Source organism: Drosophila ficusphila, unplaced genomic scaffold (assembly GCF_018152265.1).
Source record: "Drosophila ficusphila isolate 14025-0441.05 unplaced genomic scaffold, ASM1815226v1 contig_106, whole genome shotgun sequence".
Taxonomy (NCBI): domain Eukaryota; kingdom Metazoa; phylum Arthropoda; class Insecta; order Diptera; family Drosophilidae; genus Drosophila; species Drosophila ficusphila.
Genome location: NW_025063993.1, coordinates 7,600,848 through 7,672,644, shown reverse-complemented (window position 1 = coordinate 7,672,644; position 71,797 = coordinate 7,600,848). Strand labels below are relative to the sequence as shown.

At 39.5% G+C, this 71,797-nt stretch overlaps 5 protein-coding genes across 26 annotated transcripts in view; 3 read left to right on the top strand and 2 right to left on the bottom strand.

Annotated features, from left to right (window-relative positions):
• Window positions 1-22,343, top strand: part of LOC108096245 (gamma-aminobutyric acid receptor subunit beta) — a 31,530-nt gene extending 9,187 nt beyond the window's left edge. For 4 of the 9 annotated variants that reach the window (XM_017197681.2, XM_017197682.2, XM_017197683.2 and 1 more), the window contains exons 3-10: window positions 3,157-3,254; window positions 3,535-3,602; window positions 9,831-10,057; window positions 11,420-11,502; window positions 14,712-14,849; window positions 17,418-17,702; window positions 20,895-21,550; window positions 21,692-22,343. In XM_017197681.2, the coding sequence (XP_017053170.1) occupies window positions 3,157-3,254; window positions 3,535-3,602; window positions 9,831-10,057; window positions 11,420-11,502; window positions 14,712-14,849; window positions 17,418-17,702; window positions 20,895-21,550; window positions 21,692-21,853 (1,717 nt within the window). In that variant the 3' untranslated portion in view covers window positions 21,854-22,343. Of the gene's footprint in view, window positions 1-3,156; window positions 3,255-3,534; window positions 3,603-5,355; window positions 5,424-9,830; window positions 10,058-11,419; window positions 11,503-13,070; window positions 13,209-14,711; window positions 14,850-17,417; window positions 17,703-20,894; window positions 21,551-21,691 lie in introns of all 9 variants that reach the window. The other 5 variants (XM_043207510.1, XM_017197687.2, XM_017197686.2 and 2 more) reach the window with 5 other exon arrangements.
• A 4,840-nt stretch (window positions 22,344-27,183) lies between these two features.
• On the bottom strand, window positions 27,184-35,604 carry LOC108096243 (protein nervous wreck). 8 transcript variants are annotated; one of them, XM_043207507.1, is made up of 13 exons: window positions 35,451-35,539; window positions 34,801-34,912; window positions 34,502-34,731; window positions 33,913-34,440; window positions 32,441-33,332; window positions 32,019-32,187; window positions 31,530-31,949; window positions 31,124-31,180; window positions 29,658-29,683; window positions 29,114-29,246; window positions 28,880-29,038; window positions 28,431-28,804; window positions 27,184-28,327 (listed from the first exon to the last, which is right to left on the bottom strand). In XM_043207507.1, exons 2-13 carry the CDS (start codon window positions 34,822-34,824, stop codon window positions 28,271-28,273), a joined length of 3,069 nt encoding a protein of 1,022 aa, XP_043063442.1. In that variant the 5' UTR covers window positions 34,825-34,912; window positions 35,451-35,539; the 3' UTR covers window positions 27,184-28,270. The 8 variants fall into 8 exon arrangements, with proteins under 8 accessions (XP_043063442.1, XP_043063439.1, XP_043063441.1 ...); XM_043207504.1 differs by adding an exon at window positions 30,364-30,396 and having other exon boundaries at window positions 28,431-29,038; window positions 31,530-32,187; XM_043207506.1 differs by having other exon boundaries at window positions 28,880-29,246.
• Window positions 35,605-36,352: 748 nt separating this feature from the next.
• On the top strand, window positions 36,353-37,693 carry LOC108096247 (vesicle transport protein USE1). The gene is given in 4 exon segments (XM_017197690.1): window positions 36,353-36,745; window positions 36,849-37,144; window positions 37,146-37,206; window positions 37,491-37,693. Coding segments are annotated over 4 exon segments (753 nt in total). The 5' UTR covers window positions 36,353-36,393; the 3' UTR covers window positions 37,535-37,693.
• On the bottom strand, window positions 37,656-38,841 carry LOC108096248 (dihydropteridine reductase). The gene is made up of 2 exons (XM_017197691.2): window positions 38,495-38,841; window positions 37,656-38,400 (listed from the first exon to the last, which is right to left on the bottom strand). Exons 1-2 carry the CDS (start codon window positions 38,576-38,578, stop codon window positions 37,777-37,779), a joined length of 708 nt encoding a protein of 235 aa, XP_017053180.1. The 5' UTR covers window positions 38,579-38,841; the 3' UTR covers window positions 37,656-37,776.
• Window positions 38,842-38,970: 129 nt separating this feature from the next.
• On the top strand, window positions 38,971-69,623 carry LOC108096249 (protein boule). 7 transcript variants are annotated; one of them, XM_017197693.2, is made up of 9 exons: window positions 38,971-39,109; window positions 39,338-39,740; window positions 57,540-57,993; window positions 58,514-58,667; window positions 63,202-63,261; window positions 63,328-63,445; window positions 63,707-63,798; window positions 64,054-64,087; window positions 68,495-69,623. In XM_017197693.2, exons 3-9 carry the CDS (start codon window positions 57,872-57,874, stop codon window positions 68,602-68,604), a joined length of 690 nt encoding a protein of 229 aa, XP_017053182.1. In that variant the 5' UTR covers window positions 38,971-39,109; window positions 39,338-39,740; window positions 57,540-57,871; the 3' UTR covers window positions 68,605-69,623. The 7 variants fall into 7 exon arrangements, with proteins under 7 accessions (XP_017053182.1, XP_043064689.1, XP_017053184.1 ...); XM_043208754.1 differs by lacking the exon at window positions 38,971-39,109 and adding an exon at window positions 45,686-45,975 and having other exon boundaries at window positions 39,126-39,740; XM_017197694.2 differs by lacking the exons at window positions 38,971-39,109; window positions 39,338-39,740 and adding exons at window positions 44,309-44,447; window positions 45,686-45,975.
• The last annotated feature ends 2,174 nt before the right edge of the window (window positions 69,624-71,797 follow it).

Below are 71,797 nucleotides of genomic sequence, written 5' to 3'. Positions count from 1 at the left end.
TGCAATGGCGCGTGTCCAACGCAGCGTATACGTAATGGCTGGCACTCAAAGTGCCACTAAAAACGACAGCGACAGCGAGAACGACAACAAACAATAACGACAATATTTCCCACAGCTTTTCTCCCGACACACAAACACACACTCACTGTCCAGCCACACCCACCCACACACACTTGTTTATATGTATGTATAGTACATGTGTGTGTGTGTGGCAAACGTGCAGTGCCTCAAGATAAGGCAACAAACTGTGGCCAGCGATAAGATGGCGTGGCACTTGAGGCGACACGTTTTGGGCTTGACTGTCGTGCGCATGACTTTGCATTTTGGTTTTGTTACAGTTACGGTTTCCGTTTTCGGTTCTGGTCCTGTTCTGTCTCAGGTCCTGTTCCTTCGGCCGTCCCAGCTGCTTCCCCAAGTTGTTGCTCCTTTATTGCTGGTTTTGCCATCTCAAGAGGAGAGCTGGCTGGAAAAAACTCGAACTGTTACCCACTTACGTGCAAGCGGCTAATTGCCAGCTGCACAAATGTGCACTTACACAGTGGAAATGCATCGGCAATTGGGCAATTTTCCTAGCATGAATATTTTAGGCATTCGAATGGATTTAGTTACCTATGAGAGGAGAGGCAAACTGCAACTTTTTTGGGTGTGCCACACAAATATGGCTTAAAATTCTTTAAGAAGAAGACTAGATTTAGTAAAGTGCTTTCTGAACTTAATGTTCAATTTAGAATTGCTTTGATATTAAAAAAGAAAACATATACTCTGACTTAATAATTAATATACTACAGTAATTTATCTCCCTGTGTAGTCGTATGTGTGGCAGCACTTCTGCCAACTAGCAACTCGAGACGCGGTTCTTCTCGTATTTTTGTGCTCTTTAGCTGCCCTCGATCAATAGGCAAATATTTGACGCCTTAAGTACGACCTATTGACATTTTCTAGTGCACTTAACGACAAGCATGCGACACACAAACCTACACACACACACACACACAGGAAAACCAACACACACTCAGCAACTGGGGCTGCATAAATTATTTGACAATACGTCGGGCATAATATTAGTTTCACTTAGCCGTGGCAGGAGCACATTTGCATATTACGTATACGCCACGTTCCGCCTTGAGGAGCGGCATAAGCGGCGGAGCAATCGGAAAGTTTTTGGCGCGTCCTTCAAGTAATTTTTATTGCAGGCTGTCAAAAACTTATTGACAGCACCTGCCAGCAAAAGTAGCAGCAGTGCATAAATTAAACTTTAATGGCTAGCGCCGCGAGAGGCGGAAAGTGTTGGAAGCCAGTAACCGTAACCCGTGGCAATGAATATTGCGCATACGCAGCATTGTACTCAGGCAGGCAGGCAGCAGGCAGGCAGGCTCACACACAAACCCAATCAAAAACTCAAATCAAATAGCAATCAAAACTTTTTCATTATCAACATCAGACAAGAGGCCCGAAAAATAAAACCGCATCGAATGGAAGCGAAGGCGACGAGTGCGGGTATTTTCGAGCACATTTATAAATAGGCTGCCATTTTTGCCGTCGGCTTTCGCTTTGATGCCCACGCTGCGTATACACAATGGCCCGCCGTCGACTTGGGTTAAAGCTCAAGCGAGGCAGGAGAGGAAAATCGGGGAAATCTGGGGGGAGTGGGGGGAACGAGAGAAATTGGGGGAGAGCAGCGAGAGAATGTGGGCCACGGCACGCCCAGGCTTCAATTACAACAAATTATGCCCCGACTTTTGTGCGCTGCAAAATTAAAATCGCATCAAATCAGCAAATCAGCCACAACAATTGACTTGCGAATGTGCAAATTGGGCAAAATACTCGCACATAAATATCTATATATATATTCCCTATACGAGTGAAAGGCAAACAGGATATATGAAAGCCAAAAGAGACACTGAGCTCCGGGAAACGCGCAGGCGCAAATCGAGAGACAAAGTCGGGTTTTCTGTTTATTTGCAGGCGCAACTTTTATTAAATTGTGATTTTGCTCACCAGCAGCAGCACGCACACACATCTGGGCAACCGGGGGTCCTGAGACCCGTGTCCTGAGCCCAGGGACCTGAGTCCTGCGACCCGAGCGCTGTGTATCCAATGGCTTTCGCCAACGCAGAGTTGGAATAACAACAAACGCGCTTTAATAGCACAGTTTAGCGTAGAATAGACGCAAATAAACAGGCATTGAAGTGCCTGGCGACGGGCAACTGCCAACTGGCAACTGGCGTGTATGTGTGTATGTCTGCGCCTTCATTGCCAGGCACATGCAATAAATATTACATACACACACACACACACACACGCTCGTTTTGGGGCGCACTTGATGCCGCATAAAGCGAAAGTGGCACACCCACACACTGTTTGTGCCACATGAACACTTAACCTGCAACGACCGCCGAGCGCAATGTCTGTGTCGACTGTCGGTCGCTTTTCCAGGAAGCGCTGAACGTCGCATATGGAAATGATGCACGGCAACAAATGTTGCAAACAGGCACTTGAACTCAATTCTGGCGAACTCTGCTAGAAATAACTTCTTTTAATAGGATTTAATGAATCATCAAGGTTCGATGTGGCAAAAGGTATAACTTAATGATCGCTTAACGGTTGGGAATATCAACTTAAATAGAGAAAACCATTAATAAATTATTAATAAGCCAACAGAAGCCTCAAATGAATCAATTCTAGTAAACATTGAAAGTAACATGCCTCAAAACGGTTGATAGAAATTCTGCACTTAAATATTTTATTTCGGGAAAGATTGATTTTTTTACCCCTGTAAATTTAAAATTAATTTAATTCTTAAACGATGTGTGTTTAAATTTTTCAATTTGGTGATGGTAAATTTTTTCAGTTCAAGTTTCCGATCTTTTCCATAGAAGTCAACCAATTCCGGACTTCCGCAGCCCACAACTTTACCGATTTTTGTCCGATTTTAAAGTGGCATGTCTCTAATGTTGTTTATTTTTCTAAAAGTAGATTTTTTGACCCCTGCTTATATAGATTATTCCAAGAGTCCAATGCATTCCTAAGCGCTTTTTCAATTTTTATTCAATTTTAAAGATAAATGTCATATTGTTTGATTTTTAAATAATAATATATATATAAATTTATTAAAATATTGTACTGATTAAAACAAACAATCCACTTTTCTTGCAGAACTGGCGGTGGCAGCATGCTGGGCGACGTAAACATATCCGCTATACTCGACTCCTTTAGTGTTAGTTACGACAAAAGAGTAAGACCCAATTATGGTGGTAAGTAGACCAATCTCCGGACACCCCAACTATCTAGCTACACTTACCCAGCTAAAAAAAAAAAAAAAAAATATAAGCAAACCCAAAACGCAACGCGACTTGAACGAAACGCAAATGGGGGCACAGCCCGGTAAAACGTACATATGTCCAATATGCTTAGGGAGGTTGAGGCGCGTTGGGATCCGCGAATCATAACACTAGATTAACCCTTTATACCTACCTTAAACCGTACCTAACCGTAGCCATGTAACAACACCTACTATAAAATACGTGTTTGCAGGACCTCCTGTCGAAGTCGGAGTCACCATGTATGTGCTATCGATCAGCTCGCTCTCAGAAGTGAAAATGGTACAAACTAATTGAACTTTGTACCTTTCTATTATCGTTAAGCGCTCTCTCGCATTCTATCTCTACTTATCTATCTACTCCTAACTCTATCTCTCTGTCTTTGGTCTTTGTTGTTGGAGTTTTCTTTCGAGTTTTTCAGTTCTTTACGTACCACTAAACGCATTAGTTTGTTGCTCTCTCACACTCACACTCACACACACACACACACACACGTCTTGATTTCCTGATTTCCGTGGTACTACCAAATGTTTCCAACTGTTTTGCTTTGTATGAACTCTCTCTCTCCGAACACTCTTAAATATACCATAATATATAGATAGACCGATCTATTATTTCTATCCGTTGACCAAAGTACACCAGTTGAAAGCGTTATTTGCGAATCTTATCCACACCCTTTCCTATTGTGTTTCCTTCTCTTTATGTACGGTATGATTTCCTTATCAGTTTCCCTTTTGGTACTAAATCTCTCAAGCTCTAACTCCTTCGAATGTTTAGTTCGTTTTATAGCCGCTGTGTTTAAGTGTTTTTTCCAACAATTTCGCATAAGTTTCCCGAAATGAATACTTTTAGTTAAGGTCTTTGTTAGGAGCTGACAAGCCATACGAACCCAGAAGTCAGAAATCAGAAGTCAGAAGGCAGAATTTATAGGGCCCAATGTTTTAGTACTCTTGCCACGATATCTTCCTCACATCGTCAAACACATTGTAAACTAAATGCCAACTCTCTAACCCATCAAAACCAACGATTGGCAAAAGCTTTTTATGTTCCTTAAGCTCTACAAAATGAATTCCTTCTGTGCTCACCGTTACTTTTAACCTCTGTGTGTGTTTGTGTATGTCTAATTGGCCCAGCACATCGAAATTACCCGAAAATAAAAACCACACACACACACACGCACACACAAACAACAGCCACAGTAACAAACAATCCATCAACATTTCAACCCTTCCGGATCTTGAAACCCCCACATTCCAATGCAGAACTCTTGCCTCTCACTTCATGCGTATTGTTTTGTCTTCTTCTTTTTGTAGGCCCACATAACTCATACCAAGCTTCAAGATAAATTTCATAACCCAAATGCTGCCAAATCGCAAAACCCACAAAAAATCTCTTTCTAAATAAGCAATGCAAACGAAAATGGTGTGTGAATCCGCTATTCAAAAGCAAATAATCCACTAGATTACATAAATATTTATTTAATAGGCGCCTTTGTTTCTCAAATAATTATTTTTTTGAGCTACTGCAACTCTTTCGAATAGCTGAAAAATACAAACAAAAAGAAATACATACAACATTAATGCGAACCTCGATGTAGTAAACTGATTTGGTTTTCATTCGGCGCGTGCAATAAACAGAAGCAAAAGCATAAACACAAATTTAGTCAGCCACCAAATACAACAAAAACAAACAACAAAAAAATAGACAGCCAAAAAACAAACAACTGCAAAGCAATGCACAACGCTTGCCAATTTTAGTGTGTTAAACGTATCTTATATATTTAATTTTGCTAATGGAAATTAAACAGCACCCGACGAGCCCAAGGAAGGGCGCCCGAAAGTAGGCAGCGAATAAAAAAGAAAATATGTCAACGTACTGCGTCCATTGTTACTCGTACCGCTGTGTGTGTGTTTCAGTTCTCATATTTTGGGTTTTAGCCACATCTAACATGAACAACAACAACTACAACTACAGAATAACCATACCAAACGCAAAATGAAAATTCCATCAATCCGTGTGTGTGTATATGTTGCAGGTCCCCCTGTGGAGGTTGGCGTCACAATGTATGTCCTCAGTATCAGTTCGGTTTCGGAAGTTCTAATGGTACATACGTAAAAATATATGCCATAAATAAAAAATAAAAAAAAAAAAAACAAAACAAAAAACTACAATTTACCACAGATACAAAACAAATGTTATTTTTTTTTGGTAAAAGCAAACAAACAATAAAAATTCATAAATCTACTCGTATACTTCTTAATTTCTCTCAGTCTCTACCTCTTACCTGTAACTATCTCTCGCTCTCTCTCTCTCTCTATAAATATCTCTGTCTCCTTTTACTATATGTTTCTCTCTCTATGTCTGTCTCTGTTGCTTAAAGCTCATTTTGTGTCTTAGCATTTGTTATCCGTTTTAATTTCGCTAATTGGCAACAGACATACAAATTTATTACAAGTTACTTTGATTCACTTAAGATTGTGTTTGTTTCGACCATTCAAAGCCAACTGCAAACCAGTATCTCTATATAATACATATACAAATATAAATATACAAAGTTCTGCCAATTAAATGTTGTGTGAAACGAATCGTTATTGCAATGCAATTGCCAACTATAAAATTCCAATGTTGCATATTCGTTTTGTGTTTATTGTTTCAATGTTTAATCAATAGGCCATGATGTTCGCAAATTGTTTGTTGTTCCATTTCAAAGCTTCTCGGCCAGAACAATGCAAACCGAAATATACGTAATTACAAATTTCCCCGAAATTCTACACATTTTTTGGTAACGCTCCTTGAGCCCAGACCAACTGCTGCTCTCTCTTTCGCCCACACTCTCGCTATCTCTATCTATTCCTCAACTCTGACGCTTTGAAATGCCATTACCATTTGTTCAGCTTCTTCAGTTTGTTGCCTTTTGCGTTCCTTTGTCTCCATTTACATCGCATCCCTCCATTTCGGAATTTTTATGGAAAGCAGTAACTGCGATAAAGTCAATCAATCTAATTGCTATATAAATCTTTATTTATCGCCCCATCGAGTACATGGCCGAAGTTCATCCATTCCATACCCACATACACACAGACACTATGATGGGCCCCCCGCCAGAGAAACGAGAGATATTTATACCAATTTCATTTATCCACCATATACCTATACTCTCATATATCCGTCATTATGTTTGTTGTGATCTGGTCAAATGCAAAATAATAAAATCAAATAAATCACAGCGGCCGCATTGACGAAGGCTGCGCGCATGCGTATTTGTTAACAAGATGAATATGAATGAATATCATAATCCACAAAGCATATATAGCATATAATCAAGCTCGGTGTCGATGTGTTCGTCAAACGATATATGGACTTAGCCTAATGTACAAGGGACTACTCATTTATGCCTGTTTCTGTGTTTTCATTTTTCTTGATTTACGCCTTTCGCGAAATTAAAGCAAAAAAGCTCTTACTATTTATCAATTTATCAATACTATTTATTTTTATAATTCTCTAAAACTTATACTATAAAAAAGTATTGGATTTTATACATTTTTTTCTAAAAATTACTATAAATTGATCTATTTTCTGTACGTCGCACGTTCTGATTGGTTGAGTGAATTAAACGTATTTTGAGGAGCTTTTCAAAATCATTTTATAAATACAAGCCTCTGGGGTAGATTCACATAAATGAATAAATCTTAGGCCTCAGGAAACTCATTTATTAAATTTAATCTTTGCATTTTATCTCGAACTACACATTTCCATCGTCTGACTTTCATGCAACTCTAAAATTAATGAGTGTGAAAAAAGAGAGCATCTTACGGATGAAAGATAAACACCTCAATTGGCGCACACAAAAATTCTCAAATACTCTGAAAGTTTTGTTGAAAAGTTGCAAATTTGCACTTAATAGGACCTCAATCACTCACACATACAACACGGATTTTAATGCACTCCTGCTGCATACACATATGAACACTCTCACTGTTTTACCTTAAGGAAATGTTCGTATGACACAAAACAACCAATACAATCGCACCGTTTGGCTTTGGCAATCAATTTATGCGAAAATAACATGCCCAACACGAACGTAAACACGAACATACTGCCGTACACAATCCAGCAAGGAAAACACGTTAACAAGGATAACAAAAACAACAACAGCAACATGTTCTTTTTCAGCCCGATCATTTCTTACATGACAATTTTTCATTTACACATTTTGCGACCCGGTAACAAAACAGAAACGCTACGCTGCTAATGAAAATAATTCAAAAATAAACTGAGCCAATGCTAAACCGAAACAAGAAGAACAACACGCGTACACACACATAGACACAGTAACAGATACCAATGCGAATACACTGAGAACAGCATTTCTTCAGAAATTATGTAAATTTAATTGCAAACGTAAAAAATTAATTTCTTAAATTATATTAATAAAAATCCGGAAATCATTTTTTATTAAAAAAAAATTAAAAAAGAACGTAGTAAAAATAAAAGGATCAACCTTTTTTCCAAATTCATTTGATTTTTTTACTCTGTAAAAACTGTGACAAATTTACATAAGACAACCCGTCCAATTCAATCGAAACTCAGCTGAGCAGCGAGGCAGTTAAAATCAACATGACATGAGGTTACAACAAAAAAGCAGCGAAAAAATTGTGTAACAAGGAGCAACAATACATACACCACACACACACACGACTATACATATGTAAATTGTAAATGGTATGCTATAAAGAGATATATATAACAAACAACTCGATAGACCCGCTCACGTTTGGGGTTAATTGTGAACCATCTATAAATACCGTCATGCACATAAGTATTTGTATTTAGAGTTGATTTTGTGTGTGTGCCAAGAATATAAAAATACGCAAATCCAGGTTGACCCCCGAAGCCCCTTTTTGCAAGGCAAACGAAACCCCAGCAACCCAAAACAGAGTTATGGAAATTGCATAATCCACACGAAATTTCATTTCCGTTTTTCGATTACGCTTGAGTTTCGATTCGTTTTTGAGTTCAATTTGTGTTTGAGTTTTTGTTTTTGGGCGTGCCAGAAACCGAGTGGAAACCAAATCTGCTAGTTTAAAGCCAGGAGAAGATTGCAGGCAACCCACGAGAACCGTGTGCAATTTTCGCATCATAAATAAAACACATAGCCATATAGAAAATACGTATACGCCATGTAGACACATACCAGCTAGCACCACTCAGCGTGCGTTAAAGTACTGGCAAAGTACCCAAAAAGCAAGCAGTGTGCGCCCTATAAATATTTATAACTACTTACAAATGTTATTACCTGCTACTACAACAACAACAACAACAACAACTAAAACTCTACAACTACAGCTACTATTATTATTACATTTGCATTTGCATTTACCTTTAACATTTACATTTACATTTACATGCTTTTCCGTTTAATTTTTGGTTCCTTGTCGGCCACGTGACGCGCTTGAAGATAATGATATGCAAGACTGAGAGAAACAACTCGAGTAGTTGTCCTTATTCGCCCTCTTCCGAAAAACAATACCCCCACCCACCCACACACACACACAGCCAGCCAGTCACACCCACCCATAGATACTAAAACACACAGATACAAACCAGAGCAAACACAGCCAAATTGTTTGTCATTCTACAATCCAATCCAATCCCCCAATCGACTCCGATTCTAAACAATCCAATCGTAGCCTAAAACGCTTAGCTTCGAGGCACAAGCAGAAACAGCTGAAACAAAAGAGCCAAGCCAAAAAGCCAACGATACCGTATACTGTATAAAGCGTACAAATAACTAACAACCAAACCAAACCAACCAACCTGCCAGCCTGTTGCCATAGATGCCGTAGTAGTCTAGTAATAACCCAACAACCCCTTTTAGTAGCCAGAAAAGCCAAGCTACTTCACAATCACAGCAACGAATCCATACGAATATTTGTGAGAGGTTTCCGTACTACTTAAATGCTTACCCGATCCCAAGACCTCTTTCTATCGCTAATGTAAATAAGCTTAGTAATTTTTGTTTATTTCATTTACTCTTCGGTTCTCTTTAAGACTTCATTACCGCCCTCCGAAAAGCGCTGTATAAAGTTTCAATTCGATGTTTTTGCATGTTGTCTGGAGACTCCCCTATATCCCATCTTTCTGTATAAATTGAGAAAAGAAATTGTTGCACGCTATGAATTTTCCTTGGTTTCTATTTGCCGCAAGTTCCTTTCTTTGTGTGTTTGTTAAGTGTATCTGTTGTGCCCAACTAAAAAAAAGAAACTTTTCGCCTAGTTTTCGCAAAATTTCTCTATCGATTTCTCTATGAATTTTTTAATTTAATCGAAATGAATTTTAAGAACACACAATACTTTTAGTTACTAGTCGTTTAGTTAACTAGATCCGTAAGCTCTCACTGCCGATGTTTACTAATATGAATAACCTCTTAATCTCTTTTTGCTACCTTTCCCTTTGTACCGAAAACCGAATCGAATCGAATCGAATTGAATCAAATTGTGAATTGAATAGGACTTCACATTGGATTTTTACTTTCGTCAATTTTGGACCGATCCTCGTTTAGCGTATAGAAAACGACCTGGTGTAGAAACACTATCGGTTGGATCAGAGTTCATTAAGAATATTTGGGTACCTGACACCTTTTTTGTAAATGAAAAACAATCATATTTTCACATTGCAACAACCAGTAATGAATTCATACGAGTGCATCATTCTGGATCGATAACAAGAAGTATTAGGTAAAAACCAACTCAACTACTGCAACTCCCAAATCTACGCTCTCAATGAAAGCGAACATTAACATTTTTAATTGTCTGTATATGTGTATGTGTATTTAACTATTTTACAACTAACCCTACAACCAAAACAAACCCGAAAACAAACCTTAAACCAACAACCTACAACCAAAAAAAAAAAAAAAAATATATACTTCAAACATTCTACTCTATCGTTAAAATTATCGTTTTTGGCCCTTTTTGCAACTAACTTTTTTTCTGTGTGTGTATAAATCGATGTTGTAATTTACTAAATCTAATTGAAAATGGAAAATTTCTACAGAACGAAAAACAGTTTTCCTCCAAGCGATTAAAACTAATCAAGTGAGTTCAATTGGCAAGTGAAAGTGAAAGAAAGTTGGCAAATTTCGAGCGATGCAGCTTCCAATGATTTGTACATTTCATGAAAGTCATCGGTTAGAGGTGCAAACTGTGCGATTGTACTATCGGTGCTATCGATTGTATCGACTTTTAGCTGAAAATCGGTTCGAAATTGTATTTTAAGTTTTATTTTGTGATGGTATCGATCAAAAATTTGTCCATGTATATTTACCCGATTGGCTGGAGAAAACATATCTCACTTCATACCATCGATAGGATGGAACTTTACTATCCATCACTTCGACATCCCCAATTGTGTGGCTCATGAAAGATACAAACGCATTTCCCCTCACAAACAACCACAAGAATCAAGAATCAAGAATCGAAATCAAAGATCGAGAATCAGAAATCGACAACCATCGAAAACCAGGGATTGCATGACTATCGAAGGTACCTTCTGTCTCACGTGTTTTTGACACCGCAAAAAGGTTTGACTGGTCGCAGTAGCTCGGCTACTGGGCGCTCTTTTTTCTACTACCTTTAAACAAGAATCTGTCCAAAATCGCCACAAAACCCAAAAACCAGCTGCCACCCAAAGACAAAGCAACAGCCACAAAATAAGTATGAGTAGCGTTTAGTTTTCGTAGCTGTAAGCAAACAATTAAACCAACGACAACTAAGTAAGCCAAATAATGTTAACCCTGCGTAAGAGCCAATCGCCTCACTATCTACAACCAAACTGCCACTCAAAGTATCTCTCACTTACCAAAAACAGCAGCAAAATATATGTATAACAAATAGCTCATATCCAATTGAACTCGCTCTGTATGTAATGACTTGAAATCCCCCTTGAACCTCGTAAATGTTGTGTGTATATAATAGAATGTAATTTTTTGAACCCTCTGCTCGTTGTTTGTTGATGTTCACCTCGTAACCCTTGAATCCGTTACTAATCGAATAATCTCTCTTCCCCCCCAAAAAACCCAATTAAAATAATCCATTTAGATTGACTATTACCGCATCGTGTCCGATGAACCTACAATATTTCCCCATGGACCGCCAGCTGTGCCACATTGAAATCGAAAGCTGTAAGTACTTTGATCTGAATTATCCATAGAAAATTAAGGCCAGTAATGATAACGAGATAGGATAATGATGAAATTGTGAAAAATGTCAATGAACTATGTGAAGAAAGCAATATGTGAACAAGAAACCAACTCATTCAGAATGTCGGCGGGGAGTGGCCAAAATAAAGTGCTCTTTGGCCGATAAATTGCGCAATTATCCAGTGTTGTCAAGTGCTTTGCAAATACCTGTTATTTTAGCCAGTAGCCTGCACCATTTTAGCCACCTTCCGCACTCAGTTTTGGCCACTCCGAAAAAGCCGAGCTCAACTCTCAAGCAAAGGCCGTGCGCTGTTTGTTCGGTGTGGGCAGAAAATCGAAAACAAGCTTATGTGAAAGAAACCAAACCGAAACAATTGAAATGCAAGCAAGTAAATTTTAAGTGCCACAGATACAAAACACACACACATACACACACACACACACATACACCCGGAACACATTCGATTGAGGAAAAAGCAATTAAGACGCCTTTGATATGAACAATTGTGAACAGAGCAATTATGTTGCCACAAACGGCAGGAAATCGAATTGAATTTACTTCAATTAAATTGTCTTTGAGCAAAGGTTAGGCGGCAGGGAATTTAATTTCAATCTTAGCTCTCAATAGATTTAATTTTTATTTTCGAATATCTGTTTTTAGTTCGTTGTGCATATTTTGTTCAACCGAAATTGTCCCCATGCCAACAATCCACCAACCAGCCAACAACTCATTCAATTACTCAAACAGTTCCAGTGCCCCACACCTGAGATATTTTTGGTCGTTTTTGTTTGTTTTTTGAAGCCACCCGAAATAAAAGTTCAAGTGTCACATGCAAACCCAGTTCATGTGCATTTTTATCCGCATCTACCCGAATGTCTTACCCAACAGCTATCAACCAGTATCAGTTAATATATTATATATCGTATAATATCACAATCAACAGTTCACAATATCATGGCGCTGAAATCATGCAGAAGATTGGTTGGTTTTCGGTCGCCTTCTCAATTTCAGCAACCGCAGAAGGCTCCACACCAAGAACAATATCCGATGATCGAAGATATATATTTTCTGCCTCTGCCTTTAACTCGAATTACGACCCCCAAGCCCCTGTTAGCCTAAGTTTACGATTAAAGTACATATTCTGTAAGTCAAAACCCATACACAGCACGCTTTTGCTTAAGATCTATATATTGTATATACGTTCGATATGCCTATCATTTACGTCTAGAATTTCTATGTCAAAACTCGCCACAGAAATCGGGCCCAAGAAATGCCAAACACTCACGATTCACTCTATTTATAAGACTCCTTTTATATAACCGAACCAACGCCGAGTGTGTGAGCTAAGTATTCTGTGTATAAGTCCCAGAAAATCATCCAACACCAAACCCAAAAAACAGAACAAACAAACAATAACATCAATTAATTAACTACTGAACCCCCTTTTTGCAACAACAACAACAACTACTACCTACTACTACTACTACTACAACAACTACTACTCAACAACAACCACCATCCAACAACAATGATCTTCGACGACATGCAGTCGGTTACACGATGCGAGATATCCGATATTTCTGGAGAGATGGACTGAGTAGTGTTGGCATGAGCAGTGAGGTCGAACTACCGCAGTTCCGAGTTTTGGGACACAGGCAGAGGGCGACCGAAATAAACCTAACCACAGGTACCCCCATACATTCAAAAATCATAACAAACCAAATATAAAAAAATATATATATATATATGCAAAAAAAAAAATATAACATCAATATAATCACATTACCATTTCCTTTGTTTTTGACAAACATTTTTCAATGAACTTTTATCCGTTTTGCGTTTGTCGTAATGGATTTTCGTAATCGTATTTTGATTTTGTGTTTCCGAAACGGGTTAGCGCATATCCAAGTACCGAAACACGCACCTCTAACCAAAGTTTTTTGTTCATTTCCGTCAACTTCTACTTCTCCTTCACCAATATATATATCTAACCTATATCTCTTTATCGAGTGCTAACCGTAACTTGTGCTACTAACCAGAAACAATCGAACCAACCTCCCATCTAAGCCACATTTAACATATATATAAATATATATATTGTGTTTGAAGTGTCCTCTACTAACCTCTGTTGTGACTACTCGTTGATTTGTTCTTTATTCTCTATTCTATATTCCTTTGCTTATCCTTTACCTTTTACGTTGGTTCAGTTTACCGATCAGTAAAGCAGCAGTTAGTGACGTAGTGAGCGTTAGTTAGGCCCAGCGATTATGATTTCTGGTTCCTCCACTTCCACTTCCGTTTCCGTTCCAATTTCAGTTCGTTTCGAGTCGCAAGAGAGTCCAGTTTCGTTTGCTTGGGTAGGCAAAAGCAACTAAAACGCTAAATAAAAACTAAGAAACTACTTAAATAAAGGCGCAAGAACATTGTAAAAGCCTTAGCCTTTAAACAGAAGACACAAGAGCACCCATTTCTGACACCGAAACAATTAGATACGCTAAGTTATAAGTTCTCTAGTCCTAAGCAACCCTACTACTGCCAATAAGAACAAACAGTAGCTGTAAGTCAACCAGAGCGTGCCTACTGAAAGCTCCTCAATCTTTATCCTAGTTACGCTTTGCCAATGGAAAACCCAACAAGTATAATGCATTTTTAGCGCAACTGTAATATACGAACAATCATTAATAATCTTAGAGTTTCTTCTCGATGGAATAAATCAAAAAATATATTTTTGAACAACACTTGAAGCGACAAGTTCTGAATGAGACTATTAATGCAACAACCGAATCGAAAATGTACAACCGACAAAAAAAAAAAGAAAATAATACAAAAAGAAAAGAAGAAAACACACTGCGAATGAATTGTATTGAATTGTTTATGAAATTTTCTATGATAGAATAGAACTTATTAATAGTCTCACGAAATGTATTTTTTGTTTTATGCATATTTTTCGTCTACAACAACGACAACCTCACCACCGAACTGTGCCAACAACAACAACAACAACAACAACAACTGTAATATAAACTCGCCTAACCAAATACAAAAACTTAAACCAAAAACCCGAAAACCCAAAAACCAAACACCAACTTGTACAAAATGCAATTTGCAAACATAACAACAACTACAACAATAACAACGAATACAACTACAACAACAACAACAATCAACCAACTATATACACCATATATAGTCGGCTACACGATGCGTGACATCCGCTATAAATGGAACGAGGGCCCCAACTCGGTCGGTGTCTCGAGTGAGGTTTCGCTGCCCCAATTTAAGGTCTTGGGTCATCGCCAAAGAGCTATGGAAATCAGTCTTACCACAGGTACCTGTAGACGGTTACCGATTTTCTTTCAAAACTTTACTTTTACCTATATATATTTACGATAATACCGATGATGACTTATCTATATATAACTACTATATATAAATATATCGTTTTGATTTTGCGTTTTCGATTCAATTCTACTCTTCAGGCTCTTCAGTTCGATGAGTTATTCTTTGGTTTTTTGTTTCTCAATTCGAAATGATTTTCAAGCAGCATTTTGTACAAAGTTCTCTAAATTCAATCAAAACAGGCTTGCCAAATAACTTGGGCTAACTTTCGGTGGAGTAGAACCTTGCTTCAAGCACCTTTTGATTGGATTAATCAAAGATATAGTGCTTGAAGCAGGGTCATTCTGCGAAGCGAAGAAAATGCATGTTAAGCATCTTAAGATTTTTACCTAATTTATTTTCCATTTAGCTAGCGTTTGTTCCATCAACTAATCTACTCTATAGCATACAAAAAATACCAAGCAATAACGTTAACAATTAAATTACGATAATAACAACAAGTGCATTCAACATTAGCCCACCTAATAGTCTAGAGTCTAGACGGCCTGATTTAGACTGAGACTAAGTCTTAGAGCTTTTCCCACTTTTACTCGTAATCGTACTCGTACCTACCGGATACTGTTCATATATCTTTAAACGCAAAATCAACGCATGTTACAAGCTAGCAACAATTTTCCGATTTAGTTCGTTCATCAAATGATTTTCCTTTCTGCTTACTTTTGTTTTCGAACTCTCAGTTGATTCCGCCTTGATTTCAACGCTCATAAGTTCATACTTTACAGCGAACCATGACAAGAACAGAAACCAAAAAATATACGAAGCAAACAAACCCAATTTTTATCATTGGCAATGCCAACAAAAAAAAAAAAGATGACAAAAATCAAACCAAATCAAAAGAGAAATCAATATGAGATTGAAAAACAATTCACCTAGCGACCTTTGTATAATAAAACCAAATAAGCAACGTGAAAATAATCGTATGCAAAAAGAACGAGAACATAAAGTAATCGATATAGCAAAGCTTAACTGAATATGGCTTTTCCTTAGTAAATCATGCTTTTGATTTATGCCTGACATTATTACAACATAATCAACCAATTTTTTAAGCTGCCAAACACCCACACTCATACTCACACTCACACATGGTACACATAACTTTATTAACTAGTCACTGAAATTAGTTTTTACTACCAACAACAACAGCTATCTACAAAACGTATTTACCAGTAATTTAAAACGCTATCGAAACTCATTAGCATAATCGAACAACGACTAAAAACAATCAACACCGAACATTCTGTATTGTAAATCAACAAAACAACTACAACAAATGCATTAATTTTAAAATCAGAAATCGAAAAAGCTATGCAACATAAATTAAAATTCCAATCAACTCCCATACGCAATAGCATTTGCAAAATTACCAAGCGAGAGAATATGAAAGTTACCATTTATACATACAAAATATATATATATATTTATAAATACCAAGTTCAAAATATCCGTAAAATATATATATATCGAAAAAACAAAACGCCCTCCCAAGCATGCTCTCATCTTATAAAGTTTCTTTTACCAAATCCTTAAAATAAATATTAAAATAGACAAATAGCCACGAAATGCAGGCAATTCAAATGCTCCTAATTAGGTCTTAGACTAGCTGCCTCTACTCATTTTTCTTATCGTTTTATTTACCTTTTTTATTGAGATTTGCGGTTAGTTTTAGTTACTCTAATGCAAGCCACTTCTATTCCTAACGTATTTGTGACTAATCATTTACTTAAACATGGATTCATTTATTAATAACATCAATTAATTACTTCGGTTTAGTCGAAGTGAAAAAATTCTTGCAGAATGGGTTACTCACCATAAGTTATGATTATAATGATTATTATTGGTTCTTTAATCGATTGCGAATTGTTTGGACCTTCTGCAAGGATTTATGTGGAATGCCTAGAATATTTTTTCAAGTTTAGTTCTTGACCTTAGCTTTGACTTGACAATTGCCATTTTGTTTATAGCCCATATTTAAGTACCTAAATATGTTTATTGAAGTATTGCCTGCCTGATAACGAAGCGTCGCATATAGTTCGAAACTAACAATATTTCCAGGAAGGTGCCAGCCGATCATAATTTCACATTAAAATGCGCTCATACTTAATTTTGGTTTTATTTTCTTATACGTTTAAGTTGGTTTGGTTCAGAAGTTCTAAATTTTATTTTGTGAATTTGGTTTTGGTAATGAATACCTAATAATTTGAGCTGGCAAAACATGGAATAATTATATTTAGAAATAGTTTAAATGTTAAAATTGAAATTTAAAAGTAGTGATAATTTAATAAAAAATTGAATTTCTTTCTTTGTTTTGCCAGCTCAACAACCAATATTGTTTGTAAATATCTGACAACAAAATCGATTTTAGCGAACTCAATACTAATAATATTTTTACATCTTCTTCTACTCTCTCTCTCCCCTCTTTTCAAAATCACGCTAAACAAAAACAACAAACAATGTATAATAAATAACTAAAAACTAAAATGAAAATTGGCGCGGGCAGGCAACTATTCGCGTTTAGCCTGCGAAATTCAGTTCGTGCGTTCGATGGGCTACTACCTTATACAAATCTACATACCCTCTGGACTGATCGTTATTATATCATGGGTATCATTTTGGCTCAATCGCAATGCAACGCCGGCGCGTGTGGCGCTCGGTGTGACAACCGTGTTGACAATGACCACTTTGATGTCGTCAACAAATGCAGCGCTGCCAAAGATTTCGTACGTCAAGTCGATTGACGTCTATCTGGGAACATGCTTCGTTATGGTCTTTGCCAGTCTACTGGGTAAACAAACAACTACCGAAACTACCAAAAACCCCCCCTAAAAAAAACCGATTCCACTACCGAAAACCCATTAAGCGAAAATCCAATCTAGTAGCAAAACGATTTTTTCCCCATATATCTCTCTATCTCTCTCACACCGAACACACACTCACACTCACAGGCAGTGGATCTCTATGGATTCCAAAAAAAAAATGTATTATTTGATTAAAACTTTTAATTTCAATACAACTGGCCAAGTTGCGTGCCAGCTTTCTGTTATTCGTTAAGTAAACCACACTTTTGCCAGCTTTCCGTGCCACGCTTAGCGTTGTGCAAAACAATCTTGCAGATACATCCAGTAAACACAATAGTTTCCTCGGCAAAACGATCTGCGTCTTGAAAAATTTCCAAATGAACTTATATGCCCAATTGGTCTAGCGAAAGCGCAGTTGAGTTTTGCCCTCTCCACAGTAGTTTAATATCTATTTAAACTTAAACTTAAACTTATTTCACATTTCTAATGGAGCCAAAGGACCAGAGAAAGTCTTTCCATAGGAATGCTGAAATGCACTGCACCTGAGGCACTGTAAAGGGGTCGGACACCTGAGTGAACAAAAGCTTGATATATTATCTATATTCGATACTTATTAACCAGATTTTTCAAAAATTGTTCATATATATAAATCAAGCTTTGGTGCCTGACCCCGCCGTAACGCTAACTTTAACTTTCTTTCTAACTATCTAACAACTAAAACAATTCTCAAGCAACAACTTACACCCACAACTACAACAACAACTCCAACAAACAGCAACAACAACAGCAAGAAAGAAAAAAAAATAAGAAAGAAGAAAGAAACTGCAAAGAAAAGAAAACAAATCTCTTTTTTCGTATTTGTATGTTCTTGTTAATTTTTCAATACAAAGAAAAACTGTCATCCAAAGAAAATGTATGCAAATTCATAGATACGCGCCTGCGAATCGAGCGTAAAGGCACGAAAATTTACCCCCCTCAAAAAAAGAATCCCACCTATCCCCCCGTTTTGCACCACGCACCTAGAATCGAAGCATGCTTCAGCCAAAAATGACAAAAACAAACCAAAAAACCATCCTACAAAAGCCTCTCCATATGCACACTCGTGCATATGCCCATCTATATACTATATATAACATATATATATAGCCGACTCAGGTTGTTTTTGTGTTCGAGCACCCAGACGAGCAAATCGAACACACTTCAACCTGAAATGGTACCCAGATATCAATATACGCCCAGCTTCCGCCAAAATGCAAAACTGCAAGCTGCAAAAATCGCAAGCCGAACCAAACCAAAAAAAAACTATGTACAAAACAACGCACCTAAACCAAATCAAAATCAAACCAGGGTACGAGTAGAACGATCAAAAAAAAAACATTATAAAATAATAATAGCAAAAGGGAGCGCATCAAAAACAATCGAAAAACGAAACCAGCATGCCCTGCGCCACACCTGGCTTGACTCGCGATTGAATTGAATCAAAAAAACAATTACGAAAAAATCTAAACAGACACAAAACACTGTAAATATGGTTCAACAAGTCGTCGATCAACAGCCAGAAGACGCAGCCCCGAAGACTCTACAAAACAGCAGAGACCCCTAATAAAATAGAGAGTCCGTAAAGTGCGCCTTGAAACACACACACAAAAGTATCTTAGAGATACGAGTATCTGCGATTTGGAGCACTCAAGTCTGGGTCATTTAAACGGGTGACCTAGACATGAAGGCTGCCAAGTTGCCAAGCCAAAACTATATAGATATAAATCGCACCTGATAGTAACCCTTCAGAGGTTAGGTAAGATATGATTTGTAGTCTGCTTTCTGTTCTGTTCTATTGGCTATTTGCAGCGATTGGTTACCCAGTTGGCCCCTGGTAAGTACTCTCGTTACTAGTTACCAGTTACTCGTTACTCGTTCTTACTGTTCCGCCCCTGTTCTATCCACCTTCATCGGCGAGTATGCGATTTCAAAGTCCCCCCTATAAAACCCCACACAATATATAAAAAAAACACCGCTCAATTGAAATCTTAACCCGTAACATTTCCAAGGATAATGACAACTCGAGAAGCTAAAAACCAGGAGCAAAGCAGCTGAAAGCTTTAAACCAAAAAAAAAATGCTGGAAATTTTCGTGTCCTTTATAACGGGCGACCCTGTTCAATGAATTTGCATTTAAGGCACGCACATGAACATTTTCCTTGAATGATGGTCTCAACTGCAGGAATAAATGTGTACATAAATCGTTTGGCTTACAAATGACTTTTTCCACTCATTTCACAAAAACAACAAAACAAAACAAAACAACTACAACAAGAACAGCCTTAAACACGGACACTCACACTCACACATTCACTCTCATATCGACACACCCACACTCCCACTCACACAGACACCCACTTCAATTGCTCTATCTCCCTTTCTGTCTCTCTAGAATATTGCTAACTCACTTACACTCACACACACAAGACTTGCTTTATTCGAATTTTCCTTTGCCTGGCTAAAATGGAGATACGAAAATAAATTCACTTTAATTTTTGATTTCACTTACCCCAAAAACCCAGAAACACTGCAATATTTGCCCCCAAACGACTCTAAATGTTACTTATATAGTCCTATATAGTCCTCTCGAAACCCCCTTGCTCTATTCCTTATTCCCGCCCACCTCTCTCACCTTTTATAGACGTTGTGCAAAAAAAATGAACTGAAATTGATGTCAAAATTCTTCATGAAAATTAAATTTCTTTTACTTTTCTATTTGTCTCTCCTTGTATCCGACATTAAATCAAAATCAAAATCGAAATCGAAACCGTAACCGAAACCCACCCGCACCAAATTACCAAAAATACAAATGCTACAATATCCAACTTTATATCTGACAACTACTACAACCAAAAATCTATCATCCGAACTTCATGCGGCAACCGACCACGACTCAAAATTCTTGAACTGCATCCGCATATCAACCTATTCTACCAAAAAAAAAACTAAACCCAAAAAAATCCACCCAACCGTATGCCAAACCGTCCATCAAATCAACAATCAAAAAACTATCTATCTATCGACAAAATTCCAAAAAAAAAAACCCATATACGAATATTCGCATTGCAATCTGTTCAATCAAAATCAATATCAAATTCGTTATCGTATCGTATATCGTATATCGTATATCGCAATCAATAGAATACGCCACGGTCGGCTACATGGCAAAACGAATTCAAATGCGAAAACAAAGATTTATGGCGATCCAAAAGATAGCCGAGCAGAAAAAGCAACAGCTCGACGGAGCGAACCAGCAGCAGGCGAATCCGAATCCCAATGCGAATGTGGGTGGCGTCGGAGGACCCGGCGGCGTTAATGTAGGCGGACCGGGCGGCGGACCGGTCGGACCCGGCGGCGTCGGCGTCGGCGGCGGCGGGGTCAATATGGGCGTGGGCATGGGCATGGGACCGGAACATGGACACGGACATGGCCACCACGCCCACAGCCACGGTCATCCGCATGCGCCGAAGCAAACAGTGAGTAACCGCCCAATCGGCTTTTCCAATATCCAACAAAACGTTGGTACGCGCGGTTGCTCGATAGTGGGACCCTTGTTCCAGGAGGTGAGATTCAAGGTCCACGACCCGAAGGCCCATTCCAAGGGCGGCACGCTGGAGAATACGGTGAACGGCGGACGCGGCGGTCCGCAATCGCACGGCCCAGGTCCGGGACAGGGCGGCGGACCGCCCGGCGGTGGTGGCGGCGGCGGCGGCGGTGGGGGCGGACCGCCCGAGGGCGGTGGCGATCCGGAGGCAGCGGTGCCAGCCCATCTCCTGCATCCGGGCAAAGTAAAAAAGGTAAAGGTAAAGATCGTACATGATGCGGTTACAAAAAGGTTGATAGAAACCGATCAAAGCGATATTAATATATTTTTTTTTTTTTCCTCACCATCCTTGATCCTTTATCATTGATCCTTGACCGCTTATCCTTGAAAACAGGACATCAACAAGCTGCTGGGCATCACGCCCTCCGACATCGACAAGTACTCGCGCATCGTGTTCCCCGTGTGCTTCGTCTGCTTCAACCTGATGTACTGGATCATCTACCTGCATGTCAGCGACGTGGTCGCCGATGATCTGGTGCTCCTCGGCGAGGAGTAGGGCGTCCTCCTTGAGCGACGACGCAGGGATTCGAGGGCGTGGCCCAAGGACACAGGAGTGAACAGCGCACGAGAGAGTCAAACTGTGCAGGGCGCTGAAAAACCACACAAAAAATAAGAAATACAAAAAAAAAAAAACAAAGGGAAAAATCCCGAAAAAAAAAAATAAACAAAACTAGTCACAGATGATGAATAAGCGGAAACAAAACTAATTTTAACTAGCGATATGAATGAAATGCAGAGGCAACAGTTTATTGTTTAATACCAAGGCGGAAAGGACACACACATATTACACGGTCGAAAGCAAAGAATATTGTTAAATAGATTTACACAGTAATAAAACCAACATTAGAATTAACAACCAAATGAGTATAAATGAATGAAGAATAATCAAAAGCAACAGATTAGCAAATTGTAGTGAAAATTATATAACGAAGGGCAAGGAGAATTACGAACCGATAAAAGAAAAATAAAACCATTGAAACCACAAATATAACGATCAAAAATCATACGCAACATAGGCATTAAACGAATAACGAAGGATGTCTGTGAGGAACCCTCGAAATAGCGCAGTCGAAAAGTTGATTTCAACACACCAAGTAATAGATAATTAAATCAATTCCATTATCTTTGCGGCGTTTTCAGTTTTAGTTTAAGAAACGAAAGACCTTTGCTTCCCACTTCAAAAGCAAAACACCCGGAGAGTCTTCCTCTAATTTAAGTACGTTTCCCCGTTTTCAGCTGCACGCTCCCAAAAAAAAAAAAAAAAAAAACCAAAAACCAAAACCGATCCAGATCTTAACCAAAACTCACTATATTGATCCATTGATTGCCCATTCAGTTGGTTGATTTGTTTATTCAGAACTGACTTAGCGCTTCCAAGTGAAATGGCCAAATTTATTAGAAATCAAAATGTAGTGAAAGGAACAATTTCGATAATTGCGAATCAGTTTGGCGAATGATTTCGTTAAGTTAATGTTAAATGTAAATCGAAAACGAAAACGAGGCAGACACGTAAGATCGAGAGGTTTTAAATCATTTAAATCACACGGAAAAACAGAAAACACACACAATAAACTCGACACGGATATTATGAATTACTTTGGAGCGCACCTTTTATAAGCAAGCATCGGAGATAAGTCATACAAATAGTTAGTGCAATTGACATAGCGAAATAATAATATGAGATCGATAACGATTCATTTTAGTTACACCAATTTTTATATCAACTTTAAACTAACAACAAATTATTCAAACTGCACTCACTCACTCACGAACACAAGAATCAAACTGAAATAATAATAAAAAAACCAAAAACTTTTCGAAGACAACTTTGCGGCACCGTAAGAAATCAATCTAAGGTCTAAGTGAAATTTTCAAACGCAAGTAAGCCCAATAAATACCAGTAAATTAAAAAGGGAAAAAAACGAATACAAATAGAACATAGAACATAAAGTACACAAGTATGAATGAAACTGCCTAAGAAACTAGCGGATAAGTCTAACAAATAGTTGCTAAACAGAATTAAACGAAGACAATTGAATTTCAATTTGTAAATACAAACAAAAGACACTCGGAACATTCTCAAAGCAAAGTAGGAGCAAAACTTCGCAATTAAACTTAGTTAATGTAATCGATTCTGGTTAAGCGATTAACTCGGATGCGTTCAAGCAGTCAATAAAGCGATAAACAAACAAAAGATACTTACGATGCACCGTCTTAAGTTAGCCTAATGAGATACACAAACACAGATACACACACCCACACGCGGACAGAAAGACACAGATACTCGACGTAATATATATATATACATATATATATATATTTGAATTTTCGCTCAAGTTCCTCGATGAATCACAGACACAAAGAGAAAGAAACAAAAGAGTTAAGTTAATAAACACATAATTAAAGGCAAGTGAGTTTAACTTTAAACGTAAAATAAAGAAATTAAAATACAATTTAGCACAATGGAGATAACTAAGCAAGCCATACCAAAATATCATCAATGAATTTTAATTTAGTGTTTATGATTAGTGCAAGGGCAGATCGTAAGGCTAAAGAATTTTGTACAGTTAGCTAAAGTTAAAGCTAGGACTTAGTTACGCGCCATAATATGGCCAAAACACATACACACACCCACACACACACACACACTACCACACGTATATGTATATAGAGTATGGCTTAAGGCGACACAAGTATATGAGATATATATTCATATAACGTATTTAGGCACCTACGTATATGTAGCACGAGTTTTTTATATGTAAACCAAACCAAATTGAACCCTAATCCGTAACCCAAAAACCAAAAACAAAAAACGAAAAACCAATTAACTGTATATACGAAAAGTACTTATGAATGGAACACTGGCAGTGGAGATGAACGGAGGACGATGGTGGTGACCCAAAATGGATCAGCTATGCAACTCTGGATATACTTAAGACGAAACCTTAAATCCTTCTTAAGGACTAACTACCTAACCAATTCAGCAGAACGACTTCAGAAGAGACCCCAAGGAAAATTACTTTATTAACGATCTAGACAGACACAAACACACACCTACACAAGCAAAAGATGAAATAATTAAAAACTGAGAGTCGAGAAATCGACTATTTGATACCCTTTAGCCACACACACTTTCTATCGTCTGTCTGTTTAAAGGATAATCCATTACCAATCTTTACCAATTTTATACCTTCTGTTGGCTAAGGAGTATCCCAAATCTTAACTAGGAATCTGAGCGAAAAGAAAGCAATATAAGGTTTACCAGAAATTTATTGATTAACTAATTGATTTATAATTTATTGAGGCAAGTGAAACGGATTTGAGGCAAAATGCAATTGATCTACCAGCCATACAAAACATTCCCCAAGAAAATAGTTATGACCCGAGGCTCGGCAACATAATAGTGAAATCGGTGATAAAGAACATAAATAATATATATATCTGCTTATATATAAAAACACACACACACACACAAACATATATAGATATATTTTGTAGCTATACAAAAGGTCAGAAATCAATTATGTTACCGAGGACAGAAATCAAAATGTTTACAAATGGCTGAGGTTCATTCGTATAAATGCAACATATATAATAAATATCCCCCTAAATGAGGTCAAATAATTTTTGATGCGAGAACAACAACAACAACAACAACAAATAGCTGCTCAACGGTTTCGGAGCGTATTTCCAAAGAACGTAAATTAATGAAAAAACCATTTTAGTTGTAAACAATGCAAAGGCGAAATAGTTGAGAAACATTTTAAGAGAAAAAAACACTTAATGGCAAATTGATGCGTTTAATTTTTCATATGGAATTTTTTACTCTACAACCTAGTTTACGATATAATTTGTGGAAGACGAAAAACAGAAAACAAAAATTTAGTTGCCCATAGTTGAGGACTTTTTTATAAAACAAATTAACGACGCAAGACGATGAAAATGCATATGTACGTGCTGCGTATGCGAGAGCATTTAGGACAACAACAAAAACAATGATGAAGGAGAATTACAAAAAAAACGATGAAAATATGTAAAATGTTAAATTATACACACAATGAAATGTTTGAAGCATTTTTGGTGTCGCTGTTTAGACGGCGACACCAACACCAACGTTTTATAAAGCAACCGAAAGGGAGAAATACCATAAATAAGTAAATCTATATGAGGATCGATATATACGTGATGCGATGTAATAATTACGTATGTATGTATATGATGTATATTTAATTATATATTATATATGTATGGTGGTCTCAAAAACAAGCAAAACCAAAAATGAAATTCTAAAGTATTTAGATAAGCAAACCAAAAAGTTGAGAAACCTAGCGAATAAGTTGAACCACACAATACACAGATGCAGATACAGAAACAGAAACAGAAACAGAAACAGAAACAGATACAGATACAGAAACAGCTACACTGATCAAAACCGGATCCCAGTTCATGCAGAATGCACCGAAAACGTAAATAAAAACATTTTTTAAATGAATTCAAAGTTAATGCAAGTGAATATTATTATTGAGAAATAGTCTATAACCCTAGGCAGCAAGACGAAATATTGATTGAACCATGAATTGTTAGAATGATAAAACACACTAATCACACACCACACACACATATACACACACACACTTACGGTTGTACGTTGCATACTCTCAGTTTGTTATTATAATGAAGCATTCATTTTGGAGCATAACCCCCAATCATTATCCGTTGAACCCTTTGCTCAAGCAAATAAAAATAAAATTTGTTATTACATTTTAAGATTAGGGAATCCCAGCACCCCCATTAATCCTATTTCTTCCAAAAAAAAAAAGAAAACACCTCCCCGCAGGCCCAGGCTACTGAAATATATATGTGTGTATGATTTGTCAGCCATCAACTTACCAAGTTCAAGTTCAATCATCAAGCAGCAGCAGCTTTTAAGAGCTGACCAAGGAGGAGTGTGTCTATATAATTTTTGGTTTTATCCGTCCATCAAAAAGAGTTCCTAAATGCAATAAATGAACATGTTTTATGATTACCAGCCAGCCGGCCTGCAATCCGTTCTTATCCCCTGAAGTTCACATTGGTCTGCTGTCAATTATTGGTTCCACCACAGCCCCCTGAGACGATTATTTCCGCCCCTCCCCCCTCAGATTTTCGGTTGCTCAACCCATCACCCTCAGAGATCCAAAAGAAAAGTAACACCCACATAAGTATATAAGCAAGCATATGTTTGAGGAGCCTCGCGAAGGAGGCGAAACCAAGAGGAATAATTTAAAACGTAATGCGTATGTAATGATTGATCACTGATCACAAATTTTGACTGTGTTAATTTCGTTATATAAAATGAAAAACAAAATTGAAAATACAAAAAGAAAAAAAAAACTGAAATGAGAATAATTATCTATAGCATATAAAAAATAAACACACACATAACAAAATAATTAAAAGGGAAAATAATAAGAGATGAATGTTACAAGAAAGTAAATGATAAAACCCAAGAAGGAACCTATATTATTAAGTTAAATACTAAAACTAAAAACATCCAAGAGAAAAAAATGCAAACCAAGATGGAATATTATAATATTGCAATGAAGTGAATATAAATAAAGATATGTAAAAAAATTACAACCAAACGTGTTTCACTGACTCCCAATAAAAAGATTTTATTTGTTTCTTGCTTTAAAGTGGAAATTTTATTTGTTAGTTGTTCGAACAGAAGGTTTCTCAAAACTATGACATAAAACTTTGATTAACTCACTGGGTTCAAAAATTACATACAATTCAGTTTGCAGCTTACATATATTTGGTTTTTCCATTTTCCATTTGTATCTATGTTCGGTAATATCGGTTATGTGAATATGAGGTTATCCAATTGGTGAGTTATGAACTTTAATATTCGAGTATCGCAAACAAAGTCTCGCGTTGAGTAGGCTTTTTACTAACTTCAAATATCTTCTTTCTGGCATCCAACATTAACTTAGACCATTTAACTAGACACGGAAAACATTTAACTAATTAGGCTAGAGTTTTGCATACAATTACAACAATATATATCTGCCGGATCCGCTCCTACGATTCGAATACATTCATTTGCGGCCTTGATTGATTTACTATAATGTGCAGAGATCCTAGGACTAAGTAAAGCGAACAGAAGCGAACAACAAAAAACGAGGTGAATTGACTTTAAAGTTGATTGGCTTTTGTTGGCGAAAAATCGAAGCGAATGGCTAACTTAATGCTGCTAAACCGGATTCTCTAGTTCACTTAGATATATATACATATTATTGCTCGATTAGTTGTGGATGCTGATATTCGAAGACCCGTGTCTGAGTGCTACATAAGTAATTGTCTTTCAAAACGTTACAATATTCCATTTATAATATAATATATCAATGTATTCCATACGTGTCTGAGGGTATAACACTTTACAAACTAACATAATTATGTATATATTTAAATAGTAATATATCGTATGGTGGTTTTGTTTATGAAGGCCCAGTTGATGTCTAACTATAACCCCAGAGGCAGTCAGAAGAAGTATTCAAATGGATGTACACAATTTGAGCGCTGTACGTGAAGTGTTTGAGGTTGAGGGGAAATCCCGACCTGATATACTATATATAAGTACATATATTCTATATCCTGCTATTGTGTCGTTGTATGTGAATCGGGTGGTAGCCAAAATAAACTACTATATTTACTTTGGGCTGAAAACGAAGTTAACCGATAAGTTATCGATAAGATCGATAAGTTCCCAGTCCGTCCGAGTCTGGCTATATCATCTGTGTGTTTGGAGTTGTTGGATAGGTTGTGGGATGGTGGTGGGTGTGAGATCAGAATGCATTCATAGTGTTGTGGGGTCTGGTTGTGATTGTAATTGTGGCTGTCGCTGTGGTGTTGTTCCGCACTGATCCGCACTCTATAACTGTCCGTGGCTATAGTCTATATAGTATATATCATGCTCATGGTCGTGTGCCTAAAAGAACAAAAGAAGAGAACAACATTGAAGTGCCGACCAAGAGGATTAGACCGGAGCGCCGAATCTAAGCGTTCGACTCCTTCAGATTTTGCAAACGTGCCAATTGATTTGAGTCCAATTCCTCCGGTATGCTGGCTCGCCCACCGACCACCTGTTTGGGTGCCTCGATATCCTCCGCCGATCCTGATCCCGTTCCCGGTTCTCCAACTGCCTCGCCGTTAACATCCAGATCGCTGGACTGCTCCCCACCGCCCCCACCTCCACCGCCACCTCCTCCGCCGCCGGATCCGCCGCTTCCCGCGAACGCGTCATCAAAGTTGGCATCAAAGTTGGCCTCGAAATTGGCCTCAAATCCCGATCCGCCGCCGCCGCCGTTGGAATCCTTGGATTTCTCGTTGAACGGATCCTCGGCATCCTGCAGAGCGGGCACATCGCCCACCGAGGCTGAGTCCTCCGAGAAGGACTGCTGGTCCTCTGCATCACAGGATGGATACTCGGTCAGTGTAATGCTCACCACGGGCTTCACTCCTTCAGCTCCCTCAGCTTTACCTTCTTTGGTTGCCGCAGCCTGAGGCGCCACCACCTTGCCCTGCGGCTTGGGCGCAATGTCTGGCTTTTTGGCCACATCCGCCGATGGCTGCTGCTGCTGCTGCTGCTGCTGCTGCTCCTTTGTGGTCGACTGCTCCTCCGGCTGCGCATCGCCCTCGCCTACTGGTGGGAAAGATTTATCGGCACCGTCTTCAACCATGGGGGTTGCAGCGGTAACAATTATTTGTGCCATACCTAAGTTCAGCGTGTTGGCGCCGCCACCCGCCGCCCCCTTTTCGGCCTTGCTCCCCGACCCCGGTCCGCCGACCTTCGGTAGTTGGGGCGGCGGCAAGGACGGCGGCGGCTGCCCATCGTCACTGAGATCGTCCTGGAAAGCGAAAAACAATCAAATTAGTTTATGTATCTAAATAAAATATCTATGGATTTTTAACAAAAACCAAAAATGTGTCAAAGAGTGTAAAAATGGTTGGTAAAGAGTATTCGTATTTACAACAAATATGTACATCTTCAAAATTCTAGGAATTCGTTGTAGATTTTATACATTGGAATATATAATATTTTTATTTTCTGTAATTCGTAAGGTTCTGATTAAATTGTAATTCCAATCAGTGAATTGTTTTTTAGTTTTTAAATTATTTTTCTGCCTTTTAATCACCTTTTAAAACAGAATTACAGATAAACTATTCCCTGCCTTCATTAATGTTGTTGTTAATATATTTTTTTTCTTTTTCAGGAAAATAATAAGTAAGTTACTATAATAAATTTGTTATTAGTTTACCTCCATGCCAGGCTCTTGGATGAGTACTGAGTATGCGTTAAAAATAAATGAGAAAATATTTATTGGCTTAGTCAACAGTAACAATTTTTGAAATTATATATCTTATATCAATACAATTTATCTTTCAAAATGTTATAGAGCGGTGAGGAGTAACTCAAAATATCAAGGATCAAGTCAAAACAGCCTTGGAACAAAAACTATCTAATTACACGTTTAGGTTTTGGTTTTATAAATAAACAAACTCAAAATTAAGCAAAAGTACAATTTTGTGGAATACTTATTCGGATTTGAGGCTGACAAACATGCGGGAGAGGGGTAGAAATCTAGGGAATTTTATATATAAGGCTTCCAAATTCAGTATGATTACTACTGAACTACTGATGGAATCTGATCGGGTTTTATATATACATAATATATACATAGAACGGGCCTTTTCATATTGTAAAGAAGATTTGCTCTACAAATTGTAGACTTTTGGAAATATTTATAAATAGTTAGGAAAATAACCTCATACTGAACATGTATATATAGTTTCTAGTTATCAAGAAGAAGAACTTGGTTCATAAGTTTAACAGAGTTTAGGAGGAATTTTAGTCATGCTCTCAAATAGTGGAGTTGAAAAAGATTTTCCTACACTAAAGTTACTGATTCAAGAAAAACTCGGGGAATAGATACTTTATATAAAAGAGCAAACTTATTAAATTACCCTTCTTGGCAGTGGTTTGGCTTTGGTTCTGGCCTTAAATGACACAAAGACACAATTACACCGAGAGAAAAACAACCAATGCAAAACGGCAATGAAAGAAAAACGTGATGTTTAGAAAAATGAATAACCAATCAAAGCTTTTAATGCAATCAAATTCAAATATCAGTGCCACACACACATCAAAGATATATCTTTTTATTTTTAGGGATAAAGAGAAGCTGCAAAAGAAATAAATCGAAGATGGAGAAATAATGGTAACACGACACGACACTTTTTTTTTTTTTTTTTTTTGACAAGCAGCCTAAGAATAACACTGTAAAAAATCGTAGGGCATTTCATCGGTCGATTTCGTCTCGGTTGCTGAGACTTGCGGAGACTTTTGGAGACGAGAGACAAAATAGCACATTAACGGAGAGTAGTGGAGAGTAGTTACAGTGATAGATGGTGGTAATTGGTGTTTTTTTTTTTGGTGGATTGGTGGTGGTAGTAGTGGTACAAGTGGTTAGTAGTTAGACGAGCTGCACTTTGGAGATTAGGTTTACCTCTAGAGAATATAGAAGCAGGTATAACAGTACTTTTGATCGGAAATATATAGTTTTCTTTTTTTTTTTTTTTTTGGATTTGATAGTGGAAAGTTAAAAATTATACAAATGTTCGGTACTAGAGGAATCGATATCGAGTGACAGATATTGTATAGTATAAAGAGATATAGAGAGGGGAAACAAAAGAGCAGGTGGTGAAAAGGGGGCGTGACATTTACCTGGCGGAGGCATACTCGGTGCAGCAGCGCCGTTAGGTATATAGCCGCTATCCTCATCTGTTAAATACAGGGAGGGAATTGATTAATCTTGATTGATCATGAACTGATAAATACCCAAACTAACAAATAAGATCAAATAAATCTTTTTAATAATCTAGAAAATCATATATCATATCATAGATAATAATCTAGAAAATCATCTGTTGAAAACCAGAAGGATTTAGACTAATACCCAGGAAAATATATAGTATCATATTTTGATATTTCATGATTCAAGATCAAATAAATCTTGTTAGAAAATAAAAGTAATAGATATCCCGCTAATATACTTTAAACTCACTATTATCTTATGTGTTCTTATTTTTTTAAGGGGTAGTGGGAAAGGTGGATCTAAGGGTCGATTTACCTGCTGTGTCCTGGGAGCCGAACATATCCTCCGTGAGCTCCAGTTCCAGCTCGTGGGCGTACTCTGGCGGCAGGGCCGGAGCGGGGGGCAGTGCAAATGTGGGCGCCGCGGTGGGCGGGGGCGATTCGTCGCCGCCCTCGCTGAGCGGCTCGCCCAACTCGTCGCACTCCTCGACGACCAGCGAGGGGAAGTTGCCGAACTTGCCGTCCAGCTCGCCCTCCCACCAGCCATCGTCCACGCCGTGGGCGGTCTTGGTGATGATCTTGATCTTGTCGCCCTCCTCGAAGGTCAGCTCATCCTCGGCGGTGGCATCGTAGTCGTAGAGCGCAATGCACCACTCCACATCCGACTTGACCCGCTTCTGGGGCGCCATTATGACCGACACCTGGTCGGGCGATTGCATCGAGTCCACCGTCTGATCTTCATTGTCAACGGTATAATCGACAGATGAGAATGAGATTTGTGAGCGCAATTGATTGCCGGAAGTACCATTAAAGGCGCTGCTCGCTGTCTCCTGATCGATGTCCAGATAGTTGTGTGGCACGTAGCCCTCCTCGCCGCGATAGTTGCGGGCCCTCAACCACCCGTCGCCGTCTCCCTCGCCAACCACTTCGAGTTGCTCGTTCTCAACGATGGTGAGCTCGTCGGGATTCTGGGCCTGTAAGGGAATAATAATAACAAGCACATAAGCACACATTTTTGTCATCAATAAATAAGACAAGAGTTTCCATTAAAAACCTCTAGAGAATTAAAATCTACTTCAGAAAAATGCTCTTCGATGTACTTTAAATTCTGAGAACTAAATGAATTAAAATCCATAATAAATTCTAAGTTGTTTAAGAAACTTCTTCAGGTTCTAGAAGGTTTTTAAATCCCTAGAGATTGTGGCATTCCCATTAAGTTTTTCTTACCGTATAGCTGTAGAGCGCAGTGCACTTAAAGATGGCCTCCTTGGGCTCCGGAACGATCGGTTCGTCCTTGTCCTCCTCCTCCTCGGCAGCACCCCAGTTGACCTCAGTGGGATCATCCCAGCCACCTCCGCCGCTGGCCATCATGGACGAGGAGGCGGCAGCAGCTGCAGTGGAAGCTGCCGCCGCCGTGGGACGAACTTCTGGCTCTTCGTCACTGTCGCTGAAGGTGCGATCCCTGGACAGTTGCTGCTCCTGTTTGGGCTTCGCCTGGGCAGCCGTCTGGGTCTGGGTCTCCTCCTTGTCGCTGTCGTAGAAGGAGTCCGAGCTGGGATTCTCGCCCTGGCCAGAGGCATCGGTGCGCATCGAAATGGAGCTGGCAGAGCGCGTGAGCTCCTGCACACCCATGATCTCGGCCTCCTGGACCCATTCGTCCACATTGATGCCTCCGTCCCGCAGACACTGCAGACAGGCCTCCGCCTTGGTCTTCTCCGTCTCCGATCTCCTGATTTGATCGCGAAACTCCTCGATCTTGGTGTCCAGATCGGGTCCATTGGGATCGTTGGGATCGGTGCGCTGGCCAGAGTCTCGCAGCGATTGGCACAGGGCCAGCTTCTTGGCGTTCTCCCGGATCGAGGCGTTCTCCTTCACCACTCTGCCGGCCAAGTTCTTGGCCTCCTTGGTCAGCGTCTCGGCGGCGGACTCGTGCTCCGCGGTCACCTTGCGCACCGGATCGTTGTCGCATGCCTCGAAGTCGTACTGGATGTGCTGCTTGAGCACCGGGTAGAACAGGTAGCAGCACTGCAGGTTGTACTCCCGGGTCAGCTGCTGCGCCTGGTCGCGGATTTTCCCGAAGCTGTTCTGCGTGGCCGAGCAGGTCAGCAGCTCTGTGCGTCTAAAAAAAGAGCGATTGGATTTAAATTGTGTTTTAATTTCACAAAAAGATATAAAATAAAAGCTTATGTAAATAATATATATATATTATAGAAATTATATAGAAATAAAAAATATAGAAGAGTAATTTAATAATTAAGAGTATTTTTTTACAATTACAGTTTATCCGCCATAGTTTTTTTCTTGTTTTTACCACAATCTGACTTAACCAAACGTTACAAATTAAAGTATGACATAATCTAAGGTATTTCTAAATCACTTACTTCCAAAAAGTTATGATAAAACAAACTGATAAAAAGAAGAATTTCAGCCTTCACATAACAATGAGATGGCTTATAGAAATAATGTAAATATAATTCCATTGGCGACGAATATTATATCTAAATGTAATTGCGTACAAGACCATTGATACATAAGATATGGCTTGATACATCGATAACCTGCTTTGAAAAAAAATAAAATGACCCCAAAGTAATCTTTGGAATTACAAATATGTACTTGTTTTCTACTACTACTACTATTTCTTCAAAAGAATAATGTTTATAATTCTTCCTCCACATCAGCAAATACTTTAAACTTACCCCATTAGCATCAGGTACTCGGCGACCCTCTCGAAAACGTAGTTCTCCATGGTGGTCATCGTGGTCTGCAAATCGACGGTGAAGTATCGATTCTGATGGGCATTGGCGGCGGCCAAGCTGAGTACATAGTCATTCCGGGCTCCAGAGGACTTCTCCTCCAGCAACTCCTTGCGAGACGTGACTCGGGCGCTGTTCTTCTGCAGCGAAGTGATCGACTGAAAAAAGGAGCCCTTCTTTTTCTTCAGCTTCTCCTCGATATCGCGGGCCTTGTCCCGCACATCGTGAGCACAGTGCTCCTCGTCAAAGTATGACTTCTTGGTTTTGTCCACATCACCCACGCTCAAGTGGAGTTCCTTCTGCACGTTGACAATTCCGGATAGCGATCGCTTGGCTATAGCCAACTTATAATCCCGAAGGACTTTGGCCTCATCGGCGATCTGCTGTTGGAAAACCTCGATGGCGGCCAATCGAGCTCGAGCCAGCTTTTCATTCTCCTCGAGAACTGTGCGCCAAACACTCCACATGTTCCTAAAAAAAATTAAATTTGATTAGCATGGTTGAAGTATTTAAATAGAAAATAAAAACCCACCAGCGCTCCTCCATGCCGTCCATCTTAATATCTGGTATATTGGGTATCTTCTTGTTGAGATACTGCGATGAGATCTTGAGCAGGGACTCACTGTACGACTTCTCGACAGCCGACCGCTTGATGGTAAACTGCCGAATGTCCTCCAACAGGTCGCACTCATGCTGGTTCTTCAGCTGCAGCTTGGCCACCTGCTCCGTGTGCAAATTCTTGAGGAATTTCACATAGTTACCCTGTGAACCACGGGGCGTATGATTAATAAGTAACCAAGGACTATTACTTAGAACAAGTTCTGGCTTTACCTTTCGCGGCGGCGGCTGCATCATGGGGCTTTTGTTATGGCAATTGGTTTACACTACGATTTGGTTTTTCTGTTCGAGCTCCGATTAAATGGCGTTACATTACCTCTAGCAACTGTAAAAAGTATTGTGATTTTATGAGAGGGGTTATGATAAATGAATATTTTATTAATAATACGATTGGGAACTAAATCTACTTTTACAATTTAAAAATCATTAGCAATATCAGTAGATTGGATACTTTAAATAATGTTTTTTTTTTCTATAAAAATATATCGATAGTATATTCCTATGTTTTTTTTTGTCTCTGTAAATGGGTGGAATATGTGGGGGGTTGATGGGTTCTTAAGCCGTTAATAGATTCGCTACGCAGCAACGTTTCTCAAAACTTATGTAACGAAAATGCAATGAAAACTGGCACAGAAACTTTAGGGAAACCGAAAGTTTTCGTCGAGCTGTATTTGCTTCTATTTTTAGGCTGAAACTTTTTACTGGAGCAGCCCACGCAGCAGCCCCCGTTTTTGGGTATCGTATCGATTTCTCAGACCCCAGACTAGCTTATTTTCCATCAAACTACGGTATTCAAAACACTTGGCTAACACTTTTTTTGGACATGGCCGGATTGGGTTGTTGTTTTTCAGCTGGATTAGTACTTTTTTGGGGTCTTATCGCTGGGTTTTTCACTGAAATTATTGGACTTTTCTCGGCAGCTAAAATCCGTTGCTTACTTATCGATTTCGACTTTCACGACGTTTGTGGTGGGGACTTTTTCACATGCACCGTTAACTGCTGCTGCGCTGCTGCTGCGCAGGAAGAGAGAGCCACAGCGAGCGGCGAGAGAAAGTCCGGGAGAGACAGAGAGAGAGAGAGAGAAGGTAGCCGCGTTTCATTCATGGCCTGAAGTGCCGTTAACAAAACGGTAACACATGGGGTGGGTTTTTTGTTTTTGCCTCGTCAGCTGCTTGATAACACTTCAAGTGTAACGGCACTTCAGGGGTATAATAAAAAAAAACTAAAGAAAATTCTACCTTGAATGCGATTTCACTATATTCCTCACACATGGCGTGCGACGACTGCTTCAGAAAATGCGCTCGCATGGTAATACACATATGCTGTGGCTATCAAAAGCGGGTTAATTGATAACTATTGATATTGCTGGAGACTTTTGATAAGATTTTTGTGTTCGCGCCCAAAAGTATGCCTTATAGTAATAGTAGTTGTAGTATCTCCAAGGGACTTTTTATTTAAATACTAACGGTGCTGCTGATTTCGCTTTTTTTATTGTTCAAGTAAAATTGCAACTTAATCTTCATAATTTTTATTGAAAGTCGATGAGGTTGTATTTACTGATTATTAATAAAAAAAAACTCTCACGTTTTGGTGCTAAAAATAAAAAAATTGAAACTAAATTTTTTAAGCATGGGAACAAAAAAGGCTAAATTATTTTAAATTCAGTTAAAGCCCCTCTATTAATGTTGTCAGCGCTGCTACGATATATCGATAGATTCCAATCCAACACCAGATGTGACCATATTTCTTTGGTATTTTGATTAATTTAGGGTTTGACTTTGTTGTTTTCATGTTTTTCCCTTGAAAATGGCCACGAAGCTAAATGTAAATATTCGGACCCTGCTGACCAACTGCGAGGACCTGGCCAAAAATGAGGAGAACTTCTGGCGGCTGCAGAAGTTCATCAAGTCGCTGGACACGATGCTCGCAGAACTGGAGGCAATGGACGATCCGCAGAGTGCCACCCGGATTCCCGGCTATACGGAGCGTCTGAAGGCCCTAAAAATATCTACGGGATTCGCGGAAACCGCCAGTTCCACAACAAATTCTCCCTCGCAATCTTCAACCGTCAGCGAAGCTGGGGAAAATGCACTGAAAGAAATGAGACAGCTGCAGAACACCAAACATCACAACGAACTGCGGAAAGAACTTTTGCAGGGTAATCTTGGGTTCATAGGGCGATTTCTCTAGTTTTGCAATGAATTTATTAAAATGTATTTTCAATTCAATTTTCCTATATTAATAATAATCCATATTTTTAGATGGCGATGCCCTGCGAAGACGTCGAGGTGTGGAGGACTCCCCATCTAGTCCCGGTGGAGCTAGCGTACAGGGAACATCTGGCGAAAATATGAATGAGGCTGCCAAGTATTATACGAATGCTCAGGAAAAGATCACAGAGCACATGCTGTCGCTGACAAGGAATCTGAAGGAGCAGACAGAGACTGCTAACAAGATTATCCGCAGGGATACGGAGATTGTGTCCCGCTCTGCCGGAATGGCGGATCGCAATATTAATTCCCTAGGAAAAGAGGCTGAGAAACTGGAGCAGCATTCGAAAAAAAGCCTACAAGTGCTGGCTCTGGCTGATGATTGTCTTTGTTATTGTCACTTTTATAGGTGAGTCATTTCGTTAAGGTAAAACCCAGATGATAAAAGAATTCCCCTAAGTTGGCTAAAAGTAAATCAAACTAAGTTTGGCTTCTGAATACCTTGTTGGTTGGAATAAATTTAGTTTTAATGCACACAAGTTTTCCAATATCTTAAACATAACCCGAGTTACTCAATTTACCACAAGTAAACAAGTTTTCCATGACTCAGTTAAAATTGAGTTGTTATAATTAGATCGACTTGCTGCAGTTGATTAATCACACTAATGAGTTTGTTCCCCTTTTAATTTGCAGGTATGGTGTTGTTCATGAAGATAATGAAGAAGAAGAAGACGTAATGGCTGTCTCCAAACAAATCAAACTAAAGATTGTACTCTAAGCAAGCTTAAAGCGATCGTTCCGCTCCCGAGTTCAAGAGGTTATCCCCAGAACCCCCAAGACCCTGTAAACAGACCCACATTAAACGATCGAAAGCCGCCCAGCGATTTATTTATGAATAGTTTATGTACAAGCGAAAGCATTTAGTTGAGCATTTTGTTCCTTTAGTAAGTGTTTTGGATTCGTATTTGTATCTTTAAGCCTATTCAGCGGCTATGAGATCTGTCACGCCATTCTTGGTGATCAGCTGCAGAAGGGATCCCGTTTTGGGCCTCTCCTGACCCTGAGTCCACTTGTGGAAAAGTCCAGCCACCTCCGAGAGAGAAGTCCAGGTGCCAAAGTCCGCATCCGGCATCCATTTCCGGTTCATAGGTGTGTCTAGCGTTACGGGAAGGATGGAGACGGCCAGGGAACCAGCTGGCAGACCGGACTTCTCAGCGCCCAGCGATCGGGTGAGCTGATGGACGGCTGCCTTGGCCATTCCGTAGCCGATCATGCCGGGAGTGCCCTCCAGAGCGGGCTTGGCACCAGTGAGGGCCAGGAGTCCTCCCTCCTTGAGATGCTGGGCCGCCACAGCTGCGGAAATGGCCGAGGTCCAAACGCTCTGCTTCCACATGAGATCGGCGTTCTTGGCCAGATCCTTTTTGGCATTGCCTCCTGCCCAACCGCCAGCCACGCAGATCACGGCATCCAGTTTCTCGCCGGCGAGGGATTCTCCCACCTTGGAAACCACCGTGTTCTCCTGATCCGACCATGCAGCATCGCGTGGCACCACGATACTCACATCGGCCTTCTCGTTCTCCGACAAATCAATGCTGCCCACCCACTGGACGGAATTATCCAGGTGAAGGTCGACCCAGAGAGAAAACAATAGTTAATAAGGCACTTTGATAATTACTTGTAAGTGAAAGGAAACTCACATAATTGTTGGCTTTGAAGTGATCGACACAGGCCGACCCCAAGGCTCCCTTGCCGCCGTAAATAACCACTCGACCTGCGGACATGATGCGTGCTGCCAGTTTTGAAGCTTGAATTCAACTAATTTCGAAGAAACACGAGATTTTCGACTTCGGTGAGTCAAAAACAAGAGGGAGCTTTGAACGCAGCTGGGGTTTTTAACCGCGCCGAGAGACCAGTTCTACCGGTAATAAAACAATCGAGAGAATAAATTTTAAGTCAAGTTAAAGCTTCAGCTTCGGCTAATAGCTTTTTATTCTCTGCGGGAAAATCGGATCGGCAGCAACAAGTGGAAAATCAATAAGATGGCCAAATTGCGCACAACAAGGTCACACTGGCGACATTGACGCGTTATTCTGGTATTTTTTCTGGTGTCGAACAGCTGTTCGCCATCGTCCGTCTCGCTCGCGCAGCGCTCGTTGCTCTTTTTTGAAAAGGGAAATGCGTGAAATTCGTGCGCCGCATTTCCACCAGACCAGAGTTACCGAAAGTTACGCGCCGTAGCCGAGTTTTTCCGCTCAGTCCCACCAGTCGCCGTCGCGTTACGTCACGAGTTGTAGAATATATATCGCAAAACGGTATAAATATTGGAGGGAGTTTTCTTGGCTTGGATTTTCCTTGGAAACCCCCCGCCAACCGCGCTGCACTTTCCTTGGCACCCAAAATAAAATCGGAATAAAACACATGTGTGTTGATGTGTGTTTTCCTTTTCGGCTGCCCAAGTAGACGGCGCGTAGTTTTTCACTTTGACGGGAGTTTTTCCTTTCGGTCTTCGCCTCACACTCATTTCTAATTGTGATTCGTAGGAAGTAAGTTCTCTAGTGCAAAAGTAAAATAGTATAATTTCATATAAATCGGAACACAACAACAAATACAAACCAAACACCACCAAAATATCGAAAAAAAAAAGAAAAAATAAAAAAATACATCAAAACCAAGAGAATATCAAAGTAAAATCAACCACAGTTCGTCCCATCGTCTTTGGTCATCTTGTTCTTGTTCAGCGTCCGTTTAAGCCACGCATCCGAGATTGAATAACATATTTATATAGAAGATATATATGATATGCGAAGATATAGCTGATACGTAATAGCATCCGAAGAATTGCAACTGTTAACTGTCTCTCCACGTAAAACGAAACGTAACGCAGCCTGAGAATAATAACGTATCGGAGCCAATAGGAAATCTCTACGGAGGACGCGACTAACGGTGAGTTTTTCCCCCCAAGTAGTAGAGAGGGGCTTGCGTGGGGCTTCGGTGGGGGAATGTCACTCGCAGGGAAAATGAAAAATGCCAGGCGAAAATTCTTGGCCATGCAACTCGTTTTGCCGCTCTCCCTCTTTCGTATGCGTGTGAGTGTGTGTGCACGTGTGTGTGTTTATGCAGCGGAAAACGTGTATTCTTAAGAAAAACCAGAAAATCGAAACCCGGAATTGGGTCAGTGTGTCATTTGCCGTCCCGCTCCCACCGATTCCAATTCCGATTCCGATTCGAGCTCTGCTAGTCTGGCTAAAAACTCTGGCTAAAACGTGTTTCGTGCTTAGTCAATTTGTTCTTTTTATCTAGTCGCAGCTGCCTCTGCCGCAGTCACTGCTTCAGTCGGCGTCGCTGCTCTGCCACTTGACTTAAAAGTGGCCTAAACAGCATCGCCTCCAGAATGCCTAAAAACAAACCAATACCAATGCATTGGCGTGCGAGCGAGAGGGCGACGGTGGTGGGGTGGGAGGAAATGTCTGTCACCCGCGCGGGCAACTTAAATACCCAGTTCCAAACTTGGCTATAAATATTCTTTCGAAAAGAGTATTACAAAATATAAACACAAAAAAAAATATGTGAATACCTGTAATTCTTATTACTTTATGTAATAAATGCCCATTTCCCCAAGTTTTAGTAAAATACGATTTCTATAAACTTTAAAACTTCTACTAAATATCTCATAGTCGATAGCTTTTATTTTTAAAGGTAAATGGCTCGCTCTTTTTAGTCGTAGTTGCCTCTCTAGTTTTTCGGCCACTCGCTTCACTTGATCTTGCACTCGGATAGCGGCAGAGGTGCAGGGGCAGCGCTGCTAACGTCGACAGCGACGGCGACTGTGGCGCTTTTACCTTGAGCACGCCTGCACTTGTCACAGCGCCCCTGCCCCTGGCACCGCCTCCCCCTACCCCACTCGTGTTTGGATTTGAACTTCTGAAAAAGCCAACACCTTTCGAAATTGTAGCCACTTTTATGTCTGCTTCTTTTGCCTCTGGCCAGCGGCATTTTTTATATTTCTGATGTTTACTAATAAAATTATTACGACTTGGCCGACAGCGGCTGCTAATGCGTTTTAAGGTCGCCGCCGTCGCTGCTCTTGTTGATTTTGAACCAATAAAAAATATGGAGATGCCCCCGCTCACATTTCCCGGTCCATTTAACATGTGTCCATCGCGCAAGGACCCGATTTGATTTATTTCAAAGTTATTTATTATACAGCCAGGCGCAAAACAAAACAAACAACACAAAAGGGGGAGAAATTGGCAGAGAATGGTAGACAGCTGGTGCTCATTTTCCGGGATGCGAAAAAAGGATAGAATTGGGAAGATACACAAGAAAAAAAATGCACATAGGCAAATTTCGGAAGAATAAGTACCAAGTTTTTATTTTTAACTAGTTTTATAGTTAAACTTATCTTTATTTATTTGTATGATTTAATCTTATCTTAAATACTTCAGTTTCAGAGATAATTTTTGCCTTTTATGGTGTGATTTAAACAAAAGCATAAAATCAAATTTAAATTCTTTATCGGACAGATACCCTGCGATACCAAAACAACTTTTAGTAAATCCACAAGAAAACAAATTGAGGTGTGCATTGTAAACCCCAAAGTCATTTTTCTAAGCAACGTAAAATAAAATAGAAAACATCTCCCTAGATAATCCATCATTACATCATAACCATTGCGAATTCATGACTAATGGCTGATGATTTTTTCTCTCTGTGGGGAATATGGGGGATAGGGATAACAACACGGAAGAGGCTCCATTATAGGTTGCTGGTTTACTAGTTAACTGGGCCCAAGCCGAAAGAGAGAAAGGGAGAGGTGGCGAAAGAGAGAGAGGGAATTGCAGGAGGGGGTGGTGACACTGACAGTGGAGCACCTTCGTCATCGTCAAACATTCGGGCTGTATAAGAGCAATAAATAATGCACACGAAGAGCAGTGATGAGAGCCTGAGATATAGCGGAATATCGGGGGAGGGATTTGAGAGCGAAATCGAAGAGAGAGCGCTGCCGCTTCGGGGGGTTGCTTGTGTTTGATTTTTGCACTTAAGAGCGAAAAAAGTGGCTTTGATTTTCCGCCTACCCTTCTACTCGTGGAGTTTGGGGCATGCCAACTTTGTTGGCCGATTTAAGCAACCCCCAAAAGGGAATTCCCAACTTGCCTCATTAAATTGATAACGTTAAGTAAATGTAATTTAATTTGCTTTTCGTAAGACAATAACAATGCGACATTCCGGTACACAAATTTTATGGAAGTGATGGACGTTCTTTTAAGAATTATTTTTAACATTGGTTTCATCATTTTCGGGGGTCTAGTCATTCTTCATGTAGGGAATAACAATTAAGAAATGTATTTTTATTTCAAAACTTGGCGATTAGCTGCAGCTGTTAATTGATTAAGTAAAATGTTATCGTAAAAGTAGGAATTTTAGTTGTGTTTATATATACCATACGACAAACCGATGGAAATAAACACATCTTTTAAAATCCGAATAAATTACTTTATTATTTTAGTGTCTATATTTTTCCCAAAGAATCCACTCAAAAATATTTCCTTTTCTTTGGCAACATTGTTGTTGGCGGCAGGAAAGTGGGTGTTGCGTGGGCAGTCGCCTCACATTTGCATGCCCCCAAACACGGCCCACATTTCCTCGTTTTCTCTGCGCTTCGCACGCGTCTCTCTTTTTTTCACTCTCTGGATGCCCGAGTATATAGCCCGAGTTCCAATTGGGATAGGGATGCGAAGGCTAGTGCTAACCTATATAATTTTTTGTTCCGTTTCTAACAACAAGCACATCCTCCTCCGACCAAAAAAGGAAGGAAATCAAAACCTCTGGCAGTTGAAGGTTCTCTTTTTACAATTTTAAAGCAGTTGCTGATTTTTATACTTTTTCCGACAGCTACGCCGACTGAGGCAGCGCAGCAGCTTTTTTTTTTTTGCCGTGCTTCTGGCTTTGAATTTAATGTTAAGTATACGCATCAGTGAACTCAATTTAATTATCATGATTGTTTCGTCCGCTGTCTTTGCTTTCGCTTTGCTTTTGCCGTTGATGAAATTCAAATTTTCCAACTTCACAAACAGACGCTCTCGGATTCACAGAGCAATTTTCCAACGTGTTTTCCGCTTTTTTTTCAGCTTATGTAAGAAAAGCGTTGAGAGCTGATAAAATAAAAATGGAAAAAAAACCGTTTGCTACCCAACTAGCTAGCTGGCTGGCTGGCCATAATTACGAGCTTTAGATTCGCCCTTCGCCCATTTTTTATCAGTGGCGTTATTTATGCGTCCTCCCACAATGACAAAGTTCCATGGAGTGGGGAGCGTATTTTGATAGACAACAATTGAGCATTTGAAGTGCAGCGTAGCGCAAAGAGAACTCAAAAGTGGAAAATATACAGAAAAACCCGACTGCTGTTCGTTCTCGTAGCCAAAAACCCAAACGAAAAGCAATTAAGTTGCCGCGGATCATTGCACAATAAGTAAAGAATCAAAAAACTCGAAACATAACTGTGTTTGCCCGCCCAGCCAAAACCGTTGACGGCTCTGCCGACGTCGCTGCCGGCGCTGCACACTGCTTTCGGCTCATATGAATAACAATGGGGCTAGTTTGCCAGCCAGAACCCAACGAATTCGGTTAATTAGTCTAAAGCCCCAAAAATGAGGTGTCGCTGACCACGCCTCAGCGGACTGGAATTTTAAATAAGTGCGGGATTAGTCGCTCCCAAATCTGTTTTTTGTCGAGTAGTTTGATTTATTTTAAATAATGGATAGTTGCTTGCAAAGTAGTAAATCTATTACTATATTTGACTAATTAAATGGTTAAACACACCCTAAGTAAAAACAACGATCTATTGCTGAGCGCAATTTTAAAAATATTTCGAAAACAGGATGCCAATTTTTTTTTTTACATATCTATTAGTCAAGTATTATAATCGGTAGTAGTACAAGTTAATTTTATTTTAGTTTACTTATAAATGATAGAAACCATACTTTTTGACTGGAATGAATAAAAAATAATTAGTTTTAGTGTCTTGGATGTGTTGCTTTGTCACCAGTTGGTTTTGTGCTGCCTCGCATTTCAATTGGCATTTGCCTATGCCTTCTCGCCGTCCCAATCAGATAATCGCAACCTTAACCGTTATTAGATCACTGTACAGCTGCGCCGCATTCGTTCTCTTTCTTGAACGACACAACTCTAATCGGAACGGGAGATTGTGTGATTGAGAGAGAGTGGGTGGTGGGCGGTGGGCAGTGGGAGGTGGTTTTAATAAATAGGCCAAATATGTAATATTGCTAAAATGTGTTTATTGTAATCTTTTTCACACACACACGTACACATCAACACCCACACACCTAGAGCAACGCACGTGCATCATTGCATCCCTCGAATTTCGCTCAAAGAGAGCAAGCGCGGCCCCAAAGAGAGCAAGAGAGAGCTGCTCCACCTCTGCCGCAGTCTCTGCCGACGCCGACTGCGCAGCTGGGGGCCCCCAAATCGGGAGACTACATTCGTTCGACTCCGAGTCGTTGTTCTACCGCCGTTGAGATTGCAACACTTCTCGATTTCGGGTTTTCGGAATTTAACAAAATAACAGAAAACCGTCGTTGCCGCCGCTCTCCGCTTTTTCGGCCAAAATAAAACTCTCGCGTCGCACGTAAAGTAAAAAAAAAAAGAAAAAGTTCTACATTTTATAGCGCTGTTTGTGTGTGTGTGTTTGTGCCAGTTTTTCATGCGTTCTCTGCCGCTGCAACAACAATTAACAATAACGACAACAAACAGTTACCACATCGCCTTCCCTCTCTTTCTGTTTCTACTTATCTTACTCTCTCCCTCGTTACATATATTTTTAAACTGCGTTTTTTTCGCCAAAAAACCATAAAAAATATAAACATAACAAGAGGAAAAAAGTCAGATTTTTAAGTGCTGGCCGCGGACAAAAGTCAACGACTACTATTTTGGCCCGAAACAAGGCAAAAAGTTGATGTGTGAGCCACAATAAAAGATTTATACATACATATGTACACATATATAGGTACATGTGTATGGAAAATCGTGTGAGAACGTACTTGATTTTGGGCTCACAGGCAGCAGTTTGGATTTTTCGCCAGAAAAACAAATTATTATTATGGCCAGAAGGAGAGTTGTTGTTGGCCAGGAGGGAGAATGTGTTTTTTATGCGTGACATACACATACTCGGCTTGTTGTTGCTTAGTTGTTTATTGTTGTTTTTGTATGTTGTTGTTTTTGACAGCATTTTTGTGTATACCAAAGCATTGGCGAAATCCGCCCACTCACACCCACTTCCGCTTTCCTTCGAAGGCCCTTTCTCCCCGACTTTCCCTACCCTTTCTTCTTACTTTTTACCTCCTGTCCCTTTATAATCTGCTCTTTTCCTTCCCCTTTCCCCTTGTGCTTTTGCCACCTTCAAAAAATAGTCACAACCATATCAACGAATCTCTCTCGCTCGTTTTCCCAAACCCCTCACCCCCAACCCCCCTCCACTACCACCACCCACTCCAGTATCTCAACCTCACTCCTCCATTTTTTCCGCCCCCAAACCTTGTGTGTAGCCTTTTTCGCACACGTTGCGTATACGTAATGGCCATAAACAACAACAGAAACAGCAGCAGCAGCCGCACTAGCAGCAAACTCGGATAGTTACAACCCTTCGCCCTTTGAGAGCCCCACATTTGCCACCCCTGACCTCCCAGCAATTTCACCCATTTACATGTGCGGCAGAGAAAGCTACAGAATTTGTTTATTCAAATTTTTCCTGGCTGGCCTTTTTGACTGCCATTTGATGAGTGGCTAAACGATGAAGCAAATAGCACCTCCCACCTAAACAGAAATACCAGGAAACCCAAAACCTAAATCCGACAATTTTATTTGCCTTGCAGTCGCCCCGCTGAAAGCCGAGAGAGAAAAAATCATCGAAAAGTGATAAAAACCTAATTATTATGCAAAATAATTGTTGAAATATTAGAGCGCAAACGTTCCGCAACAAAACAGGTGCTAATTTATGTCTTAAAAGATTCAATTGTTAAGTTTGAACAACAGAAAAACAAGCCAGCCAATAAGTGAATCAAAGAGAAAAATCACAAATCACAGCGAGCGGAAAGTTTTAAACTTGATTTTTCTGGTCGCCAGCAAACGAGGCATCAAGGAAAACAAAGAAGGAAAAAAAAAGGTAAAATACAGTACGCCTTTATATATGTGTGATGTATTTTTAGTTGCATTCTGTGATGAAATGCTCGGGAATCAAAAAGTCGCATAAAGAACTGTGAAAAATGCCAACCGTTTCGAAATAACCCACGCGGCGAATTCTCCTCTAGAGCATCTTTAGACAAATCTAATAAGTTGTTGAGAGCGGGAAAAGCAGGGAAAGCGACAAAGGGAAAAGAACCGAACCAATGGGAAGTGTCGCCTGGGGATAGAGACTTTTCCTCACACATTTAGCTTAGAGGGTGCCACACGCCATCCGATTGATTTGTGAGAACATTTCAATCGACTATGCCAAAGGAATTTCTTACAAATTAAATCTGTAAGCTGGGGAAATTTCTTGGGCATTGTCAAGGTCCTAAGCCCAAACAAATTAATTTTTAAACTTTAGGGGACATCTTAATAACACTGGAAATGTTAAGGGGTTTTAAATCTAACAGAAATAGTCGAGATATGTACATACATAATATATTAATTACTATTCATTTTAGTTTTATCTGGTTTATAAATTGATTGAAAAAAGAAGCAAGGCTACGTTCCTGAATACACTTGATAAAATCATCAGATATTTATGTTTCATCCCAGGACATTTATCGGTGATATGAATAACCTTTATTAAAATATGATAATTTATTCAGTTCTCCCGTTACCAACTAAAACATTACCTTTTTCCGCTGTGTACGAGAGTATTTCAAAAAAGATACGCTGCTAGGCGACATTTTCCGAATAGCAAACAGTCAGAGGTCGCGGGGGAGTTCCATTTCTGATCCAGCTTCCTGCCCTCGAGCACTGCTTTAAGCTTTCAATGCCGTAATTCTTATTTTGGCAGTCCGCCTGCCTTTTCGGCTTACATAAATATAAATAAGTATTCCCTCCGGCTGGCACGCTGACTTTCATATCATCCTCCCAAGCTCCCCGCGCCGAGTTCCCCACTTTCCTGTCGCGGGGCATAAAACCCTGGGACACCCTGTATATAAATCTAAAATTATAATGCGCTCCGCTCTTCAATATTCATTTTCACCCGCCTCCCGTCGCCGGTTTTTCGCTTGGTTTTCTTTTCCTTTCTTTTTTTTTTTTGTCTGTCTGTCGCCTAGGCTACAAGTGAATCCTCTTCTTGTTACTCGAGAGATTTTTCTTTATAAGCGACAACACACGCATGCCAAAAGAGCTAAAGTACTTTTGCCTATATATGTTTTCATTTAATTTTCTCGCTAAATATACAAATATGGCGAAAAGTCTTTGCTTTGCTGCCAACATTGGTGACAGCTGTTTATTGGGGGGAAAATGGGGCGGCGTCACGCCCCCTTATGGCGGCGGCGGCTGCCGTTGGTAATAAAAATATATATATGTATATATATAATATGCCGCCCGCCGCCAGGCTCTCGGTTATCGGAACGATTCGCTGGATAATGGCTATAGCCAAGTTGGCTGGCAGCCTGGCGAAGAAAAGCTCGTAAAAGAAGTCAAAGTTCAAGTCTAAAGCGGCGCGTGTGTGTATGTGGGATTCGGGTGGTGGGTTAAGGCCATAAAGAAAATCTGTGTCAAAACGAAACAAGGCGAGAAAATGTCTTAAAGCTTTGACTTTTCACGAATCAAACTAATCCCCCCGCATTGCGGGATGCAAACACAATAGAAATCCCATACGATTTCCGAGTTGGATTTCGCTGAGAACCAAAATATATATTAAAGATGGAGACCCCTTAGAAAAAAAAAGAATAATCGTTCTCAAATAGATCAACCATGGCAATACTGTTTGCATTTAATTTGAATAATCTTAATGAGCATTTAGCATTCTTCTGCTAACTGTTTTAAATAGATTTGCTAAGTATCTACTAAAAGGTTGCACCCGATTTGCACTTGATTTATATAGATAAGTGAATACTTATTCTTTTCTTTAAATTGATTTGATTAATATAGATAAGTAAATACATATTCTTTTCTTTAAATTGATTTGATTAATATAGAAAAGTAAATACATATTCTTTTCTTAGATTTTGATTTCTATTGCAGAATAAATTTTGTAGTTGGCAGTTCATATTATATTCTTTACTCTTTTATTTCTCTAGTGTGGGGATTTAGGGTTCGGGTTTGGGTTTGGGCCCGATGTGTTGGCCCACATGCAAAATGGTCACCAAACGGTAACCGAACTTGCACTCTAGCGTGGCGATGACCATTTGGACCGCAACGCAGCCAGAGAGACACGGCCACAAAATCGGAACAGCGGCTAACAGACTGCGATACAGATAGAGATAGATGTGTGGAAAAGGGTAGAGAGGCGAAGAGGGGAAGAGGGGAGGGGGGTAGAGATACAGCTACGGACACACCCACCTGAATAATCTATATGCTAAGAGGGCCGAGGCCCCCGTCAGCGTGTGGGTCAACTGCGTGCGGCTTTTATGGCCGCCATTCGGTTTGGGGGATTTGAAAAGTGCGGCCACAAATAGAACCGGACTGCTGCACGCACTGCTCCCAATTTTCAGTTGTTCAGTTCAGTATTCAGTTCTCTCCAACTCTCGAAACTCAACGCGGCTCTAACAGAGCAATTATTTTAGCTTTTTGCATATGCTCCGGGGCTCGAACTCACTGGAGCTGCATTCAAGCGAATCGTGGGCCAAAAGCGTCGAGTTGAGTTCTCTCCCCATTCATTCATTCATCTAACGAGCGACTATTTTTCTTTTTTGTTTTTTTACAACTATTCCGTTTCCACGCTTCATTCATGCATTCGAACAAAAAGTTAATATTAGTTATCTGCATATTTTCACGGTTCTCAAATCGTTTTCACTGCCCACCAGCGGATGCACACACCAAGACACTCGCAGATAGCCATACTGAGATACAGATACAGATACAATTACAAATACAGATGCATAGTGCATATGGAAATTGAGTTTTGCGCCACCTGACAAAAGTTTCCACTTGGCTAATGTGAGAACTTTGCGGGCATCAGAGCAATTTGCGATCGATTCTAGACAAGGTTTCGATTTTGTTAACTGCTTGAAGACTCATTCAATCGCTTATGGTAAATGGATTAAATGAAAGTTTTATCTGTAGTTAAATTTATTTAGTATCCAATTTATGAAACACTTATTTAGCGATTACACAGCCATCAAATAATAATTTCTTGAGAGCACACAGGAATTTTAAGTGGGGAAGGGAAATGTGATTAAGAAAGATTTGTTTACTCATCACTTCAGCGGTTCATTCATTGAACGGGTTTCCTGTTCTCAAAAGGCTAATTGGGTGTTTCGTTTATTTTGTTTACAACTTGATATTAGGCAGCTGCTATTCGAGTAAATTTCACGCTGTTCGAAATGGTGATTGCTATTCCCTGGGTGAAACTTTCATTGCCTTGTCGCCCGGCTTGAAATACTTGGCTGGGCAAAGTAGTTAGGCCAAAAATATATTTAGCATGGCATCTACAATGGCAGACACTCACGCAAAAACACTAGGCACACGCTGAGATACAGATGCAAATGCAGATACAAATGCAGATATAGATACAGATACACACACACATCAGTTTTATGCGAGTTGGCAACTTGAAATATTTCATTAACTTGAGAGGAAATGCACACATTTGTGTGGGTGCAAATGCCAATGGTTGTAAGTATGTTGTGCATCTCTCGGATATTTAGAAATTCTCTTATCTTATGGCAGCTTAGCATTTCGTGTGCGAATCTCATTTGCATAACTCTAGATAAATTAGTATTTTCATTTGATTTAAATCCCTTAACTGGGTCGCCAGACGCCAGAACGTTTAACTGCCACGAATTTAAGGCGCAATTCGGGCCAAAGGCGTTGCCAAAAAAATTAGTGAAAAGGCGGAATAAAAGCGCTGCTAAAACAAAAGCGGAAAAATGTTGGTCGCGCATTTTTCGTGAAGAGACGAAACGGCTGCAGATGCAGATACATTCTGGTAGTTTCAGATGCAGGTACATAGTATTCGCATGCATATGCATATGGATGGGTGTTCTCAAACGAAATGATTGAAGTGAGGCAAGACCAACAGAAAGCAGAAGCCTGGAGGAGGGTCGCCTTTTTGAGGATGACGTGCTCAGCTGCGCTTTTTCACTTTTACACACAAATACGCCCGCATAGTATGCACAGAAAAAAAATTTAAAAATTCCGGTTATCCGATTAAAATTGGGCAAACAAAATAATGAGTATGAAAATGCACAAAAGCACATTCACTGTCATATTAAACAATTATTTACCAGTCCATTTATTTTTATGGCGCATAATATGGGACAAATTTGGAATTTACGTATTTAATAAAGCGAAGCACACTCGCAAAATGTTAATTGTTACTGCTTAATTGCCATTTTCCGAAAATTCCATCTGTTAAAAATTCAATCAACCGCCTTTTTCCATTTGGCGAATTAAGATGCCTACGTTTAAATAGTTATAAGGGTATTTGTTAAAGTTGGCACTGAAATAATAGAATTCCCTGACCTTACAAGGACAGCAGTCTTTTGAAATATTAAACGAACTTTCATTTTTTCTTGCTAGTTTGATTGCCAGTTCTTCGAGTGCAGATCTTGGCAGCTATCGCCGTCCCTTTCGGTCGACCCATTGTCTGCAATTTCGCATTTTAATTTTATGCTTTTGGCCTAGGCAAAAGATGGCAACAAAAGGAGGCAGCAGCAGCGGCGGCGGCAGCGGCACATTCAGCTGCGTCTACAGAAATAGTTGGCAAACTCTTCACGCCCCCACCTATACACACTTTCACACTCGCACACACACACACACACATACATTCGTATAAAGCCTCCCCCTGGAAACCCCCCTTTGTAAAGCCCCGTCTTTTGAGTCACACTTTTACGTCATTTCTTTTCACTTTTTCTTATTTGTTGGCCGCCTTTGGCTTTTTACGTTTCCTTTGGCTTTTCTCTTGCTTTTTGTGTGATTGCATTTTTATGGCTGTCTCCACTTTTGAAAACGCCTGAATTTGCATATTTATTTTTCGGCAGTTCCACCTGCTTCTTGGTTAGATTGCGTATACGCCTCCTGGTCTCCCTGGCTGGCTTAAAAATTGTTTTTTAATGACTTAATTTGCCGTATCATTTAATGGATGGCTTCGTTACAGCATCGTAGTCGTCGTCCTTCGTCCTTCGTCCCTCGTCCTTCGCCAGTGGCTGTATCAAATTCCGCTTAAATCCTTTGTCAGCATAGACAATAATCCGCACTGGGAGGCCATCAGCCATCGCTCATACGCAGCGTTGTCGGTCTCCCGCAGCTGAAGTGGCAATAAATCATCCGACCGAAACTTTTTCCACACACCACACTCCCTCACACATACATACACAGAAAGAATAGGAGTAAAGGACATGGGCAGTAGGAGTTAGATGGATTTTGTGTATATATTTGCTTGAAATTAATTCCAACAGACTTAAAGTTACTGCGACTCGGGGGCAAATATTGGACAAGGGCCAGAAATAAAACCAACACAAATACAAGAAGTTGGACACTGGCGCAGCACAAGCAGAAAAGTTTCATTGTTTCACACAAGTTTTTGGCTTTGCAAATATATATCTGGATATATCTGTACATACATATAGCAGCGGATATATGTTAGATGGGGACATATGTGTGAGTGGATTTACTGACACAGTGGCAATTTGTGCTCGCGCTTTTGTAGTTTGGCGTTTCCCTTTTGCTGCTGCTGCTGCTGCTGCTGCTATTTGGCTGCTCCTTCAGCTTCTGCCGAGGATTATGGATTTTTCTGTGCCACATATACATACGAATCGGGGTGGTGGTAACTGGGTTGTACTCTGGGTGGGTGGCAAAACCCAGCGATGGTGGGATGGATACCCCGATGGCAGGCCATCAATTTAGCTGCTGAGGCCGCCGAGCCTGCGACGATGATGTTGATGTTGATTACGACGATGATGATGATGATGATGATGTTTGTCTGTTGGTTTGTCTGGCCCCTCCGTCCTCTCCTCGAAAATCCCCGCTGCTCCTACAGCGCCTGGTGTGCTACAATTTCCTTTCACTTGACTGACACCCAAAAGCTTCGTCCTCGCTCGCCGCACTCAAGGATTGTATAACATGTAGGCGAAAGGCAGCCAGCAGTTTTCCTTCTTGTTTTCTTTTTTTTTTTGCCCCTTTTTAATTCTGCCCAGGTGAGGGGATGGGCGCGGAGGGTGCACTTCCACTTCCGGCGCACTGTCAGTCAGTGCATCCTTGTACGTGGGTGTATGTGTGTGGGGGTGTGGGTGTGTGTGTATTTGAGCCTGTTTTGCGCTTTCCCGCTTTCCACTTGACTTGGCTCCTCTGACTCTTGCTCTTTCGCCGCCTTCTCAAAGTTTTAGCACCGCAACTTCAATTGACCTTTGCTTTCCCCACTGCTCAGCCAACCACCCACTCACCCAACCACCCACTCACCCAACCACCCACTCACTCACTTGCCACCCATCCATCTCCCACTTTCCTCTCGCTTTCCCTTCCCCCCTCTCTTCTCCTCAGTTCATCTCTTCACCCAGTGACTTTCTTTCGTTTTAAGTTATTCACCAACACGTACGCTTTAACGTCATCGTCATGCCTCGGCCATCAACATGATTTCCTCGCCCGCTTTTCCCGCCCTCTCCTAATTTCCCCCACCCACCCGTTGTTTTATCCCCACACGTCGGCAGTTATGCCCTCTTTAACTCTTTGAGCCTGGCCTGGCTAATTGTCCTTATGTGACTTGGATACGCTTATCTGGCCAAATGGAGATACACGGGAGTCGGTCGGTCGTCTGGCCGGATCGTCCTCACCTGGCGGGCCAAAGGATTCATCCTGCATCCTTGCTATCGTTTTACAGGGGAAAAATGTTACACAAGCGATACGCAGGGTGTTTTTGTGGAGTAAATAAATTTTAGATGCTATGTTAGGGGCACAACCGATTGATTCTGTGTTTATGCCTTTTCAAGAAATTTATTTCAGCAATGAAAAAATGTAAAATTGTTATTTCACGACCGATTTAGGTTCTTTATGGTATGATAATCGTTTAGAACATAACTCGGAAAATGTGTTAACCATAAATAAGTTATCAATGAGTTAGCAATGATTTCAAAGAATTTAGAAAGAGATAAGGAAATGTTTATGTAATACATTGTAATTACCAGCGAATGTATTTATTCTTCGACCTTTACCTACTGTGATAAAAATATCCACTGGGCCCTACTTTAAAGCGCTTTAAATCAATATCCTCCCCTTTCCGTTCAGTGTAAGCTTCTATATTTTGTGTAGCATACTGCCAGGCGCATTTGGTCCTGTTTCGCCGAGGTTTTCTCTGCGCTTTCTCTGTGTCAGCGTTTATCGCTCGCCTTGGGGCCTGCTCTTTATTGTTTTTGGCAAGGACGCTTACTAACACACACACACACACGCAGACACACACACAAGGATGCAGGTGTGCATATGCAGCAATAAAGAGATACAGTAAAGGTCCGTTAGGGGAACTGGGTTACTTCTTATCTTGGGAGGTTTTTTCCCTTTTTTTTTTTGGGTGTCTGTCTCGTGTGGGCATTTTAGATTTAAAATAGTGCTTACACCTTTAGGATTCCCCTTCCCCGCACTTTTTTCCTTCCGGTTTCGGTTCCTGTTTCGGTTGCCACCAGTTTTCATCCTTTCCCTTTAATTTCCTTCCCTTTTCTTCACGATTTCCCTGCATTTTCCATCCCTTTTTCCCATTGCCTTGGCCACAACTGTGTGTGTTGGCTTCATTTCCCTTTTTTTTCTACTTCCTAGTGCTTCGTATCTGTGCCAAGTGAAGCGCGCCCACGCTGCTATTTTATAGGTCAAACTTGCACTCTCTTCAGCAACTGTTCTACGTCGACTTTCCCACTGCCCCGCCCACATTTTCACTCTCTTCCGCCGCCGCCGCCGCCGCCGCCCCCATTTTCCGTATTTATTCCGCCAACTGCTGCTGGCTACGCAGTCTGGTTATTCAATAGTTTGGCTCTCACTAATTGCATTGCCCTAATTGCCCAAGTTACGCTTGAAATGTGCCAAAAACGGACATAAAAGCGAGAAAAAAAACCCAACCAGCTAGCAGAATGTTTTTTTAATGCCTGCGATATCAAACATTGAACTGCAAATTGTTAACGAATCGAGGATTATTTCTCCATTTACTTTGTGGGGACATGAATCACCCTTGGGCTCTTCCGATGGGTATAACGAAATCATTTTCCTGGTTCCCTATCTTATCAACGGGTTTTCTGTTGTCCACCGATTATGTAAAATGATTGTTAATCTGTGATTTTTTTGTACTACTTCTGAATACATTTTTTATAATTTAAAATCCATTTAAGATGTTCTTTATCGTATCAAATGTATTTATATTTTATTTTGTATTACCTAAACAATTTGCAGTTCAAATCCACGTTTATTCCCCCCCGTTTATTATTTTAAATATTTTTTTAAACTGGTAAGAGGGTTTTTTCTACTTTTTTTTTTTGTTCCACCATTCGGTGTATGCATTTCCTTTGTGTCAACATTATCCCCTAGTTTTTCTGCTCGTTATATCAAAATTCTTTAGCAAGGCCATAATATCTGCGGTTTATATTTCCCCCATCTCTTTCCATTTGCATAGCCGTGGTTTTAACGAAATTTCGTAATTATACGCGTATTCCGACCCGCTAGGGATATAAAATTCACTGGTTGTTTTACTGTTTGCTTTTCCGCTATTGTGGAGATCATATCTCTCGCCGAAATCCAAAAGCGCTGAGTACAGTAGACAGTCGTATCAATGTGGCACGAACTCTTTTCCCTCATTTTGGGCGATATAAAATTCTTTGGCGGTTCCCGTTTCCATTGGCATTACTCGCGCAATTTTCGCACGTGGAATTTTGCAATATTGTTGGGTACGAGAACGCCGAGCGAGAGCAGCAGCACCTCAACAACTGACTGAATGTTTGACTGAGTGACTGACTAACTGACAGCCGTGTGGGTGGACGTATAGTTGGATGGAAAGGTTGGTGGGTTGATGGGTTGGTGGGTTGGTTGGTTGGCTGGGGATTGTGTGAGAGTTTTGAGCTCTGGGCTGCTGCTGTTGATTAAATTCCATTGATAGCAGCAGTGTTGTCATGCTGCGAACAGTGGCAGTGGCTCCACTCCGGACCTGACTCCGTGATTTTCCGGCTGACCTCAGATGCTACTACTACTACTGATGATGGTGGTGGTGTTACTGGTGGTGTTGCTGTCGCTTTTCCGTAGTTACCATGGCCATGGAGTAATGAACATTTTAATAATTCAGCTGCTGCTGCTGGCTCTGCTCTTGGTATTCTCGCTTTGTCGCCGTTTTACTAGCCCGCCCATCATCAATTTTGCTAATGCCCAGGAATAAAGTTCTCAAAAATAATTTCATAATATTGTAAATAATTAAGAGCCGCACATAAATCATGAGCACTTGCCCTCCGCCCATCATCCATCGCCCGTCTTGGCCCATCTTGGCTCATCTTGGCTCATCATGAATCATGTCAGGGGCACTTAGCCATCGGCAAATCAGCTTTTGCCTCACCCACTTTATGCTGGCCACATCCGCTCGAGAAGCCTAGAAAATCTATGGCAAAGCTTTTAGTTTTTCACAATTTTCCTTTTGGCCAAGCCAATATAGCATACTATATATGTATTTATATTCGGCAGACGGAACGGGGATATATACAAACACTCCTATTTTCATTTGGCCAGCGTCACTTGATTTTGTTTTTCTCTCGTTTCTAAAAATATTTCGATATTTATTCTTTTTTCTGGAACTGTGACGCGATTTAATGAGCGGAAGATATATCTGTTATTCGGTTTCGCATTTATGCATATATGCGGATTTAGTTTTAATTGCGCCTAAGAGAATTTATTGCCTTGATTTATACAAGCACTTGTATTTCACTAATTTATCGTATCTGTTTGAGATACGGAAAATGGGTCGGCCAAATAGAGCCATACAAAATCACGTGTTGCCAACAACTTTCCCACACAGTCCATTAAATAGATATCTCATACGTGCATCCGACTTGCTGTATATACGTACCTATATATAAACACATATATCTTTAAATCGATCGAGTCGTGCGGACGTACAATTGAAATGCCTGGCATAGCGCAACTTCAGCGCGAACGCAAACAATTTTGACATTTTCATTGTTAATGAAAATTTAATTATGTTTTCATTGCGATGTGTGTGCGCCAATCGAATTGCCGTACTTTCGGACACTCCATCCGCCGGACACTTGTCAAGTTTCCTCGCTGGGCGGTGGGCGTGGCGCTGAGATAAATGTCTGATGATAAGCAACCAGCAGCATTGGCAATGGAGCGCGTCGCCCATCATCGATGAGCCAGAGATACAAATACTACAGATACGAGATACAAACGCTGATATAGCCAGGGATACGGATACATGTCACTCGCTACTTGCATTCAAATATTTGGATCGTTAAGTGTTGGCGGGGACCAGCAAACATGCGACGCCCAGAACATGCAAACATAATCTATATACCCATCTACACACATCCAAATCAAATGTTTGACGAAGGCTGCGAACGTATTTGACTGGAACTCAAATTAGTGCATGTTGGAGTTTCCTCGATCGGAATTATAATGGGCATCTGCAGCTCATAGCAAACACGTATAATTTCTAGATGCACAGGGAAAAATAGTAAAACTATTGTCATTCGTATTTAATTAGTTTTAGTATTTTATTAAAAGGAAAAGGCATCAAAAACCGAAAAAAGGTAATAAAATTTAATATAAAATGGGTACAAAATGTGTATATTATAAATTAACAGAATATTCAAAATGTTTGCCAATTAGTCTTTTAATTTTGTGTTGACAAAAGAAGGAATATATGAAGTATAGTATAAAAAGACAATTTAAGAGCTGATACATTTTGGCCATTCTGTTTTTATAGTATAGGTACCCATTACAGACAAATGGCAACACTTTGTCTTAATAATTTGATTTATTGAAAACACGATTCTGGCTATAAGGAACCAATATGAATTTTCCCCGTGTTCATTTGGCTCTCGTGTGGCCCAAAAACTTTTTCAAATCGTGTTGTTGACAAGGCAAGTTTATTGTTGCTGCTGCGGCTGTGATGTTGCTGCTGCTGGTTGCTGCTACTGCTGCTTTTGCTGCTGCTGCTGCTGATTTGCTGCTGTTGCTGCTGCTGTTAAAATTAAACTCTCTGTGCTATTTAGTTGTCTCGCCGCCGCTTCTGAAGGTGAATTTATGGTGCACACATGGTGCCCGACAACTACCTCTAGTTTTCCCTGGCTGTGTGTGTCTGTGTGTGTGTATTTGTGCGTATCTGTGAGCGTGCCTGCGCTGAGTTTTCCTCGTGTGACATATGTCGGCTGTGCCAGAAATAGATTCATTTCGAAATGTAGGGGGCAATTCTTTACTTTATTTTCCCCGAGATTCAAATGCTCAGCTCTTCTTTGCTCTCATCTCTCTCGGTTCGTCTCTTTTGTTTTGCTGGCCATGTGGCTGATTATTTTAATGGCTTATTAATGAGCTCAACTAATTTTGTGTTTAATTGTGCCTTGCCTTTTCCAGATTTCAAGATTTAGCCAGGCACCAGGAGAGCATTCAACTGTATACATGCGTGCTATAACTAAAGCAGTGCAATCCAATTCGATAGCTCCAGCCGCCGCATAATCGCCATCCGATCCGATTCTCGATATAGTCTGACCTCCGCAGCAAAAACAAAAGAAAAAAACCAAAAAAAAAAAAGGAAAATCGCCAACAAAGCGGAGCCGCTCGATCCAACGAACGGCAGCGAGTAGAACGTTTTTTTCGGCCAGCGCGCACCCACAATCTCCAGCAACAGCCTCAAGATTCTGCCCTTCGGAGCCCCCAACTTTCGTCTGGAGACGACACCCGCAGAGATGCACAAAATCGCGGCAGCGCCGCCTCCAACGGCAGCGCCCGGCGGAGGATTGGAGACGCCCCTGGCGGCGCCCAAATACGGCACACTCATCCCCAACCGCATCTTTGTGGGCGGCATCAGGTGAGATGGTCCTCAAAGTGGTCCGGTCCACTGGGCACTTGTTCTGGGAATCCTTAGAAATCGCCTTTTATATTTGAGAGTAACCTTGAATAATAGAATAAATAAATTCTGAACGTAATTCTAGGAATGAAATTGATAAGGGAATATAGCTTTGAACCAAATAAAATTGTCTGCAGTCCGAATATTGTTGTTTTTTGGCAATGGAAGCATATTTTTGTAGCAGAACCTAAAACTAAGGTGGTATTGCATTGCCTACTTAAATTTTAAAATAATTTCTGATAGAAAAAAAATAAAATAAAATAGATTTAGGTAGAAGCAATTTATTAAAATATGTATGTAGTACCAAACTTTAATTAAAAAAAGATTGCACTCTTTATATTTAATAATAAATACATAATTTATTGTATTTAAAATTTAAATCATTTACGCTATTTAAAAAATCAAAAGCGATTTCCTTATGGTTCCTTAAGCATTAAAATCAATTTTGTGAAGCCAACTAATGCCTATCTTATCTACTCAGCGGCGATACCACCGAGGCCGATCTGACCCGCGTCTTCAGCGCCTACGGAACGGTGAAGAGCACCAAGATCATCGTGGATCGGGCTGGCGTGAGCAAGGGCTATGGATTCGTGACCTTCGAGACGGAGCAGGAGGCGCAAAGACTGCAAGCGGATGTGAGTACCTCTCCTTTGACCTGTTGCTAATGTCGCCTGTTGAACGTTTACCAAACAAAACAAAAAAAAAGCAAAAAAAAAAAAAAAGAAATGCCAGTATTATGATTTCCATTCCGATGAAGCGAGCGTTTGAACATCACCAACAAAACCTACGAACGATTGAACGAACGAACCCAACACATCTTTTAGATTTCTTTTGATTGTCGCGTTATGAAAAGATACAAAACGAAAGTGCAGCATATGCAACACAACCTAAAATTGTGCTCCGATCTTTTAGGGCATTACCTGACCCATCACACACAAGAACAACTTCTATGAGACGTCGGTTCCTCCTACTACTGATACCACTACTATCTACTACTACTACTACTACTACTACCAACACTCCCCGCGGGGGGGTTCCACATAAGAAAAAGCTCATATGATTGTCGCCATTGTGCGATATATGATATATGATGATCAGATGTACCGCCTTAGGTACGGACGGCACTTTGTTCTTTTATAAATTTCTTCTTATTGCGTTTTTGTTGAGTTTACGTTTCCGAGTTACGTTACATTTCCGTTGCGTTGCCATTCCGTTACGTTACATTCGATTCCGTTGCGTTCCTTATATCGTTTCATTGCCAGAAACAAAACCACACACACACATATTTACAATACTACAACACACACACACACTCACCCAGTTATTATATAACCCACACACACACATTACAACTCTCTCCCCAAGCGTAGGCAGCCTCACTTTTCCTCCTATATATTTCTTTGATCCCACACCACCCACACGTATCCAAAAACCTATTGATATATCGAAGTTTGCCCGTTAAGCTAAAAACCAAAACCAAAACAAAAACCAAAACCAAATTCAAATGCAAATGCAAACAATGTTGAGTTCGTTGCACCGTTTTTAATGCTCATTTTATGCAAACAATTAAACAATTAGCGAATTTTGCTCTTTTGGCTCCGTTATTGGAACGCGGTCTCCATAGACTTTATAGACTACTAGACTATATAGACAATACCTTAGTGCGTTGCCTTGTTGCCTTAATTCGTTTGATCCAAGTCTTGAGTTCCGTTTTGAGTTATAGTTTCGTGTAAAGTTGCATTGTTGGCACATCTTTTCCGTTTTTGCCTAATTTGCTGATTACGAATCGATTGTGTATTGCACATTTTTCCAATTGCGGAATAATTAACGAACCAACAGCAGCAGTCACAATAATAATAATCCAATTCCAATCCCCAGGCAAGTAAGTGCGCGGCGTAAAAGTTCCTAGGGAATATTATATATCTCTCGACCCCAAAGTTAGCAGTCCAGTCACCTGCTCTCCCCAGGGCAACCCACGCTCTTTCTCACCCTGAAAAAAACCTACACTGAGGAAAACTATTACATTAACCAAAAAAAATAGTTCATTAAACGATAAACAGAAATTAACAGAAAGTTAATTTAATAAATTGTTGAAATAACAAGCGTGTAACCTTTTTTTATAGTTTTTATAAATATATACAAATATATTTTACAGAAAAATAAATTCTATAGAAGAAAATTCCTGGTAAAGCCAGCTTAAAAAATGCTGAAAATTTAAATTAGTTTTCCAGATGTTTCAGTTTTTGCCAGTGCAGCTGTTGCAACTTATTCCATGACTATATAGAGTCAAGATCTGGGCTAGGTTCAGTTCGGTCCATAAAAAGTTCAGCCTCCAGGTGGCTCATTACAAAGTGAACTTGTCTGCCATATTGTGTTTTGGCATACTAATTGATTATAATTATTGCATAAGCACTGGCCAGGCTGAGTGATGCAACTTTTACCCATTGCAGGGAGAATTCCCATTTACTTTTGCACATTTTACCCTCCATTCTGACGATGTTGTGTTCTGTTCGGAGGAGGCTGAAGCTTCCGCCGTGCTCTGTGGCATATTAAGTGAAAAACTTTGCCGCTCGTCATTAATATGCATTGTTGTCGTTCTGGTTGTTGTTCCACCTCTTGTTGCTGCCACTGATGGTGGTGGTGCTACTGCTTCTACTGCTGCCCGGAGTCTGGGCCACGAGTGTCCTTGTGAATGCAAAGGGAGAGCAGAAAGTATAATGCCCGCCGGCAGAACAAGGATAACAACGACCACACTCTATGCAAAAGGCAAAAGCTGAAACGGGCACACAGCAACAACAACAACAACAAGGCAGCAGTGGCAACGTCAACAACAATAAAAACAAGTCCTGGCAACGTTTAACCAAGTTTTATAATTTACACACACACATACTCACACGCACACACAGGAGACAACAACACACATTACACTAATTAAATTTCATTTAGAAAAGTTTAGCATTTAGTTCGAGTTTTTTCGACCACGAAACTCATCAAAAGCCACAGAATCCAACGAAAAAAGGGTTGCGACTGGGCGCTTTTTGCAATGTGTTGAACGGGGGACCACAATCCGAAACCATATATACGAGTATATATCATATTAGTCAACTAAATCCAGAGACGACCCACTGCGTGTACTAATTTTTGTGTATATGTTCTATGACGGCAAACTAATCCCCCACCACCCAAACCATTGTCACCTCATACATGCATAATTACGCAACACGAATACATATAGATTAGAGCAAATTTTGGGTCCGTAAAATGAACTCGAAACGCACATTTCGAATGTATGAGATTTGCCTACTTCTCAGGGAGTAGACTCTTCAATTTTAAATCATTTTTGGAGAGTGGAGCGGGACGGGATGGGACTGTGGGGTTCTGTGTTGTCCTTTTTGTGTGCTGAAACAAAGGGCCGCCACCGTAAAAGCCAGCCACCAAAAGGATTCTTAATTAAATTCAGTCAAGACAAGAAGTGGTTAAGAATGGTCGGGGGGTGGTGTAAGGAGGTTGGATACCAAGGGGCTTCAGGACCTTCCAGGCAAAGGCAGCAGCTCCTTGCCATACGTTTCATCTTTAGTTTACTTTCTCAACTGTTGGCCCTTTGTTATGGCCCTTATCCTTATGTCGCTGGCCGAGGACGATGGCTCGAGGGCGGCCAACTCGAACATAAATGAAAAGAATGTTTGCCCAGCGGCGGTCAGAAAGGATACGCGGTGGCAGCAGCGGCGGCTCAGGTTTTTCCATGCCGAGCCATGCCGTGCCGTGCCGTTCTTTTCATTTCATTTTCCACATTTTCCACTGTTTTTTTTTCGCTTATTTTTAACGACAAAGTAGCATCTCCTTGGCCCGCAAACATTTGCTTAGGTTAATGGTTATTACCGCTGCCAAGAGGGGTCACCCACCACTCAACCGCCACTCCCCGACTTCCTCAAGGAGTCTGGGCTTATCTCTTTGTGGAGCGGTGTCCTTTTCATGCATTTCGAGCGCAAATCACAAGGGTATCAGCCGGGACTAATTGGCAATTAAAGATGAACTGGCCAGCCATCCTGTGTCGGTCGGTGGGCCTTCTGCCTATCTGCGTTAGTAGTTTGGTCGGAGAAAAAGGTATTAAATGTAAATTGGCTGATTTATTGGGTTGGAGAGATGCTAAATGCATTTTTAAAATGGGATTACTTCGGGCCAAAGGAAAGTAGATGAAAAGTTCGCTGAAAGGCTTTGTGGAGAAGGTTTATGGACATAATTTCAAACTGCCCCCCTTTCCGAAAAACTTTATATAAATATATAATTTCTCTGTGACTTGACAAGTATACTTTAATGATTTCACATTTTTAACTTGGTGTTGGTGTTACATATTTAAGTTTCCTTATTGGTTTTACAGTTTTATAATTGTTTGTTTTTGTATTTAAATTGATTTAATTTTTAAACAATAGCAAACACGAGACGAGAGAAGAAACGAAACAAAAAGCAAGCTTTATTTTCCAAATTGATTTTTGTTCTTTAAACGCTTTTGTGCCTTTTCAGTTTTTTATACTTTTTTAATACGAGTTTATTATTCTGGTTAATTAATTTTTTGTGTTTGTTTGTTGATTAAAATAAACATGTTGTTGAATTTTGTGCCGCGCAAATTGAAAATGAAATTACGATACAAAGAGAACAATATGTTGGCAATTGGATTTGCTTTTGAAGCCAAGTTAAAACCCACAGCAAAAAAACAGCGCAGATCTACTATATATGCAACATATGTACATGACATTTTGTAATAAACCTTACTTAATTTAAACACACCACTCAACACTCAACACCACCCCACAATATATACATTTACACATATATATATATATATTATATAACTTTGGTAATGGTATTTTGCCTTGGCACGTGTTTCTCTCTCTCTTAGCCATGGCCGTGCCATAAAAAGCAAAAAATGAACAGAAGATTTATATAAAAAAAAAAGACACAAAATAAAACCAAAAGCGTTGCGCATTAATTTTTAACTATTTTTTGAGACTTTTTGATGCTGCTGCGTTCGATTTGAATTTGAATTTCTTCGTTCGGCTTGTGTGTTTATAATGCAATCAATCCGATATTAATGCAAGTCTATTTATGCTTTCTTCCTTTCTCTTTCACAAACTCTTCCTGGCCAAAAAACAAAAAAACAACCAAAAACAGGGTGAATGTGTGGTGCTACGTGATCGCAAACTGAACATTGCGCCAGCCATTAAAAAGCAGGTGAGTGGTTAAGTGCTTTATTATTAAAATATATTTCATATAATTAAATCAATTATTTCCTGTTAGCCCAATCCTCTGCAATCGATTGTGGCCACGAACGGAGCTGTTTACTATACCACCACGCCGCCGGCACCAATCAGCAACATACCCATGGATCAGTTCGCAGCCGCTGTATATCCGCCAGGTGAGATATGGCCAATTGGGGCGATTTAAATCCGATTTTTATAATGTTATTGTAATCTCTGCGTTGACGGGGGTCGTCGTCGTCGGGTCTCTTCATCGTTTCTCTGAGTTTCACTTGCGTTTTATATTGACATTTGTTTTTCTTTTCTTTGTATTTCATTACTCTCTCTCTATTCGAATACACCACTTCATCAACACGAAAAACAACTACAACCAAAACACCACCACCACCATCAATTGGGAAACAATTAACCAAACCAAGTTACTGACTTTACAGCCGCTGGAGTGCCAGCCATCTACCCACCTTCAGCCATGCAATATCAGCCATTCTATCAGTACTACAGTGTGCCAATGGTGAGTGCGATCGAAACCGGCGCTAGATAAGGTATAACTAATGGCACTGAAGATAATATACAATTTTAGGCCTTCAAATTAGCCTACAACAAAAGTATTTGCGTTTTACAAATGAAATGTTTGTTGGTGAATTCCAAAAAGTAATTGGAAGTTCTATAACAAATTGTTTTTAATCGATCCTCAGTGCTGTTAGCTTTACAAAAGCTATTTTAATCAAAAATATTTATGTATTTATTTCAAAATATTTCCTTGCAGAATGTACCCACCATTTGGCCTCAGAATTACCAAGGTAAGTCGCTTTCAGCCAGCTTTATAGTATTTAGTATCTCTCGTTTGTCGTAGCTTACACATATCGGTATTTGCTTTCTTTTCTTTCATTTTTTCTTGGCGCACCACCACCACCAACAACAACAACAACCACCACCAAAAATCAACCACCACAAAATAGGTTAAATCAAAAAAAAAAAAAAAGTAAACAAATTTTCGTAGTCGCCAATTTTTCGTTGAGAGCTGCCCTGAATATTAAACCATACCAACAACTAAAAACTACAACTGCAACGACAACTACAACTACAACTACAACAATCTGCGACAACAACAACAACTACTACAACAACAACAATACCACGCTATATATGCTATATATGCCCCTCAACTCTGATCGAACTGCAGCAGCAGCCGCACTCTTAGTTTATAATTTTAGTTGATTACGATTATGTTAAAATGCCTATGATTTAATTTAATTTATGCTAAGTTTGGAGCTTTAGTTTTGGCCACATACACTAAAAACAAAAAATATGTACATGTAATGTAAATTAGTTGAATGCCATAGCGAGGGAAATACCTACATCTAATATTTTTATCTTCGATTTTCGATTGGATTTCTTTTTTCGGTTTTGCTTGCTGTAAATAGCAGAGAATGAATGTAAATAGTAGTAGTCGGCACAATCACTTTGCTTATATAAAAATATATATATTTATGAAACTACCGATATGAAACCAAACAAATTCCCAGATATACATGAAGATTTTGCCAATTTTTTCGATTATTTTGTAGGAATTTATCCATGTTAACTTTGAGGATGCAGCAACAGCAACAATAGTGATGCTACTACTACTACAACAACAACAACAAACAACAAAAAGCCACAACAACAAGAACAGCAACAAAAGTAAACTACAAAGCATAAATAGAATTTATATAAAATCACACACACACAAATACGCACCACAGCTGCAATTTCGGAAATGTTTAGTCAAAGGAAATGGTATATTGAAGGTAGAAGTGCTCTGGAAGGACACTCACCCACACTGGCATACACACACACACACACACTTATACAGGCACGCACACGAAAGGAAACCATTGCAAAATGCTGTAAAGTAAGCTGCTTATGTTATTAGAGATGTTGCGTTGTGCCTGTGAGAGTGGAGTGGTGAGTGATGAGGGATAAACATTTTGGTAGAGGAAACATTTATGATGTGCAATTAGCGGTGGACCAGCAGAAGGGGGGGAGGGGGAGGGGGTTTGGGGCTAAAACCATGTGAAACGTTGACAAAACTGCAGTTTGTGTGTGTGTGTGTGGTAAGTCAGCAAGTGAAAGACAGAAAAATATATGTAGAGGCAGCGGGGGAGAACTTAAAACCATATTTAAACTATACTATATAGGAAACATCATGCTAAATACCCACAACTGGATTATACAGAATACAGAGGCAGCAAACGTGGAGAGCACTCACTCAAGCCAACACACACACACACACACACAGAGAGACACTCGTGCAGGACACTTATATATACATATACTATATAGGGAATAACTGAGTAAAATTGCATAACACACACATGAACTATATATGGTAGCTAAGAAAACGGGGCAGCGATCGAAGATTAAAGACATAATATTATGCATAAATTAATTTATATACATATATACAATACATATAAAGCGTAAAGTAACTGTAACTCGTAACTGTAACTGTCCTTCACAGACACATACAGCAATACAAAGCAAAAAGATGAATAAGCAAAGGAGACGACAAAGTCAAGCAGCAAAGCGAACACACACACACTAAACACATACATAAAACACATACACACACACTAAAACGCACACACCAACGAATCCTGAGCAGAAAGTCAAGGATAATTAGCAAAAATGGCCTTAACTTTCCGATCAGAACTCGTTAAGAAGGAAAAAACCTAACTTGTAAGCCAAGCAAAAGAAAACTGAACGAAATTTTAGTCTAAACGAGAAAACTAAAAGGAGGATAAAGTAAAAATCATAAAATCTAGCCACATAAGCCAAGCAAAAAGTGAACTAAATACAAAATAAAAATACAAAAAAAAAAAAACACACTACAATAAAGATATTCAAAATATGCTAGCTAAAAAATGCGTGAAACATACACAACTCCCGGCATGTATAATCGGGAGGCATATATTAGAGAGACTATTAAAGGAAAGCTAAACTCAAAGCTCTAGCGACAAGGAAAATAGATAAAACTCAAGCAATACATAGACACTCATAGGTGTGTGTTACACAAGAATATAGTTAAATATATACGAAAAGCAAGCAAACGTAAATTAATATAATAATTTAATAAACTAATGTGTACAAGAGTAAAAACCAAGCAAAACGAACTCTGCGACAAAACAATGTTGATTTATCATTTCTGTTTTTCTACACTCACTTAAGATTCTGTTGTATCTATTGTTATGATGATGGCATCAAACTAATCAAAACACGAACGAGAAAAGCGAGATGTGTTAACCAAAATTATTTAAAGTAATGCGAACGCGATGGCCAAACACATTTGCGGGGGCAGCCGGCGATCTGCGAGCGAATTCCATTTCAAATTGGTGCATAATTTGGCTGAAATCAATACCTTAGCGGAAAATTCGAAATAAATATTTACATATACGTATATGCCTTATTGAACGAAACTAAATTATTTGCCCACTAAAAAAACACTGTTATCGTATTGAGACGAACGTAATAAACCAACCCAGAGGTTTCAAAAATACCTGCTAAAACAGACATCGCCGAAGGTCGCCCCCATCAATTTTAAGACTCGCTGCCGCCGCAAATGGACTTCGCCGTGAAGTTGTTGACAAATTTTTACTAAATTGTTAAATAGTTAAATACAAAACATTTTTAAATCGAATTGTAACAATAATTAGAAATCACTCTTTGTTGAAACGAAGCAACACAAAATGTAATGAAATGGAAAGCAATAATTCACTTAGGCATGCTCTAGTTAAAAACTAAAACTGAAATCAAGTCGAAGAAGCAACATAGAAACCACCAACCAAGAGTACTTATGTACATGTATGTCAGTCAATAGGGATTTTAATTTAGTTTGAACGCAGGGATACTCTGGGCACTTCCCAGAAAACCCAAATTGCTGGGGAGGGAAAGTGAGGGACAAATTTACAAGAGACAAGGCCTAAGTTTGAAAAATGAGTTCGATTCACTTACTCTTTTATCCAGCCATCCCAGCAATTTTATCTTCCGCAGACTAATCAGATAAAGATCAGATCATAACTAATAAATCCAAGGCATAACTTAAGTATATACGTGATATTTTGAAAGCGAAAATTCATAAATTGTTTAGGTTTAAAACAATATTAAATATATTATACAGATATATACATATATACATTATAAAGATAATGCCAAGGCATAATTAAAACCATAACGATTAATTAATTAAAGAATGAATGAACATTTTTGCTGACAAAACAAACAAAACAAAAACCAAAATAAAAGAGACGGAGTAAAATGTTTGTAAACTCAATTTATTGTACGACTTGAATGACGGAGAGCGAAATGAAGGAGTTCTTAAGTTTTTACTGAACAGCAGCAAAGAGCAGAGAGCAGATTGTCCCATCGTAAAAATCTATTTAGTTTATATATAGTGAATATTTATATTATATATACATATATTAAATGAACAAATGGCAAGTAACAAACAAACCAACAAAAATGAAATAGCAATTAGACGAAAGTAAAAGGAAAGTGAAAAATTATATATATATACAATACATATATATCATAGCGCAAAGAATAATATATATTTTAATGAAGGAACATCAAACTGATTAAGTGCAGCTCAACTAAGAGCACAAAAATGTTTTTAGACTAAGTACCTACCTACCTAAATGAATTCAGCAATTACATAATATACAAGAGATAGACGAGAACGCCGAAAAGGCGCAGGCCCAGAAGGGAGATCAGTTTCTACTTCTATGGAGTCTAATTTGTATAATTATATATACGTGCATATTACGAGGATAATGCCCCATGATCATCACAAATTAAACAAAAACGAAGCATATTTAATCACATACACACCCAAACACACACACACACTATACTACCTATAAATATAGAAATGAGAAAGAAGAAAAGAACGCATAAATAGCAATAACAATAAAGCAACAGCTACTTAATAATTTTAGCAAAATGCAAAACACAAAAATACGAGATGAAAAAAAAATATGAATAGCAAAATATTTGGTTTTTGTTTATTTTATTTATTACCTCTTCGCTTTTCGGTTGGTAATTATGTATGTATTTGGCTTTTACTGCGTTTCTTGAGACCACCGCATTTTCCCTGTCATTTTCCTCCCCCCTCTTCCCTCTCAATTTTGTGATTCAGGGCAGCATATATATAAATATATTTCACACAGAAAATCATTCGCCATTGCTGCACTCGCCGCCGACGACCCCACATCAAACACACCCACAAACGCCGTGCTGGAGCATCGAGGATCTGAGGGACACTATGCCGCGGGTATAGCTCCCGGTTCTAGAATTTTGGGTGCATCTACTAGAACTAGCAGCACAAGTGGGGGTTAAGGCAGAGGCGACACAAAGAACTCGAAGACAGAAGCACAAGCTCTCCAGCAAAACTTGGGAAACATCGAGGACGGATCTGGAAGAACAGGAGAACAGAAGATGGTGTCTTAAAGTACAGGAGCTGAGAAAAGTATACGAACCGAACCCAAATCGATAGGAAGTGCGATCTCGGCGGCGGCGTCGTCCAAAAACCCCATGGTTTCTAGTTATTTTTGTTTGTTTTTTTTTTTCATTTCGAAACCACCACCACCCCAAAAACCTCCACGCTTACCACCCCTCTGGGGACCCTCGTTACTTGTTCCTAAGTTGAGATTGTTCGATTCGTTGTTCGTGTTACGTTGTTTTGTTTAAAAGTTTTTCGTTTTTGGACAGCGAGGGTGTGTGTGAGCAAGTGAGCAAAACATGGAAGCAAAGGGCCCAGATTAGCAAGCGGGGCACAAAAAAAAGGAAGAAAAGAAGAAAACATCAACAACGTCGTTTCCCCAAACACATGTGAGCACACAGATGAACCGAATCAAAACCGAATTCAAAAACCAAAACCGAAGCATATCCCTACTTCTTCAAAATCGGGGAACCCCCAGTGATCACAATACCAGCATCATACAAACCGAAAGCCCGACGCTAAAAATCGCCCGATCTGAGCTCTTGGCCCTCAAGCAAGCCTTTTGACCAAATGGACCCGCTTTACATTAGCAATCTGTAAAAAGTTTCGGGTTCGAAACTTCTTTTTAATGTTGTGAGCGGTTTACCTCGCTTATTATTTTCAAAATTTGCTAAGTTTTATCGTTTGTATTTGTTTTTTCATGATTTTTCGGACCTGTTGTACTATCAAAATTCGTTTGTTTTCTGTGTGCATGGAATTGTTTCCAAATTACGCATAAAGTGTTCATATTCTGGTTTAAATTCAGATTATCGAATGTCATTCCTTGAAGCTAATAAAATAGAGAGCCCGAAACAAAAGCTGAACTCTGTTTATTTTCTTATCTTATTTGGTTTTTATTTACTTTTCAGTTCTTCCTGATCAAATGTAGCATACTTTCCAGGTGCTGCGATATACAAAAAGCAACGAATCTTTTAGTAGCTTGGCAGTCGAATCGAAAAGCGAATCGTTAGGCAGACGATATGATAAAATAGTTGAATTAAACGGTTGTGTCAAATTAGCTCTAATCTCAAGTGTAAAACCAAAATACGATGGAGGAAGGCGGCAAATTATTAGGACTAAACTTGTCTAAACTCTAAATGTAGTTCAATTACGATTGGTTTGCTAAGCTCGCTCGTCTTTAACTCCTATCTCACTACCGTGTAAACTTTAATCTTCCCGAATGCGATCAACCAAAGTAAATATTAAATCTATACGAGGCATACAAACACATACACTTAGGCGATGGTTAGTATATGCGAAAATATATACATATATAGAAATGTACAAGAACAATATCTCGATGGCGTCTCAACACAACAAAATATAGAAAATCGGATAACAAAATATAATATTTACGAGAGGGGCAAATATGGATGAAATGGAAAGGCCGAACATTTTTACATAAGAAAAATGCATTTTTTAACAAACGTCTACGTGTGAATTGAATAAACCTTATATGTGTATACACGCATATATTATATACATTTTATTAAATATATATATATATGTATATGTAAAGTCGAGCAGCAATTTTTTATAACAATAAGCGGCCCGAGGACAGCGAGAAAATGGATTCGAGAGAGAGAGCAGCTGAGAAAACCTGCCCGGTGGGCATTCGTGATTCGAGGCTTCACTGTGCTCCGCGTGTGCGCGTTAAAACGTTTTTTGAAGTAAAATTTAATTTACACAAGACTGACGCTAAAAAAAATAACTAAGAATATTAAAAGTGTACTAACCGTTTACGAATTTTTCAAATGCCACACGCGGAGTTGGAGGGGAGGTCAAAGGTCAAGAGGCTCACAAAGGTCGCAGGTTGGTTGGCTTGATGGGGGCGCCGCTTTGTATATGGTTATATTATATTGTACTTAATAAATGAAAAACCTGAGATATATATTATATATATTTATATTTACAATAAAGAAAAACCAAGCGTAAAACTAAACCAAAATACAAAAGCATAATTTACGAACAATTAAATGAAGCGAAATGAAATTAATGGTAAATAACAAAATATACAGTGTTATTTTTATTTTTATGATATTGTACTTACATTAGTAACTAACAAAGTAACGGCGCAGCAATAATATATAAATTAATTAGCAACCAGAACTAGGCAAATACCCCACAAGAAAATGTGATGAATATTGTATAAAGAAAAATTGAAAAGTCCCATTATCCGGAAGACACGAAATATGAGTTTCGGTAGATCATTATTTCGCAGTGTAATAGAATCGCGAGGAGAGGTGTCTCTAGATCGGACGAGCCTAAGGATACAATAAACGTGCAACGAACTCTTTTAGATTTATCAAGGATTTACCTTAACCACACATAGGTGCATTACGTAGTTTTCGAACCGAGGGGCAAATTGTGCGCCCAGATGTGTTTGGATTATTGTTGTATTTAGTGATCCGTTGGGTCCTTGGCCACCATCAAACCCGCATTACCGAATCTGTTTTGGGTCATTGTTGTCAGCAAAAGAATCTTTTTAATTACGATTTCTAACATATTATATACAAAGCAATTTCTAGAGCGAGATCTCGATGTAGAGCAAAACATGGCAAATGGTGAAAAGCAAAACGACAACAAGAACAAAACAAAGCGGTTTTTCTATCAATGTTGAAAGCGAATGTGTAGGAAATATTTAACCATATATACAACAAATATAAATTGTAGCTAAAATGGTTTCATGTAAACGAAATTGTTGAGTATTTTTAGTCACGAGAGAAAATCGAAGTAATCCGACACTCAAAAAAACACACAGACAAAATGAAGAATTTACAAAAACGTGTGCAATTTGTACGCAGTTTCTCTTGGATTTCCCTTTGGTAGATTTATAAGTCGACCTTGTTTTCACAAATATTTGCACAGAATTTCGTTAATTGCCTTCTGCTGACAAAATTGTCCATTAAATCCAGCGTTCCACCCATTTGATTTACACCCATTATCCAGCCCCCCGAAAAGCCGAAATTCTGTTGCAAAATATATAGAATTA

Coding starts and splice junctions, on each gene's coding strand:
- LOC108096243 (XM_017197668.2), bottom strand. CDS start 34,824: ATGATGCAGCCGCCGCCGCGAAAG. Junction 32,188..32,440: donor CTGCGCTCTACAGCTATACG/GTAAGAAAAACT, acceptor ATTCCCTTACAG/GCCCAGAATCCCGACGAGCT. Junction 29,247..29,657: donor TCCAAGAGCCTGGCATGGAG/GTAAACTAATAA, acceptor TTCGCTTTCCAG/GACGATCTCAGTGACGATGG.
- LOC108096248 (XM_017197691.2), bottom strand. CDS start 38,578: ATGTCCGCAGGTCGAGTGGTTATTTACGGCGGCAAGGGAGCCTTGGGG. Junction 38,401..38,494: donor ACTTCAAAGCCAACAATTAT/GTGAGTTTCCTT, acceptor AATTCCGTCCAG/TGGGTGGGCAGCATTGATTT.
- LOC108096249 (XM_017197693.2), top strand. CDS start 57,872: ATGCACAAAATCGCGGCAGCGCCGCCTCCAACGGCAGCGCCCGGCGGA. Junction 57,994..58,513: donor ATCTTTGTGGGCGGCATCAG/GTGAGATGGTCC, acceptor TTATCTACTCAG/CGGCGATACCACCGAGGCCG. Junction 58,668..63,201: donor CGCAAAGACTGCAAGCGGAT/GTGAGTACCTCT, acceptor AACCAAAAACAG/GGTGAATGTGTGGTGCTACG.